Source organism: Oryctolagus cuniculus, chromosome 8 (genome assembly GCF_051225735.1).
Source record: "Oryctolagus cuniculus isolate XC-2025 breed Fujian yellow rabbit chromosome 8, ASM5122573v1, whole genome shotgun sequence".
Lineage (NCBI taxonomy): Eukaryota > Metazoa > Chordata > Mammalia > Lagomorpha > Leporidae > Oryctolagus > Oryctolagus cuniculus.
In genome coordinates this window covers 30499060-30558854 of record NC_142874.1, presented here as the reverse complement: position 1 = coordinate 30558854, position 59795 = coordinate 30499060, and the positions used below count along the sequence as shown (strand labels likewise).

Sequence of the window (59795 nt, the reverse complement as noted above, 5' to 3'; positions counted from 1 at the left end):
AGCATCTTCAAAAAGAAAAACAAAATTTTAATTTTTAAAAAAGATTTATTTACTTATTTGAAAGGCAGAGTTACAGAGAGGCAGAGAGGAGAGAGAGGTCTTCCATTCGCTGTTTCACTCCCCCAAATGTCCACAACTGGAGCTGGGCTGATCTGAAGCCAGGAACTTGGAGCTTCTTGGGCCATCCACTACTGCTTTCCCAGGCTCATTAGCAGGGAGCTGGATGGGAAGTAGAGCAGCTGGGACTTGAACTGGCGCCCATATGGGATGCTGGCACTGCAGACAGTGGCTCTACCCACTATGCCATAGCACCAGTCCCCAGAAAGAAAGAGTTTAAAATAGCCATGAACCTTGTAAGAACCTCAGCCCAAGGATGGGTGGCCTGTGGGGGGTGGGAGGGGGGAGGTTGAGGACCCAGGAGAGAGCCGAGGCTTTCCAAGAAAATCAGTGACTTTGGCAGCCCTTTCTGATAACCCCCACTCAGAACAAGCCCCACAGCTGGATGATACGGCCCCCACAGGATGCCTGCAGGGACCCTTAGGTGCCTGCTGCTCCTGCTGGCTCTCTCCCTGGCAAGCTGCCCACCTGGCTCAGCCCCAGTACTCCTGAGTCAGCCATTGATCCCAGCGTTGCCAGGACAACCGGGCGGAGGGGGCTCTGGGGAGCAGGCAGGGGTGGGCACGGCCATTGGGCCGGCTCCTACATCTGACACCTGCACTCGGCTGAGGCTGAGCCGAGAGGAGGATGCTGGTCTCTTCCTGCTCCCTGTGCCCCCTCCTCCTCCTCTGTCCTCTCACCCATCGGGGGATCCTCTGTGGCTGCCGGAGGCTTTGGCAAATATTTAAAGGGGCGTTTGGGAGTGAGGAAGGCGGTGAGAGCAAACACTTCCTTTCCTCTCTCCTCCTGGGGCTGCTCAGGGGCCCTCAGAGCAGAGGTTGTGCTGTTGTGCAACCTGGAGAGGAGAGAGGGTCCTTGTGCCAGGGCTGGAGAGTGGGGAGGGTCCAGCTGGTGGCCTGAAGGCAGGGTCGTGGTGTGAGTGAGGCAGGGGACAGGGCTAGGAGTGATACGCTCAAGGAGAGGAGGCCGGGAGAGGGAGGTGCTGGGCTCTGAGTTGACACCCTCATGGCAGCTCCAAGGTGAAGGGGCTTCCCAGCTCACTTGGCTCCCAGAGGGAAGGGGAGCCCAGGCGGAAAGGTACCATCCCCCGCGAAGCCAGCGGCCGATCCGAGAGTGAGCCACGGCCACGGCTTTGGGGAAGGACGTAGGAGAGGGAGAATGGCGGCTGGGTTTGGGGTGGTGGTGACGAGGTCAGAAAGGGGACAGAGTGGGGTGAGTAGCCCTCTGGAATGCCCTTGGGACCAGAGAATATGAAATGCAGAGTGCAGCCGGATGTTGGCGATGATCGGCAGTGTGGAGCAAGCAGGCACAGCTAAGAACAGGGAGACTGGGAGGCGGCCAGTAACCACACCCAGCCCTGTGCAAGGCCGTCGGGGTTGAGGGAGCCGCGTCTGCCATCTAGCAAAGAGTGGAGCAGTGCACATGAGTAAGAGTTTTCCACTGGCGGGCACAGAGTTTCCAAACAGAAAAGAATGACTGGGGGCTAGCCTGAGGTCAGGCAGGCCACGTGTGAGGCGGAATGCATAGAGCGGGAATCCGGCCCTCCCAGAGAAGTGCACACCCAGGAGCCCTCCTGCGCCCCCACCCTAAATCCTTTCAGGGTCTGCTGATGTTGGCTCCTCCGCCCCCTACCCCGAACTCACCCCTAGAAATTCTGCTGGCAGGTGTGGCGGGCGGTCAGACCCTTGGCCGCCTGAGTGGTTCCGCCTGGCAGCAGAACAAGGGTTGCGAGGGCAGGTGCCAGCAAGACAGGCAGGCCGGCCAGGAGACACCCATGGTGAGCGCTGCCGATGGCCGAGGGGCAAGTTTGCTCGGCACACCCAGGCTCGCTGCCGTGCGGGAAGAGGGAGCTCACGTGCCAGGGCCAAGGGCCCTTGGGGGCACTTGTAGCTGGCTTATCAGGGCCTTGGCTCTGGAGGGCCAGGAACAAACAGGCTTCAAAGTCAAGGACTTGGCTGGCAGACAGGGGGCCCGGTCCTTCACCTCTGCCCTCTCTCCGCACGAGCACATATAAAGCCCTGGTCATACCCAGGAGGCGAGGAGAGGCGGGCACCTGTGGCAAGATGGACATGGGCAGCAAAGAGGCCTTGATGGAGAGCCCACCGGTGAGTGCATGGGAGCGCGCGTGTGTGCAGGTGTGTGTGGGACCCTGCCTCCTCCACCCTCCTAGTTAAGATGGGGACTCTTAAGGCCACTGAGACAGAGTCCCTGGGGGAGACAATAATTCCAGTATAAGGAGGTGACGGCCATCACAGGGACTGGTCAGTGGAGTGGGCCGGGAGGCCAGCGTCGTGGCACAGCAGGCTGAGGCATCACCTGCGACACCACCATCCCATATGGGCGCAGGTTCAAGTCTCGGCTGTTCCGCTTCTGATCCAGCTCCCTGCTAATGTGCCTGGGAGAGCAGTGGAGGATGGCCCGAGTACTTGTGTCCCTGCCACCCATGTGAGAGATCTGGATGGAGTTCCAGGCTTCTGGCTTTGGCCTGGATCAGCCCAGGGCCACTGGGGAATGAACCAATGGATGGGAGATCTCTATCTATCTATCAATCTGAAATTCTGCCTTTCAAACAAATAAATAAAGCATTAAACACAAATCTAAGGTCTCTTTTATTAAAAAAATGGAGAGGGTAGTGGAGGGAGGAGCCACTGAGTACTCAGGGGGTTGCACGAAGCTTCCAGAGAGAAGGCAGGTAGAGCCAGAAAATACAGAGGAGCTGTCCAGGTAGAGCAGGAGGGCTTTGCAGGAAGGTGGGGGAGTGTGGATGAAGGCACGGCAGTGTAGGCGAGCCTGGGCCATCTGTGGAACACAGGGTCTGGCTATGGCTGGGTGCCAGGGAATTCGGAGAAATAGCAGGAGACGAGCCCTGGCCAAACAGGCCACCCTGGGTCCCTGCACACGAGGCCTTGGGTTTGCTAGAATCCAGGTCACTTCTTCCAGGGAGCCTCCTCTGGTCGTCACAGCCCTCCCCTGCACATGGGTGGCATTGGCGTTGGCTGTCCATCCCTCTGGGTGCATGTGTATGAGTGGGTGTGTGCACGTGTGGTGTTGGCTCTGAGTGTGTCTGTGTGAGCACGCGTGTGTGGCTTTGGCTGTCTATCCCTCTGAGTGTGTGTGTGCATCTATGTGGCTTTGGTGGTCCAACCTTCTGAGTGTGCGTGTGGCCGAGGTGTCCAGCTGGCACGGGTCTCACTGCTGCCCCCTGCCGGCAGGACTACTCAGCAGCTCCCCGGGGCCGCTTCGGCATCCCCTGCTGCCCAGTGCACCTCAAACGTCTTCTCATTGTGGTCGTCGTGGTGGTCCTCGTGGTCGTGGTGATTGTGGGGGCCCTGCTCATGGGGCTCCACATGAGCCAGAAACACACCGAGATGGTGAGCAGGCGCGGGGCTGGGGTGAGCAGCGGGTGGGTGAGGGTGGGGGCAAGCTGCCCTGGAGCTGGGTGGGCTGGGCCAGGGGAATGCCAGGGCGCAGTGTGGAGGGAGAGGGGCGGAGATGGGGGCGGGCCAACCTGGCCTGGGCTTCCACTCGGGCCCCTGAGCTCTCTCTGCAGAGAAAGAAACTGCATCTGGGTAAAGAGAGGGGAGGGGGCCATGGGCACTGGAGTGGGGGACAGGAGTGCCAGGAACGTCTCCCCCAGGTCCTAGAGATGAGCATCGGGGCGCCGGAGGTCCAGCAGCGCCTGGCACTGAGCGAGTGGGCGGGCACCACGGCCACTTTCCCCATCGGCTCCACCGGCATTGTCACCTGCGACTACCAGCGGGTAGGCTGCCTGCACCCCTAGGGCCACAGGCTGTGCCGCTTCATCATATCTGCCTCTCCCCCCTCTCCCTGGGTGGGGGGTAGAGGGAAGGCCTGAAACCCAGATTCCAACAGGACTCCTGTGTCCAACCCAGTGGCTGGGTGAGCGCAGGGGTAGGCAGTGAGCGAGGCAGGGGGCCTCTCGACTGACCTGTAGCATGTCACACCCAGCTCCTGATCGCCTATAAGCCAGCCCCGGGAACCTGCTGCTACCTCATGAAGATGGCTCCAGACAGCATCCCCAGTCTGGAGGCTCTGGCTAGAAAATTCCAGGTGGGTGTGTGGGTGAGGGGTGGGGGCTGTCTGCCTCCCAGGCCACACTTGAGATGATGAAGGTACTTGTCACCTGTAAGGCATGCCCAAGTGAGTGCCCACCTCTCCATCCTCACCTGCACCTGCCTCCCCTACCTGTTCCCCCTCCTCCAAGCGCATGGCCTCAGCTGAGCCCACGCAGCCCTGCCTAAGGTCCCACCAATAAGGGCTGCAGGTGTGACAGGCTCTGGGTCCCCAGACTCCAAGTCGGTATTCTTCCCAGGCCAACCCTGCAGAGCCTCCCACTCAGCGGGGCCAGGACAAGGGGCCAGCCGCAGGCCCGGCGTCCTCCGGAGGAGAGCTGGCCTTCCTGGGCGCAGCCGTGAGCACCCTGTGTGGGGAGGTGCCTCTCATCTACATCTAGGACTCAGGTGAGCAGGTGGAGGAGGGCTTGGGCCACCGGCCACCTGCGGCGGACCAGGCGCTGGGGACCCAGCCAGGCTCACTCCCTCTCCCTCTCCATCGGGCACCAGACAGGACAACGTGCCTTTGCCTGTCACGCAGGGTCTGCGGAAGCCCCGAGGGGGTCAGGAGGGACCCGCCAGCAGAAGGGTCTTCCGCCAAGAGGCAGGACGCTGCGTCTGCCCGCACCTCCAGGGCCGGCCGTGGGCGACCGGAGCTGCGGGGAGAGGCAGCCCCCAGGGCCCAGGGGTGGGGGGACCCCCGCCACAGGAGAATAAAGCAAGCTGACTGAAAACAAAGCTCGGATTCGTGTCCTGCGACGCGCGCGCAGGCCGGCCGCCTCTGTCCCCGAGGGCTGGGGGACTGGGTGCGCCCCGGGGCGACGCAGAAGGGGCAGTGGGGCCGCGATCCGCGAGCCGTCCGCGGGCGCCAGGCGCCCCCAGGTGGAGCCTCCGGACGGACGGCGAGACCCGGGGAGGGCAGAGAGATGTCGAGCCCCACGGCCACCGACAGGAGGGAGCGCGCGGGTCCGGGAGCGGAGCGCAGGGCGCCGCGGCCGGAGGCGGCAGGGGGAGAGCGAGTGAGCGACCGGACAGCGTGTCCCGCCGGCCGGAGAGCTGCCGCTAGGGGGCCCCTGCCCGGAGCTGCCGCGCCGCGCGCCCCTCCCGGGCCCCGGACGGCCCCGAGCCCCCTCCGGGGCGGCGCGGCTCGTCGCCTTCCCCGCCCCCGGCTGGCGCGCCGCCCGGCCCGGCCCGGCCGCACAGTCCCGGCCCCGAGGCGGGCCAGGCTCGGGCGAGAACCCGCCCTCCAGCGGGCTCCTCTCCCTAAAAAGGGGGGGGGGGAGGAGGGAGCGAGGGAGGCGAAGCGGGAGCAAAAGGCGAGAGAGAAAGAGGGGAGCAGGCCGGGGAGAGGCGCGGAGGAGCGGGCCGCGAGCGAGGGCGAGGCGGCCGGCCGGCGCGCGGGGGGCGGGAGACAGGAAGGAGGGAAGGGGAGGCGCGGGGGGAGCGAGCGAGAGAGCGAGCGAGCGAGCGAGCGAGCGCGCGCCGGCCCGAGGGCAGCGCCTCCCCTGCCCGCCGTCGGCCGCCTCCCTCCCGCCGGCTCCCGCGCCGGGCGACCGCCGCCCCGCGCCCCGCGCGCCCCGCGCGCCCCGCGCCGCCAGCATGCCCGGCGTGGCCCGCCCGCCGCCGCCACCGCCGCCGCCGCTGCTGCTGCTGCTGCTGCTGCTGCTGCCCGCGCGCCCCGGCCGGCCGCTGGATTTGGCCGACTACACCTATGACCTGGGCGAGGAGGACGACCCGGAGCCCCTGAACTACAAAGACCCCTGCAAGGCGGGTAAGCGCCGCCCCCCGGCCCGGGCCCCCTGCGGGCGGGCGGGCGGGCGGGCGTCCGGGGCGCGCGGGCTTAGGGTTTGGGGTTGGAGTGGGGGGGGGGGGGACAGTCCAGTGTGGGAAGCCGGGAGCTGCCTGGTTGGCAATGCAGTGGGGAACAAAAGAGCGAGGGAGAGAGGGAGGGGAAGTTTGGGGGACTTTGAGGAGCGAAGTTTTGCTGCAGTTTGTGGAAGCCGCTGCCGCTGCCCGCGGTCCTCAGCGAGGATTCCCGGGGAAATCTTCCTGGGTCCCGGGAGAAAGCAGCCGGCGGGGAAGCCGAGGCTTTTGCAAGCAACTTTGCTGGCCAGACCGTGTGTCTGTCTGTGTGTCTGTGTGTGCCAGGCGTGCCTTCCCCCTTGCCCTCCTCTCGCTCGGAGGCCTGCATCTCCTGGGAGCAGGGCTCCCGGGACCCCCACCCCAGCCCACCGGGAGGAACGGAGTTTTTCCAGGGGTCCCTTGGGATCTGGCTCTTTGGGTATCCCGTGCGTGGTGCCAGTGGCAGCAGCTTTCCTATGGGGAATGCAGGAGACAGATGTCAAAAAGGCAGGGAGCCCAGGCGGGGGTGGGGGGGACTTTCCTTTGCCCCTGTCGTGCCCTGAGGCCCCTCCCGGGCCCAGGGTAGGGTGGGGAGCCGGGGAAACACAAAGAGAACCCTGACTTTTCTGTGTCAGTGCGCCAGAGGTGGATGGGCAGCCGTGTGCCCCACTGTGTGTGTGTGTGTGTGTGTGTGTCCTGGGTGCATGAGACCCTGTGCAACTTCACTCCTGCCCGGGCCACAAGGGTCCTTCCCCTGGAGCGATGGGGTGGCCAGGCACTTGGGTCCCGTCCGATGAGCGGGACACGCGGGACAAGATAGCAGAACTGATCCTCTGCCTCCTGCCTGTAGCTCAGACTTGAGCCTGTCACGAACTAGCCGGAGCCAGGGCAGTGGCACCATTCCTAGTGTGTTGGGTGCAAGGGGCCTACCGGGGCGGGGGGGAGGGGCAGGTCGCTCTGGTCCTGACCCCACGGGGACTCTGTTCGAGGTGCTCCCTGCCCTGGTACTCCTCTGTGGGCAAGTGGATCCCAGACAGGAATAGGAGACTCACGAGTGGGAGGAAGGAGAAGCCGAGTCCCTCAGCCCTTCCTCCTCCACACCTGCTGGACTGGAGCTGGGAGCTGTCCTCTTTCTCGCTGGGCGCCAGGGGGTGGGCGGGAGGCGGTGAGCACGGAGCGTGGGCACGGGAGGCAGGCAGTGCTGGCTCTGCGTCCCGGACTGGCCACGGAGGGGCTGCCCCGAGTGGGCACCTCACCTGTGCTGCCCAGACGCCAGCGACCTCACCTGGGAAAGGAAACCGTGTCTCGGTGGGAGGAATGCTGGAAGTACTAAATAAATGTTGGCTTCCCACCCCCTGTTGGCTGCGCGTCAGACTGTCACTTCAGTTATTTTTGGAGAGGATGTGACAGAGCTTGGCTTCAGGAAAGGAGAGTGTCCCCATCCTGTGTCACTCATCGCCATCAGCCGATCTGCGGGGAGGGCCTCCCGAATCCAAAATCCAGGAGCCAAAACTTCTGGGGGGGGGGGCACTGGTAGGACGCCACAGGTGGAAGATTCCACACCATGCGACTTTGTGTCGTGCCCCAAATTATCAAGAGTGATGTCTGAGGGCCGGCGCCGCGGCTCACTAGGCTAATCCTCTGCCTAGCGGCGCCGGCACACCGGGTTCTAGTCCCGGTTGGGGCGCCGGATTCTGTCCCGGTTGCCCCTCTTCCAGGCCAGCCCTCTGCTGTGGCCCGGGAGTGCAGTGGAGGATGGCCCAGGTGCTTGGGCCCTGCACCCCATGGGAGACCAGGAAAAGCACCTGGCTCCTGGCTCCTGCCATCGGATCAGCGCGGTGCGCCGGCCTCAGCGCGCCGGCCGCGGCGGCCATTGGAGGGTGAACCAACGGCAAAGAAAGACCTTTCTCTCTGTCTCTCTCTCTCACTGTCCACTCTGCCTGTCAAAAAAAAAAAAAAAAAAAGAGTGATGTCTGAATTGGCCACGTGTTAGAAGGTGTAAGTGAAACCCACGGGAACTTCATCAGTCCCGGCCCCAAGGTATCTCCTGTGGACACGCAGGTATTCCAAAAGCTGACCAGGAAAAAAAAATAAATCTCTGTCTCTTGTGGCCTCAAGCTCAGCCCACCCCACGAATGCCTGTCGTGGGAGGGGCAGAGACAGGTAAGGCAGGCCCCAGCCTTGGAGGACACACAGGGACATAGCTCACAGACCCCCGTGTGGGCAGCGTCTCGGGGCAGGGTGCCTCTGGCCCCCTCTGCGGCCCTGGAGCTGGCTGGGGGCCGTGCACGGTGGGGGGCACTGAGAAGGGTCAAGAGGTCTTCATGGCAGATACAGTCTGGGTCAGGGCCTTAAGGAACGGGTTGAAAGGGGCCAGCGTTGTGGCGCAGTGGATAAAGCTGCTGCCTGCAGGGCCAGCATCCTATGTGGGCGCCAGTTCAAGTCCTGGCTGCTCCACTTCCCATCTGGCTCCCTGCTCATGTGCCTGGGAAAGCAGCAGAGGAGGGCCCAAGTGCTTCAGCTCCTGTCACCCACATGGGAGACCTGGAAGCAGCTCCTGGCTTCACCCTGGCCCAGCCCTGGCCATTGTGGCCATTGTGGCCATTGTGGCCATCTGGGGAAGTGAACCAGCGGATGGAAGATCTCTGTCTGTCTGTCTCTCTGTATCTCTGCCTTTTAACAAATAAAATATTTTTTTAAAAACAACTGGGTGGGAAGCCACTCTGACGACTTTCCCTTGTGCTAGGAAATGGGAGTGATTTGGGGAACAGCAAGAGGCTGAGGGCTCTAGACCCGGTCTCAGATTTCATGCTAGGGTGGGGCCAGCTGAACTGGAGCTTCCAGCGAGGCAGGGCGGGGGAGCAGGCTCTCCACCAGGGTGAAGCGAGGCTGGCGCAGAGCTGGGCCAGGCCTGGGGGTGGCCAAGCGGTCCCGGGCCTGACCAGGCCAAGTGCAGGGTCACGGCAGGCAACCCGTTTGGGTGTGACAGATGCATCTGACCCGCTGCCCACCCCTGGAGGAAGCTGGGACAGGCGTTCCAGGCTTCTGCACACACGTGCCGCTCTCTAACAGATTCCATGGCCCTGCCCTCAAGACACGGGTGCCCAGGCTGCACCTCTGGCTGCAACAGGTGACAGCACTGGTCTGCCAGCTGACCTCTGCCCACTCAGCTCTCTCCTCTTCTGAGGGCCTGGAATGAGATCATTCCCCCCCCCCCCCCCAGCTTCCTGTGACCTCTCAGGGGTCCCAAGGAGAGCCAGGTCCCCTTCCTTTGAAGTCTGTCTGGTTCTTCCTGTCCCAGGTACGGTTACTGTCCCAGCGAGGGCGGTGTATAGACCCTTGATCCCCCATAGGGGTCCCAGGCATGGGAAGCCAGGGAGGTCTGGGGGTATGCTCAGAGCTGGCCCCCAAGCCTGCTCCCCCTCTCCCTCACCTGGGGGACTTCCAGGTAAGATGCCAAGACTCGAGGGGGCGTCCTGCCCCCGTGATGCCCAGCCCTGTTTGGCTGCCCCAGATGGCCAGCCGGGAAGGACCCCCAGAGGCAGGCTGTGGGCCATGGTGGATTCCCGCGTGGTCCAGAGCCAGTGACGTGGCCCTCAGAGGGTGTGCGAGGCGGAGCAGGCAGGCCCCGGAGGTCAGGAGGCCGTCTCTGCTCTCCGCAGAGCACAGCCCCTCGCAGACGCGCCGAGTGAGTCACCCGCCCACCGTGCCCTGCCCCCCTGAGTCAGCTTCTCTCCCAGTGCCTGGAGGGAGGACGCAGAGCCACACAGCGCCCTGGGCTCTGGATGAGGGGACTGGTGGTCTTCCCGGGAAGCAGACACTCTGCAGAGTTCCGCTTTCACCATGGATCTGGGGAGGAGACATCGGAGAGACAGTGACACGGGCTGCTCCGGGGCCGCAGCCAATCTCTCGCGCTGTGTGTCTCTCAGTCTTCTTGTCTCTCATTCCTGTTCATTCCCCAAATGCCAGGAGCCCGGCAACTCCAGTTGGGTCTCCTGTGTGGGTGACAGGGACCCACTAGGCGCCCGAGCCACCACCGGCTCCCTTTCAGGGTGCGCACAATCAGGAAGCTGGATCAGGGCTTCAAACCCGGGCTCTCTGATGTAACACGTGGGCATCTCAGCCAGCAGTTTAGTCTGGGAGCCTCAGCGCCTGGCCCTCATCACGCCCCTCCCCCCCAGCCATTTCCAAGCCCTTCTGTCTTTGGGGGGTGTGGCTAGTGAGGTGTGTGCACCTGCCGCCCTTTGCGGGTTTGATGATGCCGGGGCCGAGTGTGTGAGTGCGCTCCCTCCTGTTCACCTGTGCAGTAGGTGTGAGTGTGAGGCCCTCGTGTGTCCGCGAGGCCTAGGGCGCATCCTCCCCAGCTAGAAGGGGTGCTCATGTGGGACAGGGGCACCCGCTGGGCTGCTCGCCCTGTGCCCCCGCGAGGCGATGCCCTGCCTGCCCAGGGCTGCAGAGGCTGGAGTCCAGAGGCCGCCTGGAGGAGGAAACCTTCTTCCCAGGCCAGGCGCAGGGATGTGGCTTTCCACTTCCTGTGGAGCAGCCACGAGTGCCCCTGTCTGGCTCGTTGACTGCCGGGAAGCAGAGAGCAACTTCAATCCCTGTGGAGAATTATCAGTGCCCTGGCCCTGACCTCGGGGGTTTTCCTTTGCGTCAGGAGGGCATCCTGGACCCCCCCCCCCAGCACCCAGATTCCCTGGTGACCTCATCCCTCAGGCCTAGCTCCTGGCCACAGGCTCTCTGCCCACCCCTCCCCACCCCTACCCTGTTCCCACGCATTCCTCGGCCATGACATTCCCACCACGGGGTGCCCGCTCCCAGCTGTGCTCTGCCTGCCCTGGGACCCACAGGTCTGTGCTGGCCTGTGGCCTCAAGCAGGGGACAGGGGCAGCTGACCCCGTGTGCCCTGAGAAGGGGGTGCGTCGGCCTGGAGCTTCTGGGCGCTGTTGTTGGGGTACTGGGAGAGTGGCCCAGTAGGGGGTACTCGCTCTGCTCCAGGCGCCGGGCGGGCCTCATTCCTCTGTTCCTAGCCCCTCTCTGTGGAGGCTTAATGGAGTTTCCACGGCTTGCCGCCGAGCGGCAGCCCGGCTGCCTGACCCTGGAGCCCAGAGGCTGCTGCGAATGGCCAGCCACCGCCCCCTGGCATCTACAACGGCAAACTCAGCCGCCCAAGGATGGAAAATAGGAAAAAAAATTTTCTGTTCCTGTACTGGACACATCCAGACCTTCCTTTCGCTTTGTCACCTGCTCCTGCAGCGTGACAGCTATTTACAAAGCATTGCCATGGTGTTCGGTGTCCCGACCAGAGACGGTTTTGTGCATACGGGAAGATGCGTGTGGGTTCTGTGCACACAGGGTACTGTTTTGCATGAGGGGCTTGAGCATCCGGGGATTGGGGTATGTGGGGGAGGGGAGTCCTGGAAGCAGCCCTCTTGGACGCTGAGGGGTGACCGGACCCAGGGGTGGCGTAGATGTGGGAGTGGGGAGGTGAGTGTCCGAGCAGTGGTGCAGGGAGGTAGACGTTGGCATGGACGAATCTGCAAGTGCCTCCCATCCCTCGTCCTCGTGGTACCTCTGTGCTGACCCACTGGCTGCTCATCAAGCTGGGGGCCTTGAGCAAGTCATTTCCCCTCCTGGGCAAGCATTGATTTGGAAAAGGAGGGCGGGGGGTGGGGTGCGGTCTGCACCTCTGTCCCAGCATTGGTGTCGGGACCCTCAGCAGACTGTGGCTGGCTGGGGGGAGGGTTAGGATTCCATGCCCTCGGTCATGGCAGAGCACCTGGTCAACCAGAAAGTGCTGCACGGACCTCAGCAGTAAAGTGTCATTGTCGGGCTTCCTGGGCATCGGGCTTGGTGTGTGTGTTTGGAGCTTACACATGGATATGTGGTTTTTTTTTTTTTTTTTTTGACAGATAGAGTCGTAGCCAGTGAGAAAGAGAGACAGAGAGAAAGGCCTTCCTTCCGTTGGTAACCCCCTAAATGGCCATTATGGCTGGCGCTGTGCCGATCCGAAGCCAGGAGCCAGGTGCTTCTTCCTAGTCTCCCACGCGGGTGCAGGGACCCAAGCACTTGGGCCATCCTCCACTGCACTTCCGGGCCACAGCAGGGAGCTGGATCAGATGTAGAACAGCCAGGTCTTGAACTGGCATCCATACGGGATGCTGGCACTGCAGGTGGTGGCTGCACCCACTGTGCCACAGCGCCGGCCCCGTGCATGCCGATTCTTGCATTTATGTAGTTACAGTTGGGTTCTGGAGAGGATATGGACTTGAATGCAGTGGTCCCTGCCCGGGGAGTGGGGAGGCTTGAGTTTTATAAGCCCGGCCTTTCCAGCGACTGGCCGTGCAGTCTTGGCTAAAAATCATTTTGGCTCTGGGCCTGTTTCTTCCCCCTGTGGAGTGGATGGGGGCTCGGGGACGGCTCGTGGCAGTCCCACGTTCTGCTGATCCGTGTCTGGTTGAGCAGGGTGTCCGTGGCGGCGTGGTGTTTCATTCATTCACATGGCTCATCCAGTGCCTTCCACCCAGGCACTGGTGGGCACTGGTCTGTGTGTGGGGATGTCCGTGCCCGACTTGTGCAGCTCTGCCTGGATGGCACAGGTGTGGCTGCAACCAGACGCCCGTGGGAAACCGCCCCCCCCCCCGCCCGTGTCTGGCCAGTGGGGCCAGCTGGGCAGGGGAAGCCTGGATGCAAGTCCAGGTTTAACACAGGGCTAACACAGTCCGTGTGTTAACAGCGCTCGGCGGGATGGGAAGCAGTTGTCCCTGCGGGTGGAGCCCTTTTCCAAAAGCAGCCGCTTCGACGGCCTCTGCTTCTCACGCTGCAGACGTCTCGCAAGGAAGATAGACCTCCCTAGCTCCAGAGACGGTCCTCCTCCTAGGCTTTCCTGCGGACGTTTCTGGGGGTTGGCATTCGAGTGGCTTGTGAGGCGCCGGGCCCTCTCCTCCCAGCTGGGAAGCTCCCAGGGCGTGCCTCAGTTTCCCGCACAGGCCTGTCTGCTCCCGTGCCCGTGTGGCCTGCGGTTTTACTTCCCACCCTCCCCTTGGTTGCATCTGCTGCGTGAACATCGCACGCTCAGCACAGCGCCCAGGGTGGGGGCCCACGAGGAGCCACGCTGCCATCTGCCCCGGTTTCGTTCTCTTCAGAGTGCTCGTTGGCAGCTGGGATTCTCTGGGTCAGGATCTGTTTACTTGTGTGCAAGGTTGGAGGTTGGTTCCCCGGCAGCTCTTGCCAGTCCCTGGATCCGTGCCTGGCCCCCCGCGGGGGCTAAGTAAGTATTGGCTCAAGCGTGATGCAACAAGTGACCTGACTGTGCCTTCGTGGAATTCAGTCTGCGAGGGGCTGGGCATCTACTTGCCTAGGATTTTTTTTTTTTTCTTAAGTTTTATTTATTTGAGAGTCAGCATTATAGAGAGGTAGAGGGAGAGAGAGATCTTCCATCCTCTGGTTCACTCCCTAGATGGCTGCAATGGCCAGGGCTGAGCCAGGAGCCAGGAGTTTTATCTGCATCTCCCACGTGGGTGCAGGGACCCAAACACATGAACTATCTTCCACTGGTTTTCCCAGGCGCGTTAGCAGGGAGCTGGATCGGAAGTGGAGCAGCCGGGCATGAACTGGCATCCATATGGGATGCTGGTGTCACAGGCGGTGGCATTACCTGCTGCGCCAGAACTCCAGCCCTAGCTGAGGTTTTTAAAAAAATATATTTATTTATTTTTATTTAAAAGGCAGAGAGAAAGAAAGAGAAAGACATGGAGAGATTTCCCATCTGCTGTCTTTTTTTTTTTTTTTTTTTCTCTAAATGCTTGTGACAGCCAGGGCTGGGTCAGGCCAGAGCCAGGAACCACAGAACTCAGTGTGGGTCTCCCACATGGGTGGCAGGGACCCAATGACTTGAGCCATCACTTGTGGTCTCCCAGGGTCTACACTGGCAGGAAGCTGGAATCAGAAGCAGGCCCTCCAGTAGGGGATGTGGTGTCCCGAGTACGTGCTTAACTCTGTGCCCAACACCCGCCCCCTCTCTGCTGGAGGTTTAACAAGAAACTCCAAGAGCCCAGCCCTCCTTGCCCTTCTTCCTCCTCCGATGGCCTCTGGGGACCCGGGGTGCAGTGGGGGCTGGGGCCGGAGCCACCGGCGGGGTGCTGGGTCAGAGGATTAACCACGCCCCTGCCTCTTCTCTCCTCTCCAGCGGCCTTTCTCGGAGACATCGCCCTGGATGAGGAGGACCTGTGGGCCTTCCGGGCGATGCCACGCGCGGCCCGCACGTCTTCCATCAGAGCCGCAGGTACGCCAGGGACAGTCCGGCCCTCGCCGGCCCAGAAACCGGTTGCAGACTTGGGGAAACAAGGGCCCTCCCTGTTCCCGGCCAGGCCCTCCCAGGACAGAGGCCGTGAGCTTGAACCCAGCACCCGGGCGGGTCTTCCCTTGGGAGGAGGAGTGGTCAGTGTAGGCATCGCCGGGAGCTGAACACCAACATTATTCCTGCTGACAGTTCACAAAGCACCTTCAAGAGTGTTATGTAACTCCACTGTCCCCACACCGCTTCAAAGGGCCGTGTCAGGTCCGGAAACCGAGACTCGAAGAGGTATAGTGACTTGCCCAGTGTCCCACAGCCGGCCCGTGGCAGAACTGGGGCTGGACCCCAAGCCTTCTCATTCCTCCTCTGCAACACTTGTCCTGGCCCTGTCACCCTTCCTGGCTTCTGCGCATCCAGCTGAGACGCCCCCCTGTGACCCCTCCCCCCCAGCTGTCCCCTGGGCAGCACGGCACCCCTCTGCATCCCTGTGGCCACGCTGTCCGCGTCCTGCCTAGCACGCTGTAATGCAATGATTCCTTTACATGTCTGCCTCGCAGCTGGCCCGGGTAGGTCCTTCAGATCCCTGGTTGTGGCCCAAGCCCCTCGCCACCCACCCAGCACATGAGTGTGGCTGAGAGGGTGGCAGCAGGGAGGTGGGGCCGGGTGGTCTTCCCAGCCTTGTCGCTGCTCGGCGGCACGTCGCAGGCTTGGGACGCGGTGCTGAGAGCCCGCAGAGAGCTCTGCCCCCAGTCCACCAGGTGAGTCAGAGCAAAGCTGGGGCCCGAGCTTCTCTCCCTGGGCCACTCGCGGAGAACGGCGCTCGCCCGCATCCCACAGAGCTGGCGTGTCCAGTGGAAACCAGACTCTGGGGCACCGAAGGGGACGCACAGCCCCGTGTACACCTTGGGTGGTGAGGGTTACAGGGCGAGAGGCGACGTTTTCCCAGCCTCAGCTGCCCCAGGTGAGGGCTCCGGGCTCCACCGTGCTGTGGCGCAGCCACAGCGAGTTCTGGCGAGTTGTGGGAGCCACTCTGGGCACGACAGAGCTATTTGGCTGTGGCACACGCCATCCCCGAGAACGCCAAATTAGCCAGGACTGAGCCCTTGATGTTGCACACGCTGATATAACGCGCTGTTGTTCTCTGCACGGCACGCGGCGGCCTGCAGGTCCTTGGGGGCGCTATTCAGACCTTCCGCCCTGTGCCCGGGGGCCTTATGAACGGCAGAACCGTCAGCAAAAGAGAAAGACTGGCGCTAAATACGTTTCCAGAGAGACCCTGGCTTACAGAGAGCGGGCGCGGCAGGGCGCTGTGTCCACCGGGCGCGTGCACGCGCGGCGACTCTGGTTCTCACAGCGCTCCCCGTGTCTGCGAATGACCCCGAAAGCCCTGAGAGTATTGATCGTGCGGTGACAAATCACTTTCAGCAAGCAGGCAAATGTGTCAGTACAGAAGCCTCCCCGTCCCCCCTTCATTCCCCCCCAATCCCTTCCTTTCGGCCTTCCAGAAAATTCTTCCACCACCACCTGCCAGAACACCCGTGGGCAGCCTCAGAGGGACACCCGTGGGCGATGGAGAGGCCGGGCCCGGAGCCGGAGCCGGAGCCGGCGGGCAGCCACCTCCAGACCGGAGCGCGTGTGGCCTGATGGGGTCATCCCCTTTGTTATTGGGAGCAACTTCACTGGTGAGCATGGGACTGGGGTGGGGGGGCCCCAGCCTGCACCTGGGGCTTGCCTGGGGTGACCTGGGGGTCCACAGGCGCTCCGGGAGCAGGGCGGGGGGGGGCGTGGTAGGGAGGGCCCAGCGGGACACCGTGACAGCCTGGCTTGTTCCCCTCTGCTAGGCAGCCAGCGGGCAGTCTTCCGGCAAGCCATGAGGCACTGGGAGAAGCACACCTGTGTCACCTTCCTGGAGCGCACCGACGAGGATAGCTACATCGTGTTCACCTACCGACCCTGCGGGTGAGCACGGACCGCCGGGCACCGCACCCTGGGCCACAGCCCCCACCCGCGTCCCACCCCGGGCACAGCCTTGGGATCGGCTTCAGGCCCTCCCCGCCCCTCCGCCCCCCTGCCCACCCCCTGCAGCCTGGCCCCGCCCCTGAGTGGATGCACTCCCCCAGCTCGGGACCACCCCCCTGAGCTGGCCCCGCCCTCCAGGTGCTGCTCCTACGTGGGTCGCCGCGGCGGGGGCCCCCAGGCCATCTCCATCGGCAAGAACTGTGACAAGTTCGGCATCGTGGTCCACGAACTGGGCCATGTCATTGGCTTCTGGCACGAGCACACGCGGCCGGACCGGGACCGCCACGTGTCCATCGTGCGGGAGAACATCCAGCCAGGTACACACCTGTGCCCGCCCTGGGGTCCCCTGGCGTGGGTGGGAGCTCTCGGTCACCTTGGAATTCCCGTCTCTGCTTGCTGGGCAGTGGTCACACGCCTGGTACCGTGGCTCCCTCGGGCCCCCCTCTCGGAGGGGCTGGGGTCCAGCTGCCCTGCCCCGACGGCTGTCTCAGGCCTTTCCCTTCACCGCCTCCCCAGCCATGGCTTAGGGATGGGTCCTTCCTTCCCATGTCCCCCGGGCCTTCCCTCTAGCCGGTGCTCTGCCCGCCGCCCCACCCCCACCTCCCGCTGGACAGAACAGGGAGGACCTGCGCCCACGCCCTTGTCCTGGCCTCCGCAGGGCAGGAGTATAACTTCCTGAAGATGGAAGTGCAGGAGGTAGAGTCCCTCGGGGAGACCTACGACTTTGACAGCATCATGCACTACGCCCGGAACACCTTCTCCAGGTGAGAGCCGGGCCCGGCCTTTTCTGGGGCGGCCCCACACTTCTGCCTCGCGCCCTGTGCCCTGCGCCCTGCACCAGCCTGCCCTCAGGGGCGGGGACCAAGGGGAACAGCCTGTGGGCACCCTCCCCCACCACGCGCTGCTGTCCCTGGCCACACCTAGGTTCTCCACCCACTGCTGTGCACACGGGAGGTTACCTGGCCCCCAGCAAGCTGACATCCAGCCTGGCCACCTGGAGCCCGGGGGCCCACGAGGGGCTGAGCTTTCTCTCCTCTGTCAGCTTGCTGGCCCCAGCCAGCTATGGGCATGCCCCCCCTTGTTTTTGCAATGGGCTTATTTGCATACAGCCTGCTCCCTGGCCTGCCTCCAGCTGACCAGCACATCCCAGTTCCCAGAAGTCACAGCCAGGACCCCCAAAAGTGGCGGCCTGGCCTTTGCCTTCCTGGCTGCTCTCCCGCAGAGTGTGGGAACTGGGCTTCCCCCAAGCCCGGCTCTTTGCTCATCCACCTCTCCTCCTACTGCTCCTCCTACTGCCGGTACCCGACCCCGCCCCCCACCTGGGGGAGCTCAGGCCAGGAAGACGCTGAGCTCATCGCCCCCACACCCAGACCCCTCCTGGCCTTTCCCACCCCCTGCTGTGGACCGCCCAGCTGGGTGTGAGTCAGGGGCCCTGGGGAGGCCGGCGGCGGCCTGCTGCCCTTTGCCTGCTCTGTGCCGCCTGGATGGAGACCCCCAGGATGTCGCAGGAGGGACCGGGAGCTGGCAGGGCTGTCCCCAAGGTTAGGCGGCCACCGTGGCACCTGCCCTTTGGCCTGGTTCCAGGCGGTGTCCCTGGCTGTCCAGCCAGCAGGGCGGGGAGGCGGCGCAGAGCATCCTGGGAGAAGCCTAGTCAGGGCGGGGTCTGCCACAGAAGCAGCGGCTGGGGGAGGGGGAGGGGCCCGGCCTGGAAGTCGGGGGCAGCAGGCCTGTGTCTCTGAGCTCCCGCAGCACTGCTGGGGCTGCCCTGGCTCCTGTGGTGTAGTTGCCACGGGGCACGATGGCAGCCGGGCAGTGGGCAGTGTAATGACAGGGTGAGCCAGCTCCGCCCGTCCCTGACCCCGACGAGGAATGTCGGCTGGGCAGGGTCGCGCCCTGTGGGTGCCCACGGGCACGCCGGCCCACCTCCCCTCAGACCCCACCCCCTCTCTCCCCCCACCCCAGGGGCATCTTCCTGGACACCATTGTGCCCAAGTACGAGGTGAACGGGGTGAAGCCCCCCATCGGCCAGAGGACCCGGCTCAGCAAGGGCGACATCGCACAAGCCCGCAAGCTCTACAAGTGCCCAGGTCTCGGCAGGGCCGGGCGCGGGTGGGAGGGCGGCAGAGGCCAGGGAGCAGCCACGCACGGGTCCAGGAGAGCTGGGTGGTGCTGGGTCCCTTGTTGCCTTGACGACAGGGCATCCGGTTTCCAAGGCAGCGCCAGCTGGGATGGCAGGAGGGGGGGAGGGTGAGCCGGGAGGTGAAGGCCTGGGGGCACCTGGGTCCAGCTGCCCAGTCACTCCCTTTCCTTGACAGCCTGTGGAGAGACCCTGCAGGACAGCACCGGCAACTTCTCCTCCCCCGAGTACCCCAACGGCTACTCCGCCCACATGCACTGTGTCTGGCGCATCTCGGTCACGCCGGGGGAGAAGGTAACTCCCTCCTCTGCTGGACCCCCAGCGTAGGGGGCCTGGCGATCCATCACCCGCGCCTCGCCTCACAGTCGGTGTCGGTCAGCACTCGTACGTAGGTGGCACCACTGTGTGCGTTTACCCGGCAGGTCCCATCTGAGCACCTGCTCCTTCCTCAGCGCTCGACCCCTCGTTCAGTGCTCCCGCCTGTGCTGTGACTTCCATACAAACCCAGGCACGGGGGGGTTAGGCCCAGCCTCCGCTCCCGGCTCTCCCGGCTGTCCCCTCCGGGCCTTTCCCAGCCCTGACGAGCTCTCCCTGGGAACAGCTGAGGAAGCCTCCAGCACACTGGCCTCTGCTTGCCCTCACCCTCTGCTCCTACACGCCAGGGTCCCCCAGCGGCTGCTGGGCCTGGTCGTCTGCCCCCAGCTCGCTGGCCGCCTGTCACCTGTGGCTCCGTTCTGGTCCAGAGCACAGTCTCAGCTCCCACCTTCCCTGTCACCTTGGGGATTCACTCCTGGTTCTCAACTCACTGCCACCCGCAGACCAGGAAGTGGGTGGAAGCCGTCCGTATCTTCATGGTCTGAATGTGGCCTCCTCCAGGAAGCCTTCCCTGCCTGTTACTTGTGGATGCTGTTGTAGAAGGGGCCCGGCCTCCCTCTGCAGGGTTCTCCTTGTTTCCCCGAGGCCCTCAAAAAGTGTTTGGGGGGCACGCTGATCTGTCCCTGGGCTCGCCGTGTGCAGCCTGGGCCTGCTGGGTGTCATGCATTTCAAATTCCCAAGGGTGAGCTACAGGACTCTGTGATCCTGAGTGGAACGTGCTGCTTCCTGTCCCAGCGAAGCCTCCAGCCTGATTGGTCCCATTGTCCATCCCAGGGGGTCCATCCGGGCCACCGGGAGTCAGTGTCCCCAGCCAGCAGGTGGCCATCGCTCTTGCCTCTGCCTCCTGCTCCTGTGCCCAGCGTGTCTTCTGGGTCTTCACCCTGGTCTTCGGTCCAGACCTAGAGCAGAACGTGGACCAAAGCAGAATCCAGACCTCCCTCCACGCTGGGCGGTGGAGCCGCAGGCCCCGCATCCCCCGCATCCCCACCCGCAGTGATGCCGCTGCCCCTCCCCCCGCAGCACCAGCCAGGTCACCGCCACCTGAGCCCGCCCCCTTGTCGTCCGCCTGTCCCCGGCACAGGAAGTGGCTCTAAAGCGGGGAGCGCGTGCACTCCACCAGGTCTGCCGCTCCCGCAGTGGGCCCGGCCCTTTTGAACAAGTAGGAGAGATGTGTTGGAAGGGCCCTGTTTCCAGGGAGCCCAGGCGGCCAAGCAGCCGAGTGTGTCTTTGCTGATGGTCTGTTTAACTGAGGACTGCCATTCAGCCGGCTGGCTTGCTGTTCCCTGAATCCACTCCCCTACATACACAGACACACATGCACACACGCACACACACGCATGCGTGAACACACACACCCACACACATGCACACACATGCTCACGAACACACGCACGCACACTCACACACACACTCGCACCCCCATCTGAAGCTGCTGTGCCGAGTTCTGCAGATGACACCCGCTGACCACATCTGCAAGCTATTTGGCTCTGCTGCCACTGTGGACCGGGGCGGACGCCAGCGCAGAGGCGTGCTCCCCGGCCCTCCCCCGCCGGCTGTTTCCCTTCCAAGCGCTGCTCCTTCGTGTCTGTCCTCATTGCAAGATCGCGCTCACGCACGGAGTTGTCGCTGAGGGTTGAGTGATTCCGTCATCTCTCTTGGTTGGCGATCGACCACCTCCGCTCCAAAGCGAGCCCATCCCTTCCCCGCACAGCCTCGCGTTCCAGATCTCACGCTAAAACTGCACTCTCTGCTCTTTTAATCCAGCCACACCCTGACTTCTTCCCTCTCCCCAGGGTCCCCGCTACCCCGGCTGTGTAAGTCTCCCCAACAAAGAACAGTAGAGTGGACAGTTACGGAGCAGATGATGGGCCAAGCACGTGTCACATTCTTTTAAGATTTATTTATTTGCTTGAAAGATGGAGTTAGAGAGAGAGAGAGAGCAAGCGAGCAAGAGAGAGGTCTTCCATCTGCTGGTTCACTCCCCAGATGGCTGCAATGGTTGGAACTGGCTGAGCTGAAGCCAGGAGCCAGGAGCTTCTTCCAGGTCTCCCATGGGGGTGCAGGGGCCCAAGCACTTGGACCATTTTCCACTGCTGTCCCCAGGGCAGTAGCAGGGAGCTGGGCTGGCACCCCTATGGTAGGCGGCAGTTTAACCTGTTATGCCATGATGCCAGCCCCATGTATCACGTTCTTTATGTGTGTTATAGCTTCTCTCTAAAAGTTTGACTTATTATTCCAGGAAAAGAGAGACAGTTCCCATCTGGTGGTTCTCGCCCCAGCTGTCAGAAACAGCTGGCGCTGGACTGGCCTGAAGCCAGGAGCTGGGCATAGTCTAACCGCAGGCTCCCACGTGGGAGGCAGGAGCCCGTGACTGGAGCCCTGGCTGCTGCCTCCCAGGGTCTGTTGGGCAGGAAGCTGAGTCAGAGCTGGATCTGGGGGTCAGACCCAGGCACTCCGATGTGCCGAGTGGCCAGTGTCTTTTTTTTTTTTTTTAAGATTTGTGTATTATTTACTTGGAAAGCAGAGTGCCAGAGGAGAGAGAGAGAGAGGAGACGCAGGAAGATCTCGCCTCTGCTGATTCACTCTGGAAGTGGCTGCCTTGGCTGGTCCACGCTGCAGCCAGGACTCCAGTGGGGTCCCTTTGTGGGTGGCAGGGGCCATCTGCTGCTGCCTTCCCAGGCGCATTAGCAGGGAGCTGGATCGGAAGAGGAGCAGCCAGGACTCTAGCATTATGGGATGTCAGGGTTGCAGGCTGCGGCTTAACCTGCTGAGCCACAATGGCCGCCCCATGACTGGTCTCTTAACCACTAGGCTAAAATGCTTGCTCCCTGTGTCTTTTTTTTTTTTTTTTTTTTTTTGACAGGCAGAGTGGACAGTGAGAGAGAGAGACAGAGAGAAAGGTCTTCCTTTGCCATTGGTTCACCCTCCAATGGCCGCCGCGGCTGGCGCGCTGCGGCCGGCGCACCGTGCTGATCTGAAGACAGGAGCCAGGTACTTCTCCTGGTCTCCCATGGGGTGCAGGGCCCAAGGACTTGGGCCATCCTCCACTGCACTCCTGGGCCACAGCAGAGAGCTGACCTGGAAGAGGGGCGACCGGGACAGAATCCGGTGCCCTGACCGGGACTAGAACCCGGTGTGCCGGCACCGCAAGGCGGAGGATTAGCCTAGTGAGCCGTGGCGCCGGCCACTCCCTGTGTCTTATTTGAAAGATAGAGAGAGAGGGGGAGAGGGAGATCTTCCATCCACCGGTTCACTTCCCAATGGCTGGGAAGCCAGGAGCAGGAACTCCATCTGGGTCTCCTGTGTGGGTGGCAGGGGCCCAAGCACCTGGGCCATCTTCCGCTGCCTTCCCAAGGCCATAGCAGAGAGCCGGAAGTAGAGCAGGGATACGGGACCCAGGCATTGCAGTGGGCATTTTAGCTTGCTGTGTCACCACGGCCAGCCCCTCCACACACCTCAGGAAGCCCCCTTGTGGGTGCGTCCCCACGCCCTGTGCCATTCCAACCGCCACTTCAGTTTAGCAATGGCGCCTTCAGCAACCCTGTGGGGACAGAGATGTACAGGGTAGTTCCTGCTCCGTGGAGCGTGGGGTCAGGGCTGGGGTCACGGAGAGTGCTGCCTTCCTTCCTGTCCGGAGTTTAACCCCCATGGCGACCGGATCAGGAGCAGCTTCCTTCCTGTTGTTCCTGGCTGACACCCGGGCCGTCCACAGGCCGCGGGGCCCCGCCCCGGGAGCCCCCCTGCTCGGCTCTGCTCTCGCGCCCTCATTCCCTGGCAGCTCCCCGCCTTTTTCAGAGGCCTGCCTGGAGCTCCGGGGAGAGAAGTGGGCTAGGGGTCAAGATGCCAGGTGAATCCGGGCACGGCCGTAGAAGGGCGTAAGGCACAGAGCCCTGGATGAGGGACAGGCTTGTGGGTGAGCCCAGCACGGCGCCGTGGGCACACACTCATTGGAAGGGCTGGGGAGCGGGGTGATAGCACCCAGTCTGTGTTGGTCAGCAGCTGCGTGCCAGGCACACACGACTCCCTCATTCCCTGCCATGTTTTCAAAGCCAGCACCTGTTAGCCCTACAAGACGAGGGAACTCCCGGCGCTAAGGCGCCATGGGTTAACTCACCGCCTGCGACGCCAGCATCCCCTAAGGGCTGCTCCATTTCCCAACCAGCTCCCTGCTAATGCGCCTGGGAAAGCAGCAGAGGATGGCCCAAGTCCTTGGGCCCCTGCACCCGCGTGGGAGACCCAGAAGCTCCTGGCTCCTGGCTTCAGCTGGCCCAATCCTGGCTGTTGCGGCCGTTTAGGGAGACAGCCAGCACATGGAAGATTCTTTCTCTCTGTCTCTCCCTCCCGCCCTCTCTAACTTTGCCCTTCAAACAAATAAGTAAATCTTAATTTAAAAAAATAAATAAACTAAAGCTCAAGAGCTTGAGTGAGTCTGCCCCGTTCACGTGGAAGCAGCTTTTAGCTCTAGACTGTGGCCTTTCCCTGCAAACCTTAAATGCAGCCGTCTGCCATAACAAGTGGACTTTGACATCCATTCTGGCGGCCGAGAGGTTGTTTTTCACTCGCCTCTCAGTTCTCAGCTCACGGCTACAAATGCCAGTGATTGACAGGAAAATCTTAGACAAACGCGCACGTCGGGCCGGCATTGTGGCATAGCAGGTAAAAGCCCAGCCTGTGGCGCTGGCATCCCCTCTGGGCGCCTGTTCGAGTCCTGGCTGCCTCACTTCCAACCCAGCTCCCTGCTAGTGGCCTGAGAAAAGCAGTGGAAGATGGCACAAGCGTTTGGGCCCCTGCACCCACATGAGAGGCCTTGGTGAGGCTCCTGTCTCCTGGCTTTGGCCAGGCCCAGCCCTGGGTATTGGGGCCATCTGGGGAATGAACCAGAGGATGGAGAGTGTCTCTCTCTCTCTCTCTCTCTCTCTCTCTCTCTCTCTCTGTCTCTGTGTCTCCCTCTCTCTCTCTCTCTGCAACTCTGACTTTCAAATAAATAAAAGCAGTACAGCCCCCCGCCCCCAGAGTCCGCGCTCACCTCCTGAGCCGCTGGCCGAGGAGGACGTCCCTGGCGCCCGAGCAATGGGCAGAGCCCTAGCGTGGAGGGGGTTTCCCAGGAGGTCACGGTTAGTGGGCCGAACCTTGCAGAGGAGCCACAGAGATAAGGGCCATGGACGTCTTCCTAGCTGGCGTTATCCACTCTCACTTCCGTCCCTGCCCCCTCACATCCGCCCTGTTCTTCAAGCTCCAGCCCAAATCCCACCTCCTCCTAAGTCCCTGCCACGTGGGAGCTTGTGGCCTTACTTAGTGTGGTGGTGATTGGCGGGCCCACGGCGGCGGGGCTGAAGGTGTACCTTTAAGATCCCCACGTGCCTGGGTCTGACTCCCAGCTGTGCTAGCTGCTGAGTGTGTGACCTTGGGGAAGCCGCTTAACCTTGCTGTGCCTTTATTTCTCCATCTGTGAAATGGGCCCAGGGATGGCACCTCCTTCGTGGAGCTCCCGTGAGGATGAGTGGTGAGGACATGGCCAACAGCAGCTGCTTGGCTGTTCTGTCCGGTCCTACCCCATTCACTGAGGATGCCTGAGCGCTTCCCCCAGGCTCCCTGTTGGCCTCTCTACTGCTGGGAGCTGGTTCAGACCCATTCAACTTCCGTAGGGAAATTGGCATGTGCCGAGTGCCGCTGTGAGTGTCCACCTTGGTTAATTCCCTAAGGCCCTGTGAGGCGGGTGGCGGTAGAGCCCACCAGCAGATAAGAGAAGGCAGTGACGCACCCGTTTGGGCGGCAGGAGCACGCGGAAGCCAGACGCTGCGTCACCAGCGCTCGGACCCGCTCCGCTTCCTGGACAGACAGGCGAGGGGTCTGGCAGTGAGTCCCCGGAAGCTCCCAGCTGGTGTGTCGCTCCGTGCCCCCCCACCCCGGCTGCCCAGCGGAGCCGTGAGCCGAGACACCGAGGCTGCAGGGAGCGAAACCACAGGCTCGGAGTCACCAGCCAGGAAGTGGCAGAGCTGGCGGGGTTTTCCTTGGCCGTGGGCAGCGTGCTGCCACCCAGGCACAGCTGTGTCCACATGACAGATGCCGGACAACTCTTAATTAGACACCTCCGGTCCCAATATAGCCTGCACCGGGCCTCCCGGGCGAGGGGGTTCCAGTGCCTCTCATCTCCTTTGGAGGTCTGGGGTGGGCCCCTTGGGGGGTTCTGCCAGCCGGCATGGCTCTGAGCGGCATTGATGGGCGGGCCCAGGGCCGCCACGTGGTGTGGGGGTAGGGATGGGGCAGGCTGGGAACCGAGGAGCCCGAGTACCCTCACTTGGCCTCTCCGTTCCTGCTTCCACCCAGCAGCTGCTTTTTGGCTCTTTAAGGAAGATTTTTATTTATTTATTCCTTTTACAGACAAATATATATAGAGAGAGAGAGAGAAAGGGAGAGCAAGCGATAATGCTTCCGTCTCCCGGTTCACTCCCCGAATACCTACAATGTCGGGGAGTGGACCAGGCTGAAGGCAGAAGCTGAGAACTCCATCTGGGCTCCCAAATACTCGGGCCATCACCTGGCCGCCCCTCCACCCTGGCCCCTTGTGTGTTAGCAGGAAGCTGGAATCGGGAGCGGAATCAGGACTTGAACCTGGCACTCAGATTCGAGGTGCAGGTGTCATGGCCACTCAGCCAAGTGCCTACCCCAGCACCTCTTTTAAAAGATATTTCTGTTATTTGTTAGATACAAAGATAACGTGCACGTGTAAGACTTTGGAACCATCTAGAAATGCATATAAGTGAATGTTCTCGCCCTTGATCCTCTGAGTCCCCCCCCTCGGAGGCGCCAGCGTTGGTGACACTCGGGTGTCCCTCCAGGTCTGTTCAGGTGTGTGTGCATGTGTATGTGTGTGTGGACACACAGAACAGAAGGGACCCCGTCCACACAGGTCGGGTCAGCTGCAGCTTGCTTTGCACTTCACCTTGAACGTGGTCCTCGTCCACGTCGGCACACAGACTTCACGCGGTCACATTCCTGGCTGCTTAGCATTCCGTTCTCTGTTTCTCTATTGAGTTTCTACTGCTGGATGCTTGATCAGTTTTTCCAAGGTTTCATTATTACCAAGAAAGCTACAATGATTAGCTTTAAATTTCTGCCTCTCCATGCTTGGGCAAGGAAGCATCTGTAGATTCCTGGAAACAAAATTCCACCCAAGAATTATTTCCTAAGCACCTACTGGGAGCCATGCCATGGACCTACTCTCTGCCCTCCTAGTTCAGATTTTGGTGCAGGGCAGGGAGAGACAGACAATAGCAGATCCCCCCCACCTCAGTGTGCACCAGCTCAGAGGTGACAAGCCAGAGGAAGAGGGACAGGGATGGGATAGGGTTACTGATTTTGTGTGGGATGGTCGCGTGAGTTGGGGCAGAAACTGGCAGGAAGCGAAGGGACACACAGGGCGGGTAGCTAGCAAGTGCAAAGGCCCTGAGGCTGCAGCAGGCTTGGTGTGTCAGGTCTGGTAAGGTTCGTGTGGCCACAGCCAAGGGACCGAGGACGAGAAATGGCCTTTGGAAGGAAGGGACTTTGCATTTCACCATGAGTGACACCCATTCTGAGCAGGAGAGAGGAGTGATTAGCATCACCCAAGGCCTGCTTGGAGCTTCGGGTGGGCACCCAGTTAGGTGCAGGGACTGCTGGGCTAACCCCCGTGGGAGGGGAGGGTGGTGCGAGGCCCAGGGGTGTCAAGGGGGCGCCTACAGCACTGGGCACGCAGCGGTTGAGTGGCCTGAACTTGGAGTGGGGGGGGGATCAGCCCGGCTCCATGGTCTCCTCCAGCTACCTTTGCGCTGGCTGTTGGGCTCCACCAGGGTTGGAGCTTTTTGGTGAGCACCGTGGAGGGAAGGAGGAGCCAGAGAGGGCCGGCGACATGCCAGGAGGAGCTGCAGAGGGGGAAGAGACTTGCTGTGACAGTGGCGCAGCCCTGGGCCCTTTTTGCTTCCTCTGTGAGCACCCCCCGTGTGGCCATTTGCTAGGAGGGTAGAAGGTTGCCACAAGGGTCTTAGCAAATCACTCCTCTCTCCAGATTTACTGCCTCCGTGTTACAGAACGCTGGGAGGTAGAGCGATAAGGCCTTCCCGTGGGGGTGGGGTGGGGAATAGTGATGACAAGAGTGGTCCAAAGTGCACTGTCCAGAACTGTCATCTTGCTCGACAACAGACCCGCCTTGAGGTCTTCCTCTTCCTGATTGATTTGAGAGATCGCCCATCCTGGTTCACTCTCCCCAAATGCCAGGCCAGAGCCAGGAGTCCAGAACTCGATCCAGGTCTCCCACAAGGGTAGCTGGGACCCAACCACTCCAACCATCACCACTGCCTTCCAAGGTGTGTGTTAGCAGGAAGCTGGAGTCGGGAGCTGAGTCAAGGCGTTACAGCGTGAGCCCCGGTGTCACACCTGCTGGGCCGAATGCCTGCCCCCTACTCCCTGCCTCGGAAGCCTTTTCATCCTGGCTTCCGCTCTGACTCTCAGTGGGGGTGGGGGGAGCAGGCCTCCAGCCCTTCTCCAGCAGGGGACCCCTCCCCAAGGCTCAGACCCGCTGGGAGCATTGAGTGTCACTGCACCTGCCTTGTAGGTGGCACTGAACACCTGCTGGGGTCCCTGTTTGTGGGAAAACTCTTGAGTACCCAGCAGGCTCTGGGGCTCCCTGCAGGAACAGCCAAGGCCATGGTTTCCCTCCTGGAAGACCTGCTGGGGAGAATTGAGCCTTAGCAAGGTGGAGCTGAGGTAGCCATGGGCACCTGGTGAGCCGCAGGAGGTGCCGGGCCAGGGTTCCAGGCACTCACCCCTCCTCCCCCCTTCATCCACGAGGACACTGAGGCCCGGGGAGATTGGGTGGTCTCCCCAGGGCTCAGCAGGAAATGCAGGGCTGGGAGCTTTTCCCACGGGGTCTTCCACGCGCATACCTTGATCTAGTTCAGGACAGCACTGGGCATCTTAGACCCACTGAGAGCAAGACACGCCCTCTGCTGTCAGCCTACCCCCTGCCCAGAATCAGGCTCAGTAAACCCGCAGGGTCTTCAAAAAGCTCACGGAAAAGGCATTTGGTGGGGGTGGGGGTGGGGGGTGGCGGGAACCTGCCTGGACTTCAAAGTTTTTGCACCAAAGTTAACTTCATTTCCCGTGAACTGATGCAAGTCCCTTTGCAGGTACTGCTGGTGACCCGGCCTTCCTTTCCTCCCCTCTCCCCCCCACCCCGGTGCCCCCAGGCCCTCCCCGGTGACTGTTCGTTGTTACGCCTGCAGGAGGCGCTGCAGTGGTCACACACCTGGCGGGGGAGGGGGGTGATGTGGCGTGGGGAGCAGCGTAACCCTCTTCCTCCCCGTGTTCGTTGTTATGCCTGCAGCCCACCTGCAGGAGGCGCTGCAGTGGTCACGCACCTGGCGGGGGAGGCGGTGATGCTGGCAGGGGAGGCGGTGATGTGACGTGGGGAGCAGCGTAACCCTCTTCCTCCCCGTCCCCCAGATCATCCTGAACTTCACGTCCATGGACCTGTACCGCAGCCGCCTGTGCTGGTATGACTACGTGGAGGTGCGGGACGGCTTCTGGAGGAAGGCCCCCCTAAGAGGTAAAGGCCCCCCCTTTTTCCTGCGTCGCCACCACAGCTGGGTCCTTAGAACCACTCACACCCCGCCCTCCCCGTTCTCCTCCTGGGGCCAACACCTGGCTAGGCTGTGGGGCCAAGAGTCCTGGAGTCCTCAGTCCCAGTGTGACCTCGGTCCTGTGTCCCCGGTTGGCCCTTCACAGTCGGTACGGGCTTCCAGGCCTCACTGGACCGGTGCAGGGGGGAGTCACGGGGGCCCCCGGGGGCTGTTCTGAGCATCCCAGGTGCTTTCAAGGCTCCCTTTGCTCTGTCACATGATCTGGCTTGTGGGTGTCCCCAAGCAGCCTGGCTTCAGAGACATTTGTTATAAACGGGTCAGGCCAGCCGCTTGCCCCCCGGGGCCTTGTTTTCTGGGGACACTTTGTCCCTGGTCGTGCAGGGGCAGGGCAGGGCAGGGCGGGGGAGTGTGTGAGAGAGCGCGTGGGGACTAAGTGGGTCAGAACCACAGAACAGACGGTGCTGTAATGAACTCGGCACAGGGGGTCGGTGCTGCCCGAGGCTCCTGTACCACACCCGAGCGACTACGCAGTGGCTCCAGGGAGACAGAGCTAGACAGTTAACGTTTATGTTGGTGCAAGCGGTTTTGAAATCTGTGCCTAGTTTCGTCATCATATGCATTTCCCACGACCTTTGGAAGTCCAGGGAGGATGAGCCACGCCCCTCTGGTCTGGATGCAGTCCTGGAGGGCTCTTGCGCGCTCACACCTTTGTTCCGCGGCCTGTGCCGGAAGCAGCCTGGCTCCCCACCCCCACCCTCCCCTTCCTCCTAGCCCCCCCCACCGGTTAGTCACCCAGAGCAGCTGTCGGCTGCAGACGTGTTAACCTTTCCAAGATCCTGGTTTCTTGTTCATAGCTCACATTCCTAGGCCGGCAGCCTCTGTCCCTGTGGGAAGCTGGGAAACACCCAGCCTTGTTGGCCACACAGATCCGTCCTCCCGGGTCCATTCCGACTGCAAATAACCCACAGATGGCCAGCCTCACCCATGAGGTGGGCTTCCTGGCCGGTTCTTCCCGCTAGGGGAGGACATTTTTCAGACTCGGTCCGCCCTGGGGTTCCAGGATTTATTTCGGGGCCTTGGGGGTTATCCGCTGTGTTTGAGCCCGCGAAAGCCTGCCTGGCTGGCATGCGCAGAGCGGGCTCAGCTCCTGTCTTGATTGTTCCTTAGCCTGGAGAAAGGTGGTGGCAGGGATACGAGAATGTTGCCCTCCAGGGGCGTGGCACTCAGGGGACACTGGCCTCTTATGAGAAGTCACCTTTGCCTCCTGTTGGGAACTGGCTGGCTTGAGCCTCCCGGAGAGGCAGCGGGGGGGAGGGGGCTGGGGCCTAGGCCGGGTCTCAGGGCTCCTCCCCGCTGTCACATAGGCCGCTTCTGCGGGGGCAAGCTCCCCGAGCCCATCGTCTCCACCGACAGCCGCCTCTGGGTTGAATTCCGCAGCAGCAGCAACTGGGTTGGAAAGGGCTTCTTCGCGGTCTATGAAGGTACAGGGAACGGGGCCATGGGGAGAGGCCGTGGGCCTGCTGGGGAGGACCAGGCCTGGGGCACAGGGGCTAGGGGCTGCCAAGCAGGGCAGAGCGTGCTCATTAGCCTCACCCCCCTTCCCCAAAGCCATCTGTGGGGGTGACGTGAAGAAGGACAATGGCCACATCCAGTCACCCAATTACCCGGATGACTACCGGCCCAGCAAGGTGTGCATCTGGAGGATCCAGGTGTCTGAGGGCTACCACGTGGGCCTCACGTTCCAGTCCTTCGAGGTAGGTTGGGGACCCCGTGATGGGACGCTGAAGCCCACCCCCACGCCCCCCGCCTCCCCACCGCCAGAGCTCTGTCCGCCCGCTGACCGTGTCCCCGCCCGCCCAGATCGAGCGCCATGACAGCTGTGCCTACGACTACCTGGAGGTGCGCGACGGGCACAGCGAGAGCAGCGCCCTCATCGGGCGCTACTGCGGCTACGAGAAGCCCGACGACATCAAGAGCACCTCCAGCCGCCTCTGGCTCAAGTTCGTCTCCGACGGCTCCATCAACAAAGCCGGCTTCGCTGTCAACTTTTTCAAAGGTGCGGGCTTCCCTGCTGCCGCGGCCTGCGGTCCCCACGGCCAGTCCGTCGCCTGTGTTCCTTTACTGGGGCCAGCGCAGACTGTGGGAGGGACACAGGTGTGCGAGGAGCTGCTGAGGGGAGGGTCCACCCCCGGGGGAGGGGCTACTGGGGGAAAGATCCACCCCTGGGGGAGGGGCTTCTGGGGGAAGATCCACCCCCCTGGGGGAGGGGCTTCTGGGGGAAGATCCACCCCTGGGGGAGGGGCTGCTGGGGAAAGATCCGCCCCTGGGGGAGGGGCTGCTGGGGAAAGATCCGCCCCCTGGGGGAGGGGCTGAATCAGTCTTCCATCTGTAAAATGGGCGCGGTAACAGTCCTTCCCCCACAGGCTGCGTGTGTGGACTGAAAGAGCGATGGAGGAAGATTACTTAGTGAGGGGAACAGCACAGGAGAGGCGCCAGGAAATGGTGCTGGCCGCCAGCCCAGTCCATGTGCCCAGAAGGGAGGCTCTGGGGCCCATCGTGGGGTATCTAGCACCCTCGGGGGGCTGGGAGGCAGGTTTGTCCAGAGCTGAGTGGAGAGGTGAGCCTCACCGCTGACTCCCCCACGCTGGAAGGTAGACGCAAAGCCTGGGGGATCGTGAACTTGACCCTCCGGCAGAGGCTGGACAAGGGCCCGGCGGCAGCCTGCAGGGTCTCTAACCCCGCCTCTTTCCTCCGCAGAGGTGGACGAGTGCTCTCGGCCCAACCGCGGGGGCTGCGAGCAGCGATGCTTGAATACTCTGGGCAGCTACAAGTGCAGCTGTGACCCCGGCTACGAGCTGGCCCCCGACAAGCGCCGCTGTGAGGGTGCGCGGGCCCGACCCCCTTCTCCCCTGAGCCCTGCCCGCACCGTCCTGATGCCGTCCCCAGCCTTGGGGAGCTGGCCGGAGTTGCCCGTGCCCTCCTCCCAGCTCCTGGAGAATCCCGGCGAGAATGCACACTTGCCATGTGTTCTGCAGGCTGGCTTGGGGTTTGGCTTTAACGCTGACCTTGACCTGCAAAGCGATGTCAGTGTGGTGACCACACTGCAGGCTAAGGCGTCAGCGGGTTCTCCGAGCTGCCCCCTCTCCCGAGCCTCCAGGGGCTCCCAGGAGCCCCTGCCTCCCCCTTCTCCCTCTCAGAAGACCCCTGGCCTGTGGGGTCTTCCCACAGAGAAACACCCAGGCTTATACAACCCCGGACACCCACCCTCACCCTGCCTACTCCCTTCCGTCCCAGACGGATCAGACCAAACCCCAGCCCGGCCCTGCCCTGCAGTAGGCAGTAGGGACTCCTGGTGACTGATGTCCCCCCCGGCCCCCCCCAGCTGCCTGCGGTGGGTTCCTCACCAAGCTCAATGGCTCCATCACCAGCCCGGGCTGGCCCAAGGAGTACCCCCCGAACAAGAACTGTATCTGGCAGCTGGTGGCACCCACCCAGTACCGCATCTCCTTGCAGTTCGACTTCTTTGAGACCGAGGGCAACGACGTGAGTGCCCACTGGGGCTGAAAGGGGCGGGAGGCATGGGAGCCCGGCTCGTGCCCACTTCCTGTCCTCCGAGTGCACTCTGAGAGTGGGGAGGAGGGACCACACCCCATTCAGGGAGGCAGGGAGGCCTGAGGGAAGATCCGATCCGGGGCAGTAGGCAGGCAAAGGCTCCAGAGCCCGCAGGCCAGGGAGCTTCCCCCCAGTGGGGTGGTCAGGAGAGGCTTCCTGGAGGAGGCAGCCTGGAGCTGGGCTTCCCGGCAGGTGTGCAAGTACGACTTTGTGGAGGTGCGCAGCGGGCTCACGGCCGACTCCAAGCTGCACGGCAAGTTCTGTGGCTCCGAGAAGCCTGAGGTCATCACCTCCCAGTACAACAACATGCGCGTGGAGTTCAAGTCCGACAACACCGTGTCCAAAAAGGGCTTCAAGGCCCAGTTCTTCTCAGGTAACCCCGGGCTGCCCCGCTCCAGCCCTGCACACGGCTGTCTTCCCCCTGGTGCTGCCCACCCCCCCCCCCCGCCCCAGCCCCATCTGGTGCCTGATGGTGGAGCTGGTGCACCTGCTCCCTGCCCCCCCCCCCCCCCCCGCCACATACCCCGGGCCAGGCCCTCAGGCATCTGAGTTCCCAGATTCTGCACCCTCAAGGGAGTGGCAGGCCTCCAAGCGCTCCAGTGCTGGGAGGGTGGGGAAGAGGAGGATATTTGCCCCCGGTGAGGTGGGCCAGATTCCCTGGCAGGGGCCAGACTTCTAATCAGGCCCCGAGCAAGCCGTGCTGGGACTCCACCTTTCAGCACCCAGGCCTGCCCGCAGGATCCGAATCAATGGAGGCTTCAGCCTCTCTGAGCTGCAGGGGGCGGGGGCGGTGTCTTCAGAGGCAGTGGGTGGGCACCCAGGGTGTGTGTGGGGGCCCTGTGGTGGAGGGTGGGGAAAGCGGGAGGCCCCAGGGCTGGCCGGGGCAAGGTGGTTTTGTGGACGAGCCGCCCGGGGGTCCTCATCCCCAACCCGCCTGGTGGGCCGGGCATGGGGCGGGCAGGAAGCAGGAGGCCACGGCCGCGTCCACGCTGCCTCCCTTCTCCCCCTCCTCGCCCAGGGTCCTGCATCCTCGAGCCCCTATGTGGCCGCCCTGCATTCCCCTGCCTGCCCCACCTGGATGCCATGCACCTGCCCCTGTGCACGGGTTCCCTGCTTGGCACTGCCAGCCACCCTGCTCTGCTTAAAGTGCCCCATTGAGCTTCTGACTCAAAGCCATCCCGCCCCGCCCCACTGCTTGCTAAGACCCCTCCCCCGCCCCCACGCAATGCCAGTCCCTCCCTGCCCTGTGCCCAGCTCCTCCAAGGTGCTCGGGGTGGGCTGCCCCGGGGATACCATTACCTGCTTACTCTCGTCTCTTCCTGCCCTTCTGTTGCTCCAGTCTTGGGTGAGGTGGGGTGGGAGGGGGCTGGCACTTACCTCTGTCAGGCCTAGTTACTGCCCTCCCCCCTGCGTGACCCTGTGGTACCCCACCCTCAGCCCTGCACACACACACACACGCTCACACACACCTGCAAGCACGCACACACATGGGTGCACACGCATTGCCCCGTCGCGAGGCCCCTCACCGGTGGGCATCAAGTGCAGCCCCCCAGGGCGTGGGGCCTCTGTCTGTGGCCCCCTCCCCCAGAAGGGGGCCTTTTGGACACTTGGGACACCCATCAAGGAGACCCTAAGGCAAGAAGGAGAAGAAAGAGCCGGAGACCTTCAGTGGGACCCCCGCCACCCTCCGGGGCATGTGGGCACTGTAGGGTGAGTGCCATCTCCTCGTCCAGGCCCGCGCCCGCCCCCTCTGTGCCCCTGCCCCTCCCACAAGCTGCCCCCTGGGCTCTGAGGTGAGGCTGCCCACTGCTCCCAACCTGTGCCAGAGTCCCCTGCCCCCCGAGGACGCTGGCACAGCCGCCCCCACTTGTCACTCAGCCAGGCACACACCCATTCACTCGGCCATTTGTGAGCGCTTATTTTACCCCTGCTGTGTGCCAGGCACAGTCCTAGGTATTCAGGGTACAACTAGGAGGAAAAGGAGTGGAAACAGGCCCGGAGAGTCTTTGCTGGGCCCCTTACTGCAGAGCACACAGGGATGTCTGCGGTGCCCCTGACCCCTACATCCCTGCAGGGTTAGTGCAAAGGCAGCCCTCGCTCCCTCCCCTCTGATGAGCCTCCTGAGCAGGAGCCCTTGGGAAGGGACCTCTGTGCGTCCCCAGGGGTCTGGCCCACCTGCTTTAGAGAAACAGAGCCTTCTGGGAGCTGATGCTGCAGCCCGAGGGCCTCTCTGATGGGGCCCAGGAGGTCCTTGCCACCGGCCGGCTGGCTGCCTGCCATCGGGTGGCTTTCTCCCTTGGGGTTCGCCCGTGGACCATCACACGGCCCCCCAGTGCCCACAGACAGACCCGAGGCTACATGGCCGAGGCCTACACACACCGCACCACGTGCAATCCTGTGTGTCAGTGTACGGGTGTGTGTGCGCGCACGCACGCTTCCTCACACGGGCGAGGGCTCTTTGGAAACTTCGTGGAAAGTGGGCACTCTGAAAAATCCACGGGTGCATTTCCATCCTGTCTCGCCTCAGATCGCTTTATCTTTTAATCACATCTTTCCACGGGCTTTGGAAGGGCCCTTGGCCGTGGGAGCCGGCAGCGGCGTGTGTCTCCAGGTGGGCGGGTGACGCGTGTGCGTCTGTCTGGGTCCTGGTATCTGCACCCATGTGCACAGTGAGCGGCCATGTTGCAGTGCTGGCCCACGGGTGTGGATTGCCGTTGGGGGTGCAGCTCCCACGAGCCCCCTGCCCACCACTCCTGGTTCCTCTCCTCCCGAGTGCGCGCCTCGGTCCTGCGTGCCCCCCAGGCCTTCTCCCTGCCACAGGCTGTCTCCTGTCCCCTGTTGCTGCGCCTCTTTCCCCTGCCCCTTGCTAACCCAGCCCTCCGTGACCTGGCTGCGCCGGGCATGGCTGCCCGCATGCGTGCCCTGCCTGCCTCCCCGCTCCGCCCCGTGGCCCCGGGCCTGGTCTCCACTGCTGTCCCTCCCCTGGGCCCCCGCCCTCCACCCCCACCCCTCGGTCCCTTTTCTCCTTCTCTCTCTCATTTCAGAAAAGAGGCCAGCTCTGCAGCCCCCCCGGGGACGCCCCCACCAGCTCAAATTCCGAGTGCAGAAAAGAAACCGGACCCCCCAGTGAGGCCGGCCAGGCCTCCCAGACCCTACGTGTTACTCAGGAACCTCACCTCGGACGAATGGGCTGGGGGCTGCGGCGCCCCCCGCCCCCGGCCGCCGCCTCCGGCCGCACAGAACTGGTGCTCTCCTCTCCTCCTGGTCCCTCACAGCCACAGGGGGACCCCACCCCCACCCCTCCCCCCATTTTGATGGTGTCTGTGACATTTCCCGTTGTGAAGTAAAAGAGGGACCCCCGCGTCCTGCTCCTTTCTCTTGCAGTCTGCTTGTCCGTGTGTCTGTTTTTCCACTTGTCCGTCTGTCCAGTAAGCAGGTAATGGTAGAGGGTGCCCTGGGCGGTCAGCTCCGACCCTTCGCCCCGCCTCCAGCCCACTTCTGCTCTCTTTCCCACAGCTGGGCCCCCTCAGCTGGCTCCGCTCGATGCAGTGCCCGGGACCCCCCACCCCAACTCTCCACCCCCCTCCCCCATCGGCGCCTTGCCCCCCCCCCCCACCCCTGCCCAGCTGTCTGTCTCCTGGAGGGAGGCAGCCCGGCCGCGTGCCCCGGGAGCAGGCAGCCCTGGGCCCTGCACAGACCCAGCCGCCCGTGTGCTCCCCTTGCAGACAAGGACGAGTGCTCCAAGGACAACGGCGGCTGCCAGCAGGACTGCGTCAACACGTTCGGCAGCTACGAGTGCCAGTGTCGCAGCGGCTTCGTCCTCCACGACAACAAACACGACTGCAAGGAAGGTAGGGACTGTGCCGAGACCCAGGCTGGCGGTGCGGCGTCTGCCCCGGGCGGCCCCGCGCTGGGGAGCGTCCGGACGGCCAGCGGTGCCTTCTCCATCAGCCTCAGTTCAGGCTCCCGGACCCGAGCAACCGTGGGGGTCACCTTGTGCCTCCCACATGTGGCGCAGGGACTCCCTCCACCTTCCCCAGCGTCCAAGCTCTGGTCTCTGCCCGCAGGGGACAGACGGACCGGGGCTCCATCTTGCCAGCTCTTAACAGTCGTTAGGGCTTTCTAAGACCCGCATCTAAGTGTTTTTCTTTCTTTCTTTTTTAATTAAAGATGTATTTATTTGTTTGAAAGACAGAATGATAGCCAGAGGGAGACACACACACACACACACACACACACACAGGTCTTTCATCTGCTGATGCACTCCTCAAATGGTCACCATGACCAGGGGGAAGCCAGAAGCCCAGAACTCCATCTGGGTCTCCCACATGGGTGCAGGGGCCCAAGCACTTGGGCCATCTTCCACTGCTATCCCAGGTGCATTAGCAGGGAGCTGGATCGGAAGCGGAGCATCGGGACTTAAAGCCATGCCCTGGTATGTGTCGGCTTAACCTGCTGTGCCACAACGCCAGCCCCCGAGTGTTTCTCTTTCTAACGGCCTCCCTCCAGCACGATGGACAGGACAGTGGCTCAGAGCCCAAGAGGGAGGGGATGGGATACTGGTTGAGGGCACAGACACGAGAGCCAGGGCGCCTGTTCCAGCCCTGTGTTTGGCGAGCTGTGTGCCCTTGAGTGGCTGTTACCTTCTTAGTGCCCCGGGTGCTTCTGTGTGAACTTAGGGAAAAAGAAGCCCTCTGTCCGAGGAGTGCCGGGGCCCTTTAACCTGGCAGCAAGTGCCCCTGGGCCTGTTGTCATGCTGGGTCCCACTCCTGACCCCGGAGCCCCGCAGCCCCACCCCAAGAATCCAGAACTTCACAGGTGGCAAACTCCACACGTGACCGCGGTGACAGCTCACGGAGAAAAGGCAGCTACGTGGAAAGGCCGGGTAAAACCACCTGGCGGCCCCGCGCAGAGGCTCTGTGTGACGTGTAAATGGATTCCGTGTTCCGATTCGGGTCGCACCCTGAGATACCTCACCGCGTCTACGCACATTGCCCCAAACCTGGAAGAACCCAAAACACTCGTGCTGCCAGCATCTTGGGCCACGGATGCTCCCATGCCATCCCACACCATCCCTGACGCCACCTGCTACAGCCCTGGCCCGCTGCGTGGGCTTCCCACGCAGCCCCCCTCAAGTCTCGCTGACTCCCAGGGCCCCCACCTCTTAGCTGGAGGGGGTTGTGTTCTGGTGCTGTCTGCTCTGTCCGCTCCCGGTGGGGAGGAGACCTCCAAGGACAAACAGCCGTGGGAAGATGCCCATCTACCCATCCGGCCTCCTGCCTCACTTGGAAGCACGCACGATCGCTCCCTTGGGTGCAGGAGCTCCAGAAAGGAGACCCTGTGTTCCAGGGAGCTCACAGTCTAGCTGGCGAGAGACGCAGAGGTGCTGGGAGACAGAGGCAGGGATGGGCGGCGGCCACGTGGGGAGGGTGGCGTGGCCGCATGAAGCCGTGGAGGCTCCGATGGGCAGAGACAGCAGCTTGGCCTGCAGCCTGAAGGGCTGTGCCGGCCTGGCCCTCGTAGCTGTACGTGCATTCGGTGAGCCCCTGGCCGTGGGCCTGGCCGTGCAGCCTGCGCCCTGCCCGTCCCTTTCTCCTCCTCCGCCCAGCAGGGCCCTGGCTGCCCACTTTTCCACGTGGAGCACACGGCCCTTGGTGATCGGTATCTGTTTTCAAGCTGTTTGGGATGCGCGTTATTATTATTTTTTTTAATGTTTATGTATTTGAAAAGCAAAGCAACAGAGAGAAAGGGAGAGAGGGGGAGAGTGAGACAGAGAGACAGGGAGAGACAGAGAGATCTTCATCCACTGATTCATTCCCCAAATGCCTGCAGCAGGAACTGTGTTGTGGCACAGTGGGTTAAGCCGCTGCCTATGACACCACCATCCCATGTGGATGCTGGTTCGAGTCCCAGCTGCTCTGCTTCTGTGCTAGCTCCTGTTAATGTGCCTGGGAAAGCAGCGGAAGATGACCCAAATAGTTGGGCCCCTGCAACTCACATGGGAGACCCAGATGAAGCTCCTGGCCCCTGTCTTTAGCCTGGCTCAGCTCCAGTCATTGAAGCCATATGGGGAATGAACCAGTCTCCCTTTCTCTCTCTCTCTCTCTAACTCTGCCTTTCAAATCTCCTTTTTTGAAAGATTTATTTTATTTATTTGAAAGACAGTTATAGGGAGAAGTAGAGACGGGGGGGGGGGTTTCCATCCACTGGTCACTTCCCAAATGGCCTCAACGGCCAGAGCTGTGCCGATCTGGAGCCAGGAGCCAGGAGCTTCTTCTAGGTCTCCTACGCTGGTGCAGGGGCCCAAGGACTTGGACCATCTTCTGCTGCTTTCCCAGACACATTAGCAGGGAGCTGGATCAGAAGTAGAGCAGCTGGGACTCTAACCAGTGCCCATATAGGATATTGGTGCTGTAGGTCAGGGCTTTAACCCACTGTGGCACAGCGCTGACCACTCAAATAAATCTTAAAAAATAAAAAAAATGCCTGCCACAGCCAGGGCTGGGCCAAACCAAAGCCAGGAGCCTGGAGCTCCATCTGGGCCTCCCACATGGAGGGCGGGACTCATCTACTTGAGCTGTCACCTGCTGCCTCCCAGGGTGCTCAGAGTGGAAAGTGGGGGCGAGACTCAAACCTGGACACTCAGATACGGCACGTGGGCATCCCAAGCAATGGCCTAATAGCTGCCCCAAACCACACTTCCCAGGGGACAGGCTGGGGACTGCCATCGCTGAGGGTGCTGGCGAGGAGTGTGGGTGCTCGGCCCTGCCTCCAGCTGCAGAGGAGGGTGGCTGAGGTTAACCCAGTCCGCCCTCGCACCTGTGCCTTCTCCATCCGTGGGGTCAGCCCACCCTAGCTGTCCTGAGCACTGGGACTTCTGCTGTAGCCGTTGTCCCCTGACCAGTATATTGTGGCACTTTGTAGGTGGCACTTACGTTGCATTGGGATGTACAATGTGCCACGGGGGGCAGGTGTCTGGTTAAGATGCCTCTTGGGACACCGAGTTCAAGGGCCCAGCTCTGCTGCTGGTTCCAGCTTCCTGCTAACGCACGCTCTGGGCAGCCAGCTGTGACTTGCCCCAGCCCTGGCCCTTACAGGCATTTGGGGAATAAACCAGCAAATGGAAGCTCTTGGTCTGTCTCCCTCTGTGTCTTTGCCTCTCATGAATAAATTAATTTAAAAAAGCGCACAGGAAGATGAGCGTGGGTTCTGTGCAAAATCCATGCCCGTTTATGTAAGCAGCTTGAGCACCTGCAGACCTTGCTGTCTGCCGTGGGTCCTGGGAACATTCGTTCCCCTGTGGACGCCAAGGGCCAGCCATACTGAGTGAAGGATCAGCTCCCTGGAGGAACCGGAAGCGGCTGCGGAGCGGGCGGTGCCCTGTGCCGAAGCCTGGGGTGGGGGCGGCCATTGCTGTGGTTGACATCACCCAGGGTTTCATGGCAGCGGGCGTGGGGAGGATTGAGTCAGGTGCCAAAGTCCTTGTGATGCTGGCGGTGACAGGTGCAAGGAGGGGGCAGGGGTGGCCCCGGGGGAGCACCGCGGGGTCACACTGAGGGCTGCGGCAGGCAGCAGCCAGCTAGTGTTCCCGCAGGCCTGCAGGGGAACAAGACAGGAGACATGGGGGAAGTGGGGGCGGGGTGGGTAAGGGCCTCTCTTGCAGGAGGTGCCATCACTCACTTCCCCACAGCTGGCTGTGACCACAAGGTGACGTCCACCAGCGGCACCCTCACCAGCCCCAACTGGCCCGACAAGTACCCCAGCAAGAAGGAGTGTACCTGGGCCATCTCCAGCACCCCCGGGCACCGGGTCAAGCTGGTAGGTGCCCGGCCCCCAGCTGCATGGGCACCCCTGCTCCTCCACGTCCTGTGGGTGCCACCTCCAGAGCCCCTGCAGCCTGGGGGCGGGGGGCTGGGCTGAGCCCCGGGACCCGGCACCCAGCTGCTGCCTGGGCACAGCCTCCTCTCCCAGCACTGCCCGTTCCTGGGACCACCTGGGCCCCCGCCCCTGTTCCCAGCCGCGTGTTTAAGCTGCCTGCCCCTCGCGCCCTGCAGACCTTCGTGGAGATGGACATCGAGTCCCAGCCCGAATGCGCCTACGACCACCTGGAGGTGTTTGACGGCCGCGACGCCAAGGCCCCTGTCCTGGGGCGCTTCTGTGGCACCAAGAAGCCCGAGCCCGTCCTGGCCACCGGGAACCGCATGTTCCTGCGCTTCTACTCGGACAACTCGGTCCAGCGCAAGGGCTTCCAGGTGCAGCACTCCACAGGTGGGGCCCCTGCCGCCCTGGGGGGCTGCAGAGCCCGTGTCAGCTCAGACACACGGGGCCCTGCGGCCCAGGAGGCGGGGCATGCCAGTGTGTCCTGGGGACCAGGCCAGGGGCTCCGAGTGGGCGCCGAGGGGTGCGGGGCTGGGGGAGGGTCACAGGTCAGGGTCAGAAAGGACTGGGCGGTGATGGCGATTGCTGGGGGGGGAGCTAGAGCAGCTGGGATGGGGAGGAAGTACCCTACAGCTCCCACTGAAAGTGCAGTTGCCTCCTCATTCTCCAGCCCCCCCCATACTCACTCACTCATTCACTCATTCACTCATTCATTCTGCAGTTATCTAGTAAAATGTGGCAGCTGGCATCCTAAGTGCTGGTCACGAAATGAACCAAGCAGAAAAAAAAAAAAAGGGCCGGTGCTGCAGCTCACTAGGCTAATCCTCCGCCTGCGGCGCCGGCACCCCGGGTTCTAGTCCCGGTTGGGGTGCCGGATTCTGTCCTGGTTGCTCCTCTTCCAGTCCAGCTCTCTGCTGTGGCCGGAGAGTGCAGTGGAGGATGGCCCAAGTCCCTGCACCCGCATGGGAGACCAGGAGAAGCACCTGGCTCCTGGCTTCAGATCAGCGCGGTGCACCGGCCGCGGTGGTCAATGGAGAGTGAACTAACGGAAAAAGGAAGACCTCTCTCTCTGTCTCTCTCTCTCTCACTGTCCACTCTGCCTGTCAAAAAACAAACAAACAAACAAACAAACAAAAAACAAAAAACCAGCCATCAAGGGGCTTCCTCTGCATTCATTGGTTGCCTAAGCTCCTTTTCTTTTTTTTTTTTTTTTTTAAGACTTATTTATTTGAGAAGCAGTCAGAGACAGAGAGGAAGAGAGAGAGAGATCTTCCGTCTACCATTCACTCCCCAAATGGCCACAATGGCCAGAGCTGGGCCGATCCAAAGCCAGGAGCCAGGAGCTTCTTCCGGGTCTCCCACGTGGGTGCAGAGGCCCAAGTACTTGTGCTTTCCCAGGCCATTAATAGGGAGCCGGATCGGAAGTGGAGCAGCCAGACTCAAACTGGCGCCCATATGGGATGCCGGCACTGCAGGCAGAAGCTTAGCCTACTACGCCACAGCGCCGGCCCCTCGGCTGCTGTTGGCTGAACCTCCTCTGTGCCAGAAGACAGGGGCGCAGGGCGGTGACTCTGGCCTGAGCCCCTCCCCCGCTGGGAGCTCACAGCCCAGGAGTCACGCAGGCCCAGGCAGTTGCAACACGAGACAGAACCAGAGCAGGGCGAGAGAAAAGGCGCCGAGGCCTCCTGGACCGGGCAGTGGTGGAGGCATTTCTGGTGGGGGAGGGGCCCTTGCAGAGCCACACCCAGTGCGGCCCAGGGTGTGGCCAGGTGACCAGATGGCGTGAGGGCAGCGGTGGCTGCAGACAAGGGCTGGAGCCGGAGACCTTGAATGCCAGACCCAGGCTGTCGGTTGGGAGCGCCGTCCCTGCACGGCGGGGTACAACATTGAGCCACTGTTTTAAAATGAGCCGTTTTTGTAGAAAACCCAGATGCGCAGCTTTTCGAAAACGAAAGCTCCTGGGCAGTGTTGCTTGCCCTGGAGCCAGTTGGCAGTGTCCCCTTTAGACAGCCTCGGCCCGCAGAGCGCCCCCACCCCCTCCAGTGGTCAGCTCCTGGAGGTGGAGCAACCAGGCACCTGCTCTGGGCCCCGTCCCTGGCCAGGAGGCCTCTGCCGCCAGCCTCCGTCTGGCCACGGGGGTCCAGGGCAGGGGTGGGGAGGGTGCAGCCCCGTGCCTGGCCGGTGGCGGCGCTCAAGGTGTGGTGGCCCATCTTGTCCCCGCAGAGTGTGGGGGCCAGGTGCGGGCAGACGTGAAGACCAAGGACCTGTACTCCCACGCCCAGTTCGGAGACAACAACTACCCCGGGGGCGTGGACTGTGAGTGGGTCATCGTGGCCGAGGAGGGCTACGGCGTGGAGCTCGTGTTCCAGACGTTCGAGGTGGAGGAGGAGAGCGACTGTGGCTACGACTACATGGAGCTCTTCGATGGCTACGACAGCACCGCCCCCAGGCTGGGGCGCTACTGCGGCTCCGGGGTGCGTTCCCAGCCCCACGCCAGAGGCCCAGCACAGATGTGGGCGGCATGCCTGCGCTCCTGGGCAGGCTGGGGGCGGGGGCTCCAGTGGCCAGTCTCCCTGGGCCTTCCCCACCCCCGCAATCTGGGCAGGAGAGATTCCTACAGCCTCAGGGCCAGGCCCTGCCCAGGACCTGTTTGGTGGGGGCTGGGGAGCAGGACAGAGTGCCTGTGGCCCCCTACGCCCCCTTGCCCTGTTCAAGGCCGCTCTCAGAAGGTGCAGCCCGTGGCCCTCCTACACATCGGGAGGGCTAGAACATTCTGTAAAGTGGCAGCCAGTGATGGGGCGGGGTCTGAGCTGAGTCACTGAACCAGGCCCTAACCCACCTCCACCTCCACTCCTACCCCCTCCTCTGTCCATTTCTTCCCCAGGGACTGGGAAGTCCCCCCAAAGCCCTGCTCCTGCTGTCTAGGCAAGCCCTGAGCATTACTTCCTCCCTGTGTAACGGCAGTGGCTAACCCCATGCGTGATTCATTTGCCTCCCCAAACGAGTCTGTGGCTTCTCTCTCCCTCTCTCCCTCTCTCCCTCTCTCCCTCTCTCTCTCTCTCTCTCTCTCTCTCACACACACACACACACTCACATGCTTCCTCTCACATGCTCACATGTACTCTGTCTCACCTCCCTGGCCTTGCTCCAGGGCAGTCTGGGGCCCAGGAGAGGGTTAGGGCTCCCGGGAGCTGCGGCAGCTGCTGGGCCCAGCATTGGCTGAACCTCCCCTTGGGAGCCAAACTCAGGCCTTTGCGTGACTGGCAGCGGCTGGGGAGAGGGAGTGGGAAGCGGGAGGCGAGCACAGCCCCTCTGCCTGCTGGCTCACTGCTCCCGCAGCCCCTGGCTTCCAAGCCAGCACGCCCTCCCCACTCTGCCCTCCATCAGAGCCGCACACCCAGCCAGGTGTCCCCAGGTGGCTTCTTCCCCTCCCCCCAGACAGGAGCCCCATCCAGGCACAGTAACTAAAAATGCCCCCCAGGGGCTCAGAAACCTTTTTCTTTCATGCTGGAGGACCAGGGTTCTCTGCAGGCCGCTGTACCCTGAGTGGGCGGGAGGGGGCGCTACCTGGAGCGGACTGTGAAGCCAGATCTGCAGAGACTGACCGTGAACTTGAGACAGACTCCTCCACCCCATGTTCCTTCCACACCCCAGGCACCCCATTCGGCTCCCACCAAGAAGCTCTGCTTACAGGGACTGAGGGCAGTGGGGAGGGTCGGGGGGCCCCTGCCTCCCTCACACCCCTCTCGCTTCTCCACCAGCCCCCCGAGGAGGTCTACTCGGCTGGAGACTCCGTCCTGGTGAGGTTCCACTCGGATGACACCATCACCAAAAAAGGCTTCCACCTGCGCTACACCAGCACCAAGTTCCAGGACACACTCCACAGCAGGAAGTGACGGCTGCTGCCCTCGGTCAGCCAGGCCGGACAGTGCAGGGTCGGGGTGAGCGAAGGCGCCAGGACCTGCAGGTGCTGCCGTCCCCGGAGGTGGGGGGACTGGACTCCTTCATCAGCGATCCTCACAGCCAGAGCGAGGGGGCAGGGCCAGGGAGCCAGCTCGCTCCCTGAGACACTTGAAGTGACCGTCCCTCCCCGGGAGGCCCCGCCGGGCCCAGGGGCTGTCCCGTAGCGCCTGCCGCCTCCCGCCCAGCTCTGCTCGCTGCGTTGTGTACAGCCGGCGGCGGCGGTGTCTGCATTGTAACGTGCGTCTCTCACCCTCCTCCAGCCTCCACTGGGCACACGTGTCCGTGCCTGTCCCCCAGGGGCCACAGTGGGGGCGGGGAGTGGCAGGAGAAACAAGACAAGGGCGTCTCTCGGGCCCAGTGGCTGGTCAGTCACACCGGGGGTACCCCGGCCAATAAACAGAAAGTGTTACAGCCAACCTCCCGTGGCCTGCCGGATGCTGAGTGGGGGTGTGGGAGTGTGGGGGCTGGGGGGAGGGTGTGTGTCCCGGTGCAGATGTGCGGGCTGGCTGCGGCTGGGGCCGGCGTGCAGCCAGCACACCTGGCCTTGCTGGCCACCCTTCCCTCTTGCCTTTCCAGGTCCCTGGAGGGTGTGATTTCACACTCGGGCACACACACAAACACACTCACTCTCGCACAGGCGCCCGGCACACTGCAGTCAGCAGGCTGGCTGCTGCCCATGGCCCTCCCACATATTCTATAAAGAGGCTGTTGGGTGGGGAGGGAGGAGGGATGTAAAAGGGGCTCGCGCTGTGTGTCCATCTGGGTGGAAGGAGGGGGGGCGCTGCAGGGTGTTGGCAGCGGGAGCAGAGTGAGGGGGGGACCCAGCAGGAGCCAGAAAAGCCTCGGTAGCTGGGTCGGGCCCCCAGGCCTGCCTGTCGCATGGCCACACACGAAGCACTGGCCCCTGCAGGTCCCCTTCTTGTGCAGGCAAGAGCCAGACACTTGTCAGGCAGCCACTGAGCAAACATTCCAGCTCGGGTCCCTCTCCCCAGGCGACCCCAGGCTGCGTCTGGTCCAGCCGCCACTTTCCTCCCTCCCCTGCCAACGGGGAGGCCCAGGCCTCTGCCGTCCCGAGGCCAGGAGAGGAGAGAAAACAGGCCTTCCAGAGAGACCTCCTGCTGGCTCTGTGTGGATCTCCCGGGGGAAGAGACCCCTAGAGAGGAGCCCGCTGTTGCGTCTGGGCTGGCAGCTGCCACACTCTGGAGAGGCCGATGCCTGGGCTCTCAGTGGACTGTGGGCCTCGTGCTGGCCCCAGTGCGTACCAGATGCTGTCAGTCTGGACCCAGTGTTGGGGGGGACCCCTGGGCAGCCGTGTGGCACGTGGACCTTGTAGGCGGAAAGCCGTGGATCCAGACATGCCACTCATATCCCCCACGTGCTCAGCACCCTCTTCCAGGAATGCAGGCTGCAGCTCTGTCCCGCAGGCCTGATGACGGGGCAGGGAGCGGGAGAGACCCAGAGGGCTACTGCTATGGCCCCGTGGAGTCCCAGGCTGTGAGGTCACGGCCACCCCTCCTGGCTTCCTTCTCTGGTGGGGATGCTCGGGATAGCATGATGGGCCAGCAACAGAATGGAAAGACCCCTTGCCCCGTCCCCCAGTGGTTGGAGCCACCTGGGCGCCTCGCCCACACCTGGGCATACCCACTTATGTAGGCGAGAATTCACAGCAGAATCTCTCTCAGTGGCCACAGTTATGTTGGGAGCTCCAAGGACTACAGACCTAGCTCCTATGCCCCCATGCCCAGAGGAGCAGCGGGCAGCCCCCAGCGTGGATGATGGACAGGTGGAGGAGGACAAGCGGGGGTCTCCCTCCTTGGGGCGGGGGAGGCTGCTCAGAGCTGGCTGAGACCATGTCAGGAGTCAGTAGGTTAACATACAGGGGCAGGCCGCTGACGGTTTAGACACTGGTGAAGATGCTCGTGTCATGTATTGGAACATCTGGGTTCTAGTCCTGGTTCCAGCTCCTCGTTCCAGCTGTCTGCTAATGAGCCCCCTGGGAGGCCACAGGTGGCGACTCAAGTCGTTGGGTCTTTGCCAGCCAATGTGGGAGACCCAAGATGGGCTCCTGGCTCCCAGCTGGGACCCAGCCCAGCCCTGGCTGTTGTAGGCATTATGGGAGTGAACCAGCGGAGGGGAGATGTCTGTCTGTCTCTCGGTTTCTCTGGCCCAGGCCACCCTCACCTTCCGGCTGCTCCTGGGGTCTAGATGAGAGCGGCTTCAGCAGCTGCCCATAGCTGGGTGATGGGGGGTCGGGGAGCCCCCTGGCTCTCCAGCTGGCTCCAAGCCCTGGGGGTCTCATTGGGACAGGGAGAGACGGGCCAGGGTAGAGATTAGCATAGCTCCCAGTTTGTACCTCCCTCTAGGGCGGCAGGAGCCTGGCAGTCAGGAGCTGTTGGCCAGCTGTCCCCTCCCCGGGCCTCTGCTCCCCCAAACCAGTGACCTGTCCCTCAGAGCCAGGAGAAAGCCCGGTCCAGCCTCCAAGGCAGAGGTGTGGGGTGCTCCACCCCTCACTCTCCTTTTCCCTCTTCCTGCCCCTCCCCTCGGCCGCACACCCTTCTCAGTAGTATGAAGGTCACAGGCTGGAGAGCACACGTGGCTCTACGTCTGGTGGCTGTGTGACCCTGGGTGAGTCACTTCCCCTCTCTGTGCCTAGATATTGACACTACCACCATCCTCATGGTCAAGGGTGAGACGGCCTTTGGAGTGAGCTGTCACTGCACCGTCACCGGGAGCGCACCTGCTGTTCCTTTCCTGGTCCAGACAAGCCTCTCGTTTCTGACCGCTTTGTTCCCGTGCTCCAAGGGAACCTCTGGGTGCAGCGTTTCCCGTCAGGCGTTGGGAGCTCAGGGCGCAGCCACCGTTGCTGGAGGGGGCAGTGCTAATGCACAGCCGGGAGGAGCTTTGTGCGGGCAGCAGGGGGTGTTTTTCTGGCCAGCTGGTGGCCTCCCTGGGCATCTCCCAAATCACACCCTGTGCTCAACTGTCCCCACGCACAGGCTGATTCTGGAATCCGTGAAAGATTCGCTGCTCCAGTTTGCAAAAATAGTAGTGCCTGATTGGGGGAGTTGGGGAGAGGGCAGCCAGATGTTTCCCCCAGAGAACCTCCAGGCCCCCGACCCAGCCTCCTGCCAACCAGAGCTGCCACTTCTCCTGCCGCAGCCTGCCCCGCCCCCGCCCCCGCCCCCACCCCGGCGACATCTGGTCCCGATCTCCGGCAGACGCTGTGGCCACGCGGCTTTCCCACCAATCACCTCCTGGCTCAGCTTCCCGAGGGCCTCCATCCCTTTCTGTGGGTGAAACGGTGAGGGGCCTCGGTGTTGGAGGGGGCAGGGACTCATCCACCCAGGACTGTAGGGAGAATGGCTGGCCCGGGAGGAAAGGTGGGAACAGAGGTGCGGAGGAGAGTGTGTGTGTCGGGCAGAGGCGGGTGGAGGGCGGGCCTGTACCCCAGGGCCTCCCATTCCCTCGCTGCCCACACAGGAGATGGAGCTAACTCAGGGAGCCTCTGCTGCATGGAAGTCTGCAGCCCACCCTTGTCCTGCCCCTTGGAGCTGCCTGTGGGCTTCTGACCCAGCCCACGGAGGGCACGCATGTGCAGGTGTGCACACACTCCTCTCCTTCCTCCGGTCACATTAGGCTCAGGCTGGGGAGCGCCCCAGGGCAGGCTCGGCGTCCACGCTGACCCAGCTCTGGCTGACGGGTGCTCCGAGCAGCCCGGTGCTGGCCGTGTGCCGGGGGCAGCCATCTGGACAGAGGACGGGGAACAGGCTCTCTGGAGGAGGCTGCACAGGGCCCCCAACCCCGGCCCTGCCTCCATCCGATGCCTCTGTCTCCCACGCAGAGGGCTCAGAACCAGTTTTTCTTACCAAGGAACCCAAAAGGCGCACCAAGGAAGACTGAGATCAGCCCCTCTTTGCTCTGCGGGAGGCAGCGTCCTGGGCAGGTCTGCTCAGACACAGGAGGGGGGACCCTGCGGTCACCCTGACCTTGGACTTCCTGACGTCCAGGGCTCCTACCGCGCCTATGAAACCAGACCCCACGGCACTGATGACTCCACAGCACCCCCTAGCGGTATCTGGACCCGGCCCAGCGTTCGCGGGTGGTGGAGGAGGCCCTGGAAGGCACAGTGTCCGGACAGGGCTTAGTCCCAGGTGGCCCCGGCACACCGGCAGGCAAACAGACGGGGTGGAAGGTGGGAAGGCCCTGGTTTCTGGGTCAGAGCCTGGGCACGGCCGCCTACGGACTATAAGCTGCAGACTGTAAGCTACCCGTTCATCCCTTTGTGCCTCGCTCTGTTCACCCGCTAAGTGGGACGACACGGCCCAGGCTAAAGGGGCTGACGTGCTGCAGGCACCGGCCTGCTGGCTGGCGCACAGTAGGTCCTCGGAAGCGGCCATGTGCCCTCTAGCTCCTTCCTGTGCCCAGCGAAGGATGACACAACGCTGGCCCTGAGTCAGCCAGCGGAGGTGGCGGCCGGGTGCCTCTGACTGTTCTAGAACACTCCCTCTCCCGCAGAGGCTGCTGGAATATAATGCCAGACGCAGAGGTGACTCAGACCTGGCGGGGGAGGGGGTGGCACCTGTGGCTCCCAGGGAAGAGAAGTTCAGGGCCATCAGGGAACCTCTCCGAGGAGGCCTCAGTTTCCCCAGACGGGAAGCACGGGGTGGGAATGAATGACCTCCAAAGTCCCTACCGAGCCGGAGGCGTGGCTCTGCACTCGCAGTGGGGTCTGGGTGCACCCCTGCAGAGGCTTCAGGCGGCCCGACCCGGGGCCCACCCCCACCCCAGCTCCTCTGTGGACGGCACAGCTGCCCGCCTCTGTCCCAGCCTCCCAGAGCCCAGAGCGCGGCTGTGTTTCCAGCATTTGTCAGGGGGATGGGCTCAGGGGGTGGCGCCTCCAGGCCCGGGGTTCACGCGCCCCATGAGAGACCCAGGGGCTGTGCGTCCAGGAAGTGAGCGCTGGCACTGGGGTCTTAGCCTTCCCAGCCTTCAGAGCCCCAGAAGTCCCCACGGCCCAGCCGCCGCCCAGTCTGTGCAGCCCAAGTGGACCGAGGCAGGCGGGCCCCTCTGGCCGAGGTGGTTTTATTGGTGCACACGGCAAGCACAGCATAGGCGGGCGGGCCCAGCCCCAGGAGGACGCCGGGCCAGAGAGGGCGGTGGGCCACCCCACAGCGACATGGGGGCGGGAAGAGGGCCTGGGGCCCTGTCCTCTCCTGCTCCACGATTCAGACCTCCCGACCCACCCCCAGGAGACAGCTGACTGCACCGCTCCCTGGCCACAGGAGAGGTGAGCCGTGGCCCCCCACCCTCCGCGGCACAGCCTCGCTGGCCCCTTCCGCCCTCCACCCCAGAAAGTCACCCGGTGGGGAGCGCTTTCTCTTCCATGAGCCGCTCCCGGGTCTCTCCGGTGCTTTGCTGAGTCTGCCGTTGCAAGCGGTGCAGCAGTAGGCAGTAGGTGAACACGCAGGCAGGGACTTCACAAGGACTCCCCAGGGAGGGACCCCCCCACACACAGCCAGCAGGGCGGCAGGGGTGGCGGCGGGCGGAGGGGGCGGGGCGCAGAGCGGCATCCACAGTCCGGATCACACACGGGCACAGTCACAGCGCCGTGGCAGAGCTAGCGAGTCCAGTGCACAGCCGGGTGGGGTGCCAGGCCTCTTCAGAAGCGCCCCCCCGAGTCCTCCACGTCCACGGTGGGCCACATCAGGGCACGAGGTGGCCCACTCCTGGCTGAGGAAGGGGTCTCTGGGTCTCAGGGGTCTCCAGCCCCCTCCTCGACCCCCCAGTGGCTGCTGTTCTAGACCCCCCACCCAGTGCTTCCTGTGCCAGGAGAGGTACACTGGAGTAGGTGTCGGCTCCAGGGAGAAGGGGGAAAATCCCACCAGCCTGGAGCCCCCAAAGCCGAGCGAACAAAGAGGGCTCCTTCCCAGAGAGCAGGAGGAGCGCCCACGTGGGCAGGGGGGTGAAGGCAGCGCAGCTCCCCCATGCAGGAAGAGGGTCTGGGGGCAGGGAGCAGCCAGGGCATGACGCTGGAGCAGGAGACTATTTATATAGAGGGCAGGGGTCTAGGCCCTCTGGGGGAAGCCCCCACAGCCCAGCTGTCCAGGAGGGGACGTTCTGGGGTGGCCCTGAGTGGGGTGGGGCTGAGGAAGGCCATCTGTGTCTCCTTTGCATGGCCTTTGGCCCGGAGACGCTTCCTGGGAGAGCAAGGGAGGCAGCCAGGGCCTCTGGGAGACCGCAGGGAACCACAGGACAGGGTACCCAGAGGCAGGGAGAGTGCTCCAGAATCCCAGCCCACAGAGGCTAAGAAGCCCCCCAAGTCCGCTGGGCATGGGCTGGGCGCCACTCATCAAGGGGACACCACCGTCTGTTGCCTGCAATGCCAGGGGGTGGGAGACGGGGCAAGACAGGTGGAGTGCAGGGAGTGGACCAAGGGGGGCAGGGGAGAGAAAACCAGTTCCCTGAAGCTCTGCCACTCATCTCCAGCCTTCCCGCCCTCTCTCCCCAGCCCCCAGCCCCGAGGAGGGGGGTCCCTAGCGGCCCACGCTGATGTTGCAGGTCTTGCAGCTGGGGTCTTTCTTGGCATCAGCTGTGGACAGGCTCATGAGCTGGTGCCCGCTGATCTCCCCCAGGGTGCCCAGGGACAGGTCGACGGGCTCCGTGTAGATGATCTCCAGGATGAGGTCTTGGGCGTGGCGGAAGACCAGCTCCCCGTCTTCAACGCTGCAGGTCAGGAACTTGTTGCAGGCAATGTCCAGGAGGGGCAGGCGGTCGCGGCAGAAGCGGTCGCCCAGGGAGCCCTTGGGCGCCAACACCAGGATGGCATAGTGGTAGGCCGTGTACATACAGTAGAAGTCCGCAAAGTAGAGGTTGGTGCTGGGGTTGAAGAGACGCTGGGCGGGGATCTGGAAGCGCCAGCGGCCGTAGGGGGAGTCCTGCGGGGGCTGGCCAGTGTTGAACTCGGTGTTGCAGCTGAAGAACACGCCGTGCAGCATGCCGCTCGTGGGGGAGCCGTGGCTGCCGCTGTTGTCTTTTAGGTAAGGCTGCAGCATGTTCCCGCAGTGGGTCCTGCCGAGCCCCGGGGGAGACGCACAGCGGGGGGAGGGGGGAGGGAGAGGAGAGGCCTCTGGTTAGCCGGGGCTGCTGCACCTGGTCAGGAGGCAGCGAGCCAGCCCCGTCGCCCACCAGCCGGCTGCCTCCAGCAGTCACAAATAGAGTGTTCCAGAATGGAAGAGCGGGGATGGGCTCACCCAGCCCACTCCTGCACAGAGAAGAGATCTGGGCTTGTTGCCCCCAGCTGGAAGCCCCCGGGAGGGGGCTGGTGTGATCAGCAAGGCTCTCACAGTCAGGTCTTTCTGGCTCCCTGTCGCTCACCTGTTACCTCCCTCTGGGTAACAGCCTGCAGCCCCCCAGGGATCTTGCCTCTGCCTGGCTTGCCCGTCTCCCCTCCATCCTCCTTCAAGCTGGGCAGAGGGATCTGCTCTTCTCTGAACCCCCCTGCAGAACCTCAGGAACGTGCATTTGACAAATACTTGCTGGCCTACTGTGCGCAGGGTGCAAATTTGCTCTGCAATCACACAGAGGATTGCAGCAAATCTTCTAGACTCTCCCAGCCAGACTTGAGGTTCCCTTTAGCGTGCACGGCGCCTCCAGCCGTAATATCTGGAAGCAAGATGTCACGGGGGCTCCCCGGTTCTCTTTCTTGCTGATAGAGGGACCCCACAATTAAACACTGCCTCTCAGTAACACACACAGACCTCCGAGGGCCTCCCTGCTCTGCGGAGAGCTGAGAACACCCACGCCCGCTGGCTGCCATGATGCACACAGTGCCAGCGGCTTGCCTGACCTCGTTGGTGGGAGGTGGGGGGTGGACATCCTGGTCTCGCCTCACCCTTGCCCGGTCCTGGCTGCCCCTGGCTGGATGGGACAGCCCCATATTCTCCCTGGCCTCAGCTCCTCACCCAAGGGCAGGGGGGTTGGCGCAGACCATGAACTTTCGTGCATTTTTGGATGGCAGAGTCCTCCTCTTTCTCCCCCAGAAAAAAAAAAAGCACACATGCAAAGGAGTTTGCGGCTGCTCTGGACGACAGGCAGGGGTCCCCCAAGCCCACCTTCGGAGTCCTCTCAACCGCCAATCCAAGGGGCTCCCTAGGATGCCTCTCTGAGGCCTCCAGGCTCCCCAGCACCCAGTTTGCAAACCACCAGGCCTGATGCTCCCTAGAAGCTTCCATGTCCCCCCCCCACCCCGGGGGCTACAGGGCCTGAACTGGCTGACCCGTGGTGCTTGAGCCCGGTGGGGGCTCGCTCCCCCAGGCTTGTTGGCATGGTGCTCCACTAGGGGGCGCTGTCCCCAGGGCGCTCGACCTGCCTGGCCTGAGCCCAGTCCCAAAGGGGTGGTTGATCCAGAGCCAGTCCGGCCTCGGGAGGGCTCGGGGCCCCTGAGCCAGCCAGGGCAGGAGCAGGTGCTCCAGGGAGGCGCGTACCTGGCGTGCTGGAAGTACTCCTTGTGATGGTTGCGGTAGAAGACGGAGAAGCGCAGCATGCGGCCGGCGATCTGCTCAGCCTTCTCCTGCAGCTGCGCCAGGTGCTCCTTGGCGTAATCTGCAAGCGCCCAGGTAGAGTGAGGGCTCGCAGCCCCCGGCGCGGCCCACACACCCACGTTCACCCCACCCTCCAGCGGCAGAGGGGACCTGACAGCCCCAGCCGCGCCCCGGACTCAGATGGGGACCGGCGTGCTGGCCGCTCTCGTCACCTCTGCACCTGCGCTGCCAGAGACGAAAAGCTCTCTGCACCGGGGGACTGCCTGCCATCCCAGGCCACCCTCGTGCACGAAGGGAAATGAAGGTCGGGAGAGGGAGAGGACACACGAGGGGCTTCCAGGAGAGCTCTCTGAGTCCGGCAGATGGGAGCAGGCCGCCCACGCCGCCCACGTGGAAACCGGCTGTCGTGACGGGCGGGGGCTCCGGTAGAGTCTGGGCAGAATGGAGCCTGGGCTCCACACCTGGTCTAGACAGACTTGGGGCTGGGTCAAGGGCTCTGTCTCCCATCTCTGGAGAAGCAGGGAGGGCCGGCCACAGCACAGCCGCTGGGGGAATCGGCGCCTTCCTCCTGGCTGCTGTGTGGCTGGCCGGGGTGCTTGGTTGGGCCAGCGGTGAGTGGACAGCTCCCCGGTTTGCGTGTGAGGCTCTGCGGGTGAACCGGAGCGGGGACGCCTGCAGGCAGCTGGACAGAAGCGGCCCTTGGAAGACAGTGGGCCAGCTCAAGGAGAGCCGGCACGTGCCTTGGCGCAGCCTCAGGGGCTCGGGGCTGGGCGTGTTCCCTGCTCCTTCCTCGTGACGCGCAGGGATCTGGAGCAGTTCCCACTGTGGACGCGGGAAGAATGGAGCACTGGGGGCGGGGCCGGGGGCGGAGCAGATCCTGAGACATCAGTGACGCAGCTTGCAGAGCCCAGGGTTTGCTCACGCAGGCGTCTGCACGTCCAGCTGTGTTCAGAGAGCCCGGGGTGGGGGTGGGGGGAGTGTCGCCACTGCGTAGGGACAGTTTCCCAGGCCAGGGGCGCAAGCTCAGTGCAAGTGCAGTGGGATCGGCCCACCAAGAGCCCACGGATGAAGGACAGACTGACAAGGCGTGGTCTGCCTGGACCACTCTCCAGCATGCAAGCAACAAGCCGGGCCCCAGAGGACAGATGCGGCCGGATCCCACTCACAAGAGGCCTCTAGGGCGGCCGGGTTTGCGAGGTTGGAAGGGGAATGGTGAATGCTAGGGGCAGGGGGAGGGGGAATCAGGGGCTTGTGTAACAGGGGAGAGGGGGTGTAGAGCCTCAGTGTGGCAAGATGAGGTTCTGGGGGCTGGTGCTCTCACAACCATGCGGCTGTACTCAACACCGCCGAGCCCTACACTTAGAAAGGGTTCCCATGCTGGATTTTAAAGTTGGGAGTACTCTGTTGCAATTGCACAAATATGCAGCGGGCCAAGCCAGGGCAGCAACTCCGCCCCCTCGTGGGAGGGGCTTGCCGGTACACTTGCTGTGCCTGCTCTGCTGTTGGCTTTAGAGAAAAGGCCACCTCATGCACGCGTGTCTCCCCCGTGGCCTCCGCCTGCTGCCCAGTGGCCACAGCGTGGGCAGGATTAAGAGCAAGCCCCGCGCGTGACCACCACCAAGCCCAATGTGCCGAGGTGGCAAGGGCAGGGCCTCACCCCCAGTGCAAAACTCCACCGTCTCGCTCCAGCCGGACACCAGGTACTCGCCGTCGCTCTGTTTCACCGCCGTCTGCACGGCCACGCTGTACTCCGTGCGGGGGCTCAGGAACCAGTGGCCTCTCACTGTCATGGGCAGTGGCACCGCCTTGGCCACAAGCTTGGTGGGGACATCCTGCAAAGCGGGGTACGGGTGGGAAGTCAAGTCACACCTGGGGATCACGCCCCATCTCGATGCTCCCTCCAGGTCCCCACTCCCCTGAGCCCCTCTTATCCTCCCTTGAGGAAGATCTGCATCTCAGGGACCCACGGGCTTCCCGCAAGTGGTGGCTTGGGGTGGCCAGACAGCGGGTGCCCCTCCACTAGCCTCCCCCCACGACCCGTTCTCTTGGGAACCGAGCGAGGGGCCGCTGGTGGGGAGGCAGCAAATCTTGGTTTCTGCGGAGACTTCGAGAGCTCGGCACACTGCAGCGCCGTCGCCACGGCAACAGCAAATGCTGAGAAGCCAGGGAGGAAGGGAAAATATGCCTTATTCTTCAGGGGGAGGGTTCAGGGGGCGGCATCGCACATTCGTGTCACCGTGGCAACTGGCCTGCCAAAAGACACCCAGATCGGGAGAGCCACATCCAGGGAGAGTAACCCACGCCGGGGCTGCGGTCCTGGGAGCCAGCCTCTTCCCGCCTCGCCCCTGCCTCCCCGCCAGGTGTGGACGCCCCTGGAGCCTTTCCCCCACCCACCGGGCACCCCAGATTTAGACCCAGGAGAGGGCACCGTGGAGCACCCCCTCGCCTTCCTCTTCCACACCCGGCTAGGAGGCGGGCGAGGGCCAGGGAGAGGGAGACGGGTCCGGGGTGCTTGGAGTGCCTGGCCAAAGGGTGCAGCCCTGCCCGAGGCCACACGGCTCCCCAGGCAATGTCACAGCCTGCGACGTCACCACGGCCCAGGCTCTCCGCCTGTCTGAAGTCCCAGTTGTGGCGCTCGTTCTGTGCTAGGCATCATGCCAAACGCCACGCAAACATTACTCACCCGGTCCCCAGTGTGTCATGATTCCCCTGTCGCCCACCAGCGAGGGGGCTCACGCTCTCAGAGGGGTCAGACCCCTTCCCCGAGCTGACACAGTGGGAGAGGTCTAGATTCCAGCCAACCCCGAGTCCAGACCCGTCCCCTTCACCTGCTCCTTCCAGGGCGGGAGCAGGGCGGGAGGCGGGTGCTGGGGAGCGGCGCTTGGTGCCCCCTCTGCTCACCCGGTGCTTGAACTTGTTGGAGTTTTTATTCTCCTTTTTGTTGAGGTCGATGAAGTAGTGGGTGACCCTCTCCAGGTCGCTGTCCCCCATGGCCCAGGAGATGCGGAAGGAGTCACAGGTGATGTTGTTGATCTCGATGCTGTGAGGGGTGGACAGCAGCTCCATGCTCCCCCTCTGAATCGGCCCCTGCAAGGATCAGGTGGGGAAGGATTCGTACCCTGTCCTGCTCCCGACATCCCGTGCAAGGTGGAACCTTGAAGACCCCTTCAGGTGCACCTGTCTCATCAACTTGACAGGGACGAGCACCCCGGAGGGACCCGGGCTGGGACGCTGTGTCCGCGGGCGGGGGACTCTGGTCTGCAGCGCACATGACACCTGACAGGTGGCCGAGGCAGTGGGAACGCTGCATGAGCTGGGCGGGGACAGATTTGCAGCAGATGGAGCCGAGGAGGGTGGGGGCCTTCAGCCAGCAGGCGTGAAAAGAGAAAGGGGTGGGGGTGGAGCGCGCGGGTGGGAGGCAGAGGAGAGGCAGGAAGCACCTGCGGAGGGGAGGAGCTGGCACGCAGAGGGGAGGCAGGTGGCACGCAGTGGCAGCCAGGAGTCCCTGGAAGCCAAGACCCTTGGGATGAGGCTCCGAGGGCCCCCCCACCTGGGGCGGGGAGGTGACTCAGCAAAGTTCGCCATCCTATGGGACCAGGGCCAGGTAGGCTCACATGGATTCATTTGAGGTGGGAGGGGGCAGCTCGGGCCTCCGCCCCCTTCAAGCTTTTTTTTTCAATGCTTGGTTGGGTTGACTTGACTCTTAAATAATCAGTTTTAACACTGACAGCTAATGGGGCCAACCACACGCTCATAATTCCACAAACACTGTCTCAGGCAAGCCTCTCGGTAGGTATGGACTATTATTACCCCATTCTACTGATGAGGTAACTGAGGCTGGGCAATGCTAGCATGGCCAGGACCACACAGCCAGCAAATGATGTGAGCTCTGGAGTCTCAGGACTGTGCAGATGATGCTGCATCCCCGTGTGTGTGTGTGTGTGTGTGTGTGTGTGTGTAACAGGCACAGCGCAGGCAGCTAGCATGTGCAGGCAGACCCATATGGGGTTTCCACTGTTTATTTCTCCTCCTTCCCTTCCTTTCCTTTCAAGGAACTGCATTTTCTCATGCCTCCCTCTCCCACTCCTTCGCTCCTACCCTTACATCTGGCGCTTTTCTAGGGACTAAGGGACCAAGGCACCACCCCTTCACTTGTGCTCTTGTTAAGGGCTGGCTCTGGCCGCGACTTTGACCTGCCTCACTTGAGATCCAGGACCCGGCGGAGCAGAGAGTGTGGACGGGAGGACACGAGGCAGATGGGAGCTCCCCTAGGGCATGTGGACGTGCACTTGCCCCACTCCTTCCTCAAGCCCAGCCCCCAGTATGTCGCAGTGTCACCTCCTGTCCTCTCTTCCCTTCTTTATCTTCTCCCCTTGCCCAGGAGCTTGGGGGGGGGGGAGCACCTTGTGCCTGCAAAAGCAGGTACTTTTATTAGTAGCTTCTAGAAGATCCAACCCACACTCTCCCATCAATTAAGCCTGCTGCGGTGCCTGACACCTCTACATCACCCCGTGGGCTGCCTGGGTGGCAGGTACAGGGTGAAGGCGCTGGGTGACAGTCCTTACCTGCCCTAGGTGTCACTCAAGTCCCATTTCATCTTTGCCTCCCACCTGGAGCCAAATGCCGGGGCTTTGTGCAGGGGGAAATCCTATGTTCAATAAGCATAGGGATGCTCCCGGGTCCAGCCCAAACTCAAACAGACCGGGCTGGGTATGTGGGAACGATCCTGTGATAGCTACCCCATTTGTAATCCACAGGGACTGGTGGGGAGCAACTGGGAGTTTCCATCCCGGGAGACACACGTGTGCCGCTCATATGCCCACACTCACACAGCACCATCAGCACCCCCACCCAAGAGACCTGAGCCACCTCCCCCGCTCCAGGAGATGTTGTCTACGCCTGCGCCTGGGGCAGGGACCTGTTCCTGCCTGGATACCTCCTCTGCTGAGTCCTCCCAGAGGCGGGGGCAGCCGCGCCTGGGGCTAAGACCCTGGGCGGCAGGCTGCTCAGCTCTTCCTCACCACAGTTCTGGGAGAGTGACACTGAGAGCAGAAAGCCAGGGTGGGCGTGACCCCTGGTGCTCCACGCCCAGGGTGTGAGGGACAGGTTGAGGCAGCACCCGGAAAAAAAAAAGCGCCCACGCTCCCGTGTGAATTCACCCCGAGGCAGGCGTGCGCACACACGCAGGCAGCATGCACCTGTACACACGGAGGGCGCCCAGCCCCTCCGACGTCCTCACTCCCACACACTCACCACGCACTCAGGCCCCTTCTGCCACCGTCCACGGTCTACGAATGCCGCCACGGTTGCCCCTCCGCGGGCTGTCACCTCCACACAGACGCACACATGTTCTTGTCCACGGGCTCAGGCACACACACAAGCACGCACCCCTCCTTCTAAGCCATATTTGGGGAAAAGAGGAAGCCACAGGCACCAACATGTATGTGCGCCACCTCCACAAGAAGCACACAGCCCACACGCCTGCCTGCGCACACATGTTCGTCCCCACACGCGTCAGCTCCGCCTGCATTCTGGTTCTGTGCCCCCTCTCTTTCTCTCTCCCTCTCTCTCTCTCTCCTTCAGGCTCAGAGACACACACTTTGAAAATGTGGCTACACTCTGCCAGCCCCGATCTTTCCCGTGCCAACAGGTTTGCGCACCTGCCTCAGGCCGTGGCAGCTGCCAGCACTCCCACCGGCCCACCCCATCCTGCTTGGGAGTTGCACCTCGGCACACAGAGCCCCCCACGGCACGGACTCCCCCACGCACACCACGAGCGGTGCCCCCACCCATGGATACCCATAGACTCCACCCACACACATGCATGTACTTCATGTGTGCAAGCAATATGTGATCCCTAACATGTCCAAACCTGCACAGGAGCCCGACTGCCTGCAGACAGCCTTGCGGACTCCAGCTAGTGCTCCTTCCCTGGGCTTGTCTGGAAGAGCCCTGGGCAATGCTGGAGGGAACGCTCCCCCAGGCCGCTGTCCCTGTTGGCGTAGCTGACTGCAGCACAGTGGTCACGGGGTAACTGTGGGGCCCTGGAGACTGGATCCAACTGGGAAGCTCTTTGCCAAGTGCCTGGGGGTGGGGGGTGGGGGGAGGGACAAGGGCGCTGGGCCCAGCCATCCAGGCAGGCACCCCGGGCAGTGCCTCTCGGGACAGACAGGGGATGGGGAGGGCACTCACCAGTGTCCACGGGACTCTGCAGACGAAGACGTGGCTGGGAGGGAGAGGAGAGACCTCTGCGTGGATGAGCTCCCCGGGTGCGGGGACAGCGCGGACGCCTGGGTCACGGGCAGCGACGCCCGCTCGCTCCTCTCCCTGCTGCCGCCAAGGAGGCAGCTTCCATGCCCCGCAGGCAGGCAGCTGTGGTGGGGCTCGCAGCTCGCAGCTCGCGCTGCTGCCTCCCTGCCTCCCTCCGGTGAGACGACGATCCCAGCCGAGCACAGGCAGAGAGGCGAGAGCGAAATCAAAGCGGCGTGGAGGAGAGGCAGAGAGGGCGAGAGAGAACGGGAGAGCCAGTCAAATCTGGCTCCACCAATGGGATCCTCGGCTGCGCTGCGTCAGGTGATAATCAGCCAGCTTAGTCCCTGCTCGCCTGCTGGGTGGGAGGGGAAAGGGCAGAGGGTCTCCCGGGGAGCTACACCGACGTCCTTGGAGATCGCGCGGCAGCTGCTGCCACTTCTCCCCCATTCTTCCCGGACAAGCGGTGCCCCCAGAAGTCCCTTCAACACACCCCCTCCTTGGAAACCTCCCGACTTCGACTTCAGTGCAGCCCCTAAACTTTAGGATGCTGGGAGAGGGGCGGAGCTTAGTCCAAGGGCCTGGGCCCCCAGACAAGCGGGGGCGGGCAGGAAGACAGTGTAGGGGAAAGGTCTAGATGGGTACCTGAGTCGGTGGACCCCATCCTCAGCAGAGGCTTCCATGGGTCCGTGGCTCCATTTTCTTACCAACTCTACCAAGAGATGTTGGCCAATAATCTACCTTAGTGCATGGCTGGGAGAAGGCAGAAGGGGGAGCCTGCCGAGCCCCCCACGCACTCGGAGGAAGCCAGTCCTGAGACTGTCCTAGTACCAGCAGCAAGTGAGGGCCCCACAGGGGCCACTGGGATGACCCAGCAGAGGGTTTGTGGGGGGCGGGTGCAGGGCGCCCGGAGGCTGTGAACCCTCCTGCCTCATCACTTTCTGGCTGCCTGACCTTGGACGAGTGACTCAGCCCCTTGGGGCTTCATCTGGGTCCCTCATCTGTCAAATGGGATAACACCGGCTTATTGTCCCTGTGGAATGCCATCATTATGTAACCCACTTAGCTCTGGGCTTG

The 59795-nt window shown here is 62.8% G+C and overlaps 3 protein-coding genes across 11 annotated transcripts; 2 read left to right on the top strand and 1 right to left on the bottom strand.

Annotated features, from left to right (window-relative positions):
* The first annotated feature begins 2154 nt into the window (after positions 1–2154).
* Positions 2155–4928, top strand: SFTPC (surfactant protein C). 2 transcript variants are annotated; one of them, XM_008249865.5, is made up of 6 exons: positions 2155–2222; positions 3330–3488; positions 3755–3877; positions 4087–4188; positions 4451–4598; positions 4732–4928. In XM_008249865.5, exons 1-5 carry the CDS (start codon positions 2181–2183, stop codon positions 4589–4591), a joined length of 567 nt encoding a protein of 188 aa, XP_008248087.3. In that variant the 5' UTR covers positions 2155–2180; the 3' UTR covers positions 4592–4598; positions 4732–4928.
* Positions 4929–5778: 850 nt separating this feature from the next.
* BMP1 (bone morphogenetic protein 1) lies at positions 5779–44345 on the top strand. Of its 6 annotated transcripts, none has more exons than XM_017338316.4 (21): positions 5779–5961; positions 14221–14316; positions 14524–14616; positions 15834–16010; positions 16170–16287; positions 16486–16664; positions 17006–17111; positions 18310–18434; positions 18663–18778; positions 28340–28442; positions 29841–29957; positions 30085–30230; positions 30337–30532; positions 31234–31359; positions 31859–32019; positions 32281–32461; positions 35814–35939; positions 39779–39906; positions 40143–40356; positions 42190–42440; positions 43728–44345. In XM_017338316.4, exons 1-21 carry the CDS (start codon positions 5790–5792, stop codon positions 43860–43862), a joined length of 3066 nt encoding a protein of 1021 aa, XP_017193805.3. In that variant the 5' UTR covers positions 5779–5789; the 3' UTR covers positions 43863–44345. The 6 variants fall into 6 exon arrangements, with proteins under 6 accessions (XP_017193805.3, XP_051692725.2, XP_089158377.1 ...); XM_089302252.1 differs by having other exon boundaries at positions 5904–5961; positions 16449–16664; XM_051836765.3 differs by lacking the exon at positions 14524–14616.
* A 4650-nt stretch (positions 44346–48995) lies between these two features.
* On the bottom strand, positions 48996–58797 carry PHYHIP (phytanoyl-CoA 2-hydroxylase interacting protein). 3 transcript variants are annotated; one of them, XM_008249880.5, is made up of 5 exons: positions 58662–58797; positions 55371–55556; positions 54127–54301; positions 52413–52530; positions 48996–50997 (listed from the first exon to the last, which is right to left on the bottom strand). In XM_008249880.5, the coding sequence occupies exons 2-5, from the start codon at positions 55533–55535 to the stop codon at positions 50463–50465; spliced, it is 993 nt and encodes a 330-aa protein (XP_008248102.1). In that variant the 5' UTR covers positions 55536–55556; positions 58662–58797; the 3' UTR covers positions 48996–50462. The 3 variants fall into 3 exon arrangements, with proteins under 3 accessions (XP_008248102.1, XP_008248101.1, XP_008248099.1); XM_008249879.5 differs by lacking the exon at positions 58662–58797 and adding an exon at positions 58342–58492; XM_008249877.5 differs by lacking the exon at positions 58662–58797 and adding an exon at positions 57723–57873.
* Between the last annotated feature and the right edge of the window lie 998 nt (positions 58798–59795).

Bases quoted from the DNA above. Each gene is read 5' to 3' on its own strand.
- SFTPC (XM_008249865.5), top strand. From the start codon at position 2,181: ATGGACATGGGCAGCAAAGAGGCCTTGATGGAGAGCCCACCG. The intron at 3,489-3,754 runs GTGAGCAGGCGC...CGTCTCCCCCAG, and splicing joins GCCAGAAACACACCGAGATG to GTCCTAGAGATGAGCATCGG. The intron at 3,878-4,086 runs GTAGGCTGCCTG...TGTCACACCCAG, and splicing joins TCACCTGCGACTACCAGCGG to CTCCTGATCGCCTATAAGCC.
- BMP1 (XM_017338316.4), top strand. From the start codon at position 5,790: ATGCCCGGCGTGGCCCGCCCGCCGCCGCCACCGCCGCCGCCGCTGCTG. The intron at 14,317-14,523 runs GTACGCCAGGGA...TCCTGCTGACAG, and splicing joins GTCTTCCATCAGAGCCGCAG to TTCACAAAGCACCTTCAAGA. The intron at 32,020-32,280 runs GTGAGTGCCCAC...GCTTCCCGGCAG, and splicing joins TTGAGACCGAGGGCAACGAC to GTGTGCAAGTACGACTTTGT.
- PHYHIP (XM_008249880.5), bottom strand. From the start codon at position 55,535: ATGGAGCTGCTGTCCACCCCTCACAGCATCGAGATCAACAACATCACC. The intron at 52,531-54,126 runs GTGAGGCCCTGC...GGGCGCTTGCAG, and splicing joins GGTGGAGTTTTGCACTGGGG to ATTACGCCAAGGAGCACCTG. The intron at 50,998-52,412 runs GTACGCGCCTCC...GGGGCTCGGCAG, and splicing joins GAGTACTTCCAGCACGCCAG to GACCCACTGCGGGAACATGC.